This window comes from Strongylocentrotus purpuratus, unplaced genomic scaffold (genome assembly GCF_000002235.5).
Source record: "Strongylocentrotus purpuratus isolate Spur 01 unplaced genomic scaffold, Spur_5.0 spur5_scaffold_18, whole genome shotgun sequence".
Taxonomy (NCBI): domain Eukaryota; kingdom Metazoa; phylum Echinodermata; class Echinoidea; order Camarodonta; family Strongylocentrotidae; genus Strongylocentrotus; species Strongylocentrotus purpuratus.
Genome location: NW_022145603.1, coordinates 26916398 through 26988486, shown reverse-complemented (window position 1 = coordinate 26988486; position 72089 = coordinate 26916398). Strand labels below are relative to the sequence as shown.

Here is a 72089-nt window from a genome sequence, read left to right as displayed (position 1 = left end):
ATAGTATACTGGAGTCAGAATTAACCCAATTCTTTGACATTTCTTCCTCCCAATGTGAAAAATGAATTTGTGAAATTATTTGAATGTCTACTTAGCCTTGTGTCAGTCATGTCGATATATTTTACAGTTCAATGCCAAATAATACTTTGTGCTAGAAGCGCTACTTGTGAATTTGGTTGCATTTTAGAATACTCTTTCATTCGCTTTTGTGATGATCAGTCTCTTGTCTGTGTATCCTCTCGATTCCATTGAAGCTAAATTAAAAGATGAAATATCTTCTTTGTAGATGTGATTATCATTTTGTATTTTTTTTTTCTCTCTTTGTCTCCATCTGTCACGGTCTCTCCATCGCTCTCTCTGCCTCTCTCTTTCTTTCTGAGTTTCTTCCTCTCTTTTTCTGATGATGGATTATTGGGAGAATGTTTTGGTTTGGTCAAGGACTTTGATTTGGAGGGGGGGGGGGGGAGGAGATATGAGCTGGAGAGGGTGAGACAAGAGATGGTGAAATAAGAGATGGAGAGAGCAAGATGGGGACAGATAGAGAGAGAGTGTGAGGAGAAAGGAACAGATAAGCAGAGAAGGAAAGATGGATACACGGCCTGCAAATGATATAAAGAGACGAGGCATCTATAATATTTTAAAAAGGAGGGGGAGAAAAAAAACCTGGGGGTGTTTCACAAAGATTTTAAGTCAAACAGTTGGACTTAAAAAATTGGAGAGCCATTTGTAGCCTTATAATGAAATATATTAAAGAAGCAAAAATTGAAGTATTTTAGACTTTTCATTAATTCCACATCAAGAACATGAAATTTCCTTGATAATAGAAAATATAAATGATTTGAATCAACATTTTATGCCTTTTAAAATGACTTTTACACAATATTTTCAAAGATACTAATGGCTTTCCATTAAGTTCAACTTAGGATCTTTGTGAAACACCCCCCTGGACACATTCACTGAAAAGATATGTAAGACAGTTTAACAATGCCTTTGTAAATTACAGATGTACCAACACGAGATGGAGAAAAGATATGGAAGGAAGGGAGGAGAAATTCTGATGATACATTTTTTTTAAAGTATCACAAGATTGAATAAAAAAATATGGGACTACCGGTACACAAACATGTGGCGTAAATATCGGCCTCATTTTTAAGCTGTTACTTGCCATATTCAGAATATTAAGGCATTTGAAGAGCCATGATTTTCAGGGAACATGTTTTCTCTGATTTTCTTCCATACTTGCATAAAAATAATGATAACGCTCACAATTTAATTTTCACTTCTCCGCAGAACTCAACCTTCTCTTTAGGTTTAATGTATTTAAGAATGTACAACTAGATATTGATACACATTTCAAACTGGAATTCAAAAGCAATATCGTTTTATTTCTCACGATAAAAATAAAAAAGTTACTGTATGCTGCACTTACACTCATTTTAGCACTGACAATTCATATTTCGAATATGCACACAGAATCACTTTACAATAATAAATGTAATGGAATTACTGTAATTATCAATTTGAAAATAGCATTTACAGAGAAATAATGAGACTGGAAAAATCAGAGGATTACACTACCAAATTCAGAATTAATTTGTAGGAGTTTTGAACTCCAAAATAAATGAATAACTATTTAAATGAAGATAGACCTTCACTGAGCTAACAAATCCATTATTAGTTCTGCTATTTATCAATTCTTTATCTGAGGAGATTACAGTTCACATCAGTAAACTCAGAATTTTTGATAATGTTGCGCGATAGCTCAGTCGGTAGAGCAGTGGTCTCGTAATCCGGTGACCCGGGTTCGAAACCAAGGCGATGTGCTAGTGCCCTTTGGTAACGCATTTATCCTCATTACCAGGTCTCTCAGAGAGGACCTAAAGTCGTCAGCCGTCTGGTTGCTTACAAGCATTTATGCTTTCTTAGCAGTCAGGTAAAATAACCATGATGATGATGTCACAGTTTCATGCAGCATAAAATGACTTTTTGTTATTTGCGAAGAGTCTTTCCTTGAAAACAGCCATTATTAACAATGCCTTCACCTCATGGAAGTTTCTTGATTTAAAAAGGTAATTTTGTTTCACTCAGATACAGCAAATATGGGAAATCTATTTTGTTTTTCTTTTTGTTCTGTTGAAGAAAAAAAATTAGCATTTTCCTGACATTGTACAAAAATCTTAGCTCAAATTTCTGTTAAAGGTAATATAAAGTTTTGGGAATTTTTGAAAATTGGATGGTGGTGATTCTTTTCAATTTTGATATATTTGGATGCCCCTGTGGATGTAATATAAGCACTAGAAAATTTAGCCCCTAAAACACTTCTGCTTTCAAGAAAAATTGAATATAAAAATTTACCGGTGCTCCCAGTAAATTTTGATTAATTTCAAATAGCGCCATACGGCCGTACAATGGTAGCTGCAACCATGAAAATCTCAGAATATGTAGTTGTGATATATAATTTCCAAACAGGAATAGCTAATCGGTCGATTTTAGTCAAGAAACATTGTTTTATAGCTTAATTAATATCTTGACCTTGAGAGGAAGCTATACAACATAAAGAGTTTATCATTTATAATTTCATAACTTTAGAATCGATTTCAAACGTGACAACGATCACTGAATATTGTAGGATTGCATATGCTTCCAATATGTTCGTTTGAACCAAATACATGACCCCATACCAAAACTTTGTATTACCTTTAAAACATTTTACTCTCTCATATTGTAAAAGCAGTATATGAAAATCAAATCACAACGACGAGGATACAGGATTGTATGAAAAGGAGAGGGGGTGGGGGTGGAGGGTTCTGGAACAGTTCATGATAGACCAATCCGGTTTCCGTGCTACAGCAGGAGATGGTTTAATGTCTCATGGTTATTAATGTTAATTGTTATTTGTTATTGTATAATTGTTTTAAATGGGGGCACGCTACAAGAGTCTTATCTCGCACCCCAGGGCAACGTGTCTGACACGGCCGGTTGTAGCAACTACTCCAAAGATCAAGATTTAATCTTGATCTAAGGAGACACAAACGAACGTTGTAATCACAAAGGTGCCTGGCCATCCCAGAACTATAGTAGGAATACTTTACCCATTATGTAATATTCTAGATGCCCCCTCAGAAACTGGTGTATCATATGTCTAGATAGCGTAACATATAGTGTCTGGAACTAAAGAAGGGGAAGGGAGAGGGGCACGGCTGATATATTCCCTTATATGTGGGTCAGCCATTGTGCTAGGGTTGTGAAACACAGCACCAAATTGAAAATATAGTCTTTACAAGTAAACTGCAGTTACGTAAAGAAGCAGAAGTCGTATCTTTCTTTCCTTATTTCACGTCAATGGGCCACAAAGCAGGATGCAAACATATTTAGCGGCCAGCCAATGGTAGCATAGTCAGAGGTCAGAGATCAGAGGTGAAAGGTCATCTGTCTGCTCCTGTACGGCTGTCGCTTTGTGCAGCTTGTGAGTAGAGGGCTGTCAGCTTTTGGCAATATTCAAGTTCCTCCTAGAAAATGAAACAACGAAACAAGCATTAAGCATTGTCAGCTATTAAGATCACTGATTTCACTGTTCTTTCTGACTTGTGTTTACTTTCTACATAAGTACACATAATGAGTGTGAATTTTTTAAACTGAGGTGACATCATTTTGTTACTAGTACTCAAAGTTTTACAGATATCATATATTGAAAACACTTTTTAAAATCTACAACCCAATTTAAATTTCATTCCTTTCTAAATGAAAAGTGTAATAGCTAACAATTAGGACAGCAGAAGGAAAAAAAACAGAGGGAGAGAGAGATAACAATAAAGAAAAACAAGACAAAAAACATAAATGGACAGAAGAAATAAACATGAGAGTATCTGACCTCATCCAGGTGGATGTTAATACCATAGGGCTTGTAGAAGGGCCATTAAGGACATGAAATGTCCAACCCAACAACGGGGGAAAAACAGACGTTAAAGGTAATACAAAGTTTTGGTATGGGGTCATGAATTTGGTTCAAATGTACATATTGTAAGCATTATGTGATCCTACTATATTCAGTGATCGTTGTCGCGGTTAAAATCGAGTCTAAAGTTATGAAATTACGAATATTAAACTATTTATGTTGTATAGCTCCCTCTCAAGGTCAAGATATTAATTAAACCCTGAAACAATGTATCTTGATTAAAATCGACCGATTAGCTATTACCGTTTGGTAATTATATATCACAACTACATATTCTGAAATTGTCAGGGTCGCAGCTACCACTGTACGGCCGTAGGCACTATTTGAAATTTATCACAATTTACCGGGAGCACCGGTAAATTTTTATATTCAATTTTTCTCGAAAGCAGAAGTGTTTAAGGGGCTAATATTTTTGGTGATTATAATACATCCACAGGGGCATCCAATTATATACAAATTGTAAAGAATCACCATCTACCCAATTTTCAAAATTTCCCAAAACTTTGTATTACCTTTAAACAATGTTGATGAGACAGAAATAGAAGGAAAGAAGAAAGGAAAGAACAAGGTGTATGACACTGAGAAACCAGGAAGAGGGAGGAAGAGAAAGCACTGGACCCTGTTTCATAAAACTTGTTATCAATAACAAGTTACAAAAACTGTTATAAGCTACTGAAATCGTGGCATTTGATTGGCTGAGAGCAAATTTGTCATAGAAATTTAGCATTTGTTATTGATAACAAGTTTAATGAAACAGGGCACTGTATTAAAATGAATATGATTGGAGCAAAACTAAATGATGAAAGAGAAAAAAAAAAGAAAAAAGAGTATTTACCAAATACTCCTCCTTTCCATTGAGCTCCCCCGTGCGTTCCTCAAGAAACCCCCGGAAGTTGAGATCCGGGTGCAATGAGTCGGCATGGCAACCAGGATGCTGGGAGACGAGATGAAGAATGGCTGACATAACATGCTCGTGATACATCTTGTGTTCCGTCTGGAGCAGAGAGATGAGCTGCTGAACCATACCCATACTGTGCAACGTTTCTGCAACATAAAGAAAGAAATAAATACACTTGAATGTTCAACAGTGTGCATGCTGCCATTGCTTAGGATGTTGCATAGGTATAGAGATGAGTGTGGACATGAAGAAAAACAGAATTTATAGCATCAAGCAAAACTTTTATTGGAGCAGGGCTAATGGCCAATACTAGACCACAGAAAAAAATGAAAAGGGATAGGAAGTTTAAAACGAGTTGGAGGAGTAGAAGAAGACGAAGGAGGAGAAGAAGAAGAAGAAGAAGAAGAAGAAGAAGAAGAAGAAGAAGAAGAAGAAGAAGAAGAAGAAGAAGAAGAAGAAGAAGAAGAAGAAGAAGAAGAAGAAAAAGAAGAAGAAGAAGAAAAGAGGAGGAAGGAGAGGAAGAAGAAGAAAAAGAAGTAAAAGAAGAAATGGAACAAGAATTAAAAGGAGTAAAAGAAGAAAAAGGAGAAGAGGAAGGAGAAGAAGAAGAAGAAATAGAAGAACAAAAATGAAGAGCATCCAAAGTTTGGAGGACTAATGGGAGGATGGAAAGAGGATGAAGAAGGAGAAGAAGTCATGTTACCATTGAACTTAGGTTGCTCCCATACCAGTGCACTTAAGAGGAAGGCAGCTTTGATTTGTAGCTTCTCTATGTCAGTCTGCATTGCTCTCATCAGAGATGAGAAACCATCTTCTCTCACCAACCCATCCTGGGCTAGCTCATTCTCTCGTACCAAACCTGAAAGAGAGTTATGTTCGAAGATCTCAGTAAGATAATAATATTTGGTTTCATCAAAGATTGGAAAGTGCCCAATATAATGTTATTGAATCATTTGTTACTAATGTCTAAAAGATATATTTATATCCAAAAACGCAAAACCATATTTAAGTGGGCTAACATCTGTAATCAGTATTACAAAATACACAGAACTTATCATTGCAAAACTGAACAAGATTGAAGGAATGCACTATAAGAAATGGTCCTCTGTGGAAGAATTATTTTGATTATATATCTTATGATATACACTGAAGAAAGGAAGTGTTACTCACTAATTCCGTATTGTTTGACGATTTTCATCTGTTTTTACCTGTTGTAATTATTGTACAGTGATTTTATGATTATTGTTATCATCATGTATGTACAAATTCCTTGATAAATAAAAGTTTTAAAAGATTTGTTTTTTATTAAACCTGAGAGAGAAGAACCAGAGTAGATTTTCTTGACACGTCACATGCAATTTTCTGGTCGTACGGCACATGCTCAAGCAACATTACCTTTGCAGTACCCCTCGACCGAATACTATACCTAACCCAAAATTTAACATAAAAGCAATGTGCGACATAAACATAAACTGATGCTTCTTAGTCAAATATATACATTTTCTAGGGTCTAATTGGGTGATTTGCGTATTTGCACTATTCTGGCACCTCAATGCCAAACTATGTGATAGGTTACCTGATTAGGCTAATATTTAATTTTGTTCTTCTTGTGAGGGCTGCAAGCCTCAAGGCTGAACCCCTTAGAGAGAGTTAGTAAACCGGTCTATTGTGTTAACCACAAGACTTACATGATATGGCATAAAGTGCCTTGACCTTGACTTTATAAGCTCCATCGTTGTCTAGCAATTGGAAGAAGAGCTTGAGGGCGTCCCGTTGCACCATGGCGTTCTGATTGACAGGGTTGTTCTGGACCGTCATGGCTAGGAGATCCAAGGCTCGCCACCTCACCTCTGAGCTGGGGTCGCGGCACAGCGCCATGGCAACATCGACTCCGCCCACTTTTAGGAAATCTGCAGAGAATGAGGCAGGAATGGTAAGATGATGATGATGATTATGATGATAGTATCTTGTAAAGTGCTGGTATCTTCCTCTGCTGGGCGCTCATATTGCTCTAACATGTTTCATAACATTCACAATTATCAACAACAAAAAATTATAATAAAAGTCAGAGCAGTAAATTATAAATTTTAAAAAGTTTGGTTATAACTGTTTGATTAAATATCATTATCATGTGTTAGTTTCGTAATTGGGAACAGATCTCTAGTTTTATGAGTCACCAAATAGTTTGATAGGGATTGAGAATACAAACAGGTACATTTTCCTGAGTGTGTTATGATCAGAATCTGAGTAGATCACAATGTTTACAAGTGGTTCACACCCACTTATTAAAAAAAAAAAGATCTTAGTGTTTGCACTTAATAGGGCAAGGTGATGACAAACTAAAGTATTAAAGTATTAAGCAGACAGCAAAGCTATATGCATTCCATGTTAGGATTGATATCTGCAAATTCTAACACGAAATCACATGCAGTGGATTTTGAATGAAGGAAGGTGGGCATTTTAGGACTGCTACGTCTTAAATTAGAGCCTGTGAAGACAGGTAACAACAGGTAACTACAGGTAACTACTAAACTCACCTTGTGCATTGTCAATTGTCTCACAGAGATCCAAGAGGGCTTCTAAACGTTCTTCTTTCTCCTCCTGGTCTTCCTCCGTCTCAGAGTCCTGAATCCTCTTCAGGACCTCCACGTGTTCCTTCATCTCCTTCACCTCATCTCTCAGCATGTCAGTGAAGACCTTGTTCAGAAACTCCCTTTTCTGTGATGGAGGACATGCCCAAATTCAGATTCAGATTAATTTTAATGGTCCATTTAGAAATTCAGTTGTTGATTTACCTTGATGTTGGTCTTCAAGTATAATTACGTATATGCTCCTCTGCAGCAGGATTAATGCCTGTGTGTACTGGGGATTGCGCCTTTGTCGGAGCTTCGGACAATGCAATAGCAAGGAAACAGTTGGCATTTCATAAAGCACATGAACAATATACAATAGAAAATAATATACACAAATAGATAATACACAGAAGCAAATTTACAATGACGTAGTCATATGGAAACACGAATATAAATTGTTTTTACATAGTAGACTATAATAATATAAGAAATAAATGGACTTACAACACTATTGCAAATGTATGATTGTAGAGGTCAGAAATAGTAGTTATTATCTTTTATCGTTAATATTATCATTATGGTAAATGAATCTCTCAAGGCTCGTTCGGAGTTGACACAAAAACAAACAAAAAATCATCTGGGTTTTTGCTAAAGGTGTCAATGAATGGAAACTGCGCATAATAAAGGCCTATATGTAGGTGTATTCACTTAGCTCTGTATAACATACAGAAATTTGAAACATATTAACTTTAAGCCATCATTAAAATACAAAACAGCAGTTTTGTCTCGACATATCTGAAGAAAAAAATTATGTCATCATTTGCTGTGTGGTTCTATTAAGGTCTCATTTGTCAGAAAAATGCAAAACCGGTACTCTATTTTGGAATGTTAACTAGTTTTGTTTTATACTAGAAAGTGTTACAGCCTTTACAGGTCAGTAACCTCTGAAGTAATTATCTACAAACTCTTTTGCTTGGAGGATACAATAAATTATATTGTCATTTATTAATCCCTCAGGGTTTCCATACGCAGTCAACATAAGCTGCTTACAATTATATTAGCACACGTTGAATACGACAAATTAATTAAACAATATATTTTAATAATCAATGCTTATCAAATAGGTATTTTGCTTTAAAGTGGGCTTGTGAAAGTAAAATGCTTAAATGTGATCTGAATACGAGTGAAGAAATATTACTTAGCCGAGCCAAATGTTATGTAAAATACCTCACTGAAATAAATACAGCCCCTGTAGCCAGGATTTCATTTTAGGGGGGGGCGAAGCGCGGAAGCTTTGATGTTTCATTAAATAATCAGAGAAAGAATTGGACGATTCATTGTACCGTTAACAACTTTTAATCCTTTTTCTTCTTAAGTCCTCTTCCTTTCTTCTTTTTTTTTCTCTTTTTTTCTCTCTCTTTTTTTTTTTTGGCTGGCGTTTTTTTTTTTTTTTTTTTTTTTTTTTTTTTTGGGGGGGGGGGGCGACTGCCCCCACCGCCCCCCTGGCTACGCGCCTGCCCTGGAGACCAACAGTTGTCAGCCTTAGGAGCTCTTGGTCTGCTAAGATACCTCCAGATTCTAAGAATCTTTCTTTAAATGTCAAAGGAATTCAAAGGAATTCGAGAAAAGTCAAAGAGGGCAAAAAAATGTGTACGTGGTGTAAAGATAAAGGTGCTGATATTGTTTTTTTACAAGAAACATATAGTACAATTGAAGTGGAGGAGACTTGGAAATTGCTATGGAATGGGAGTTCATATTTTAGTCATGGGACAAACCATAGTAAAGGGGTGCTTATTTTAATAGATAATAAATTAGATATTCAGATGTTAAATGTTATTTCAGATAATAATGGTAGATATGTTATAATGGAATGTATTATTCAGGGGATGAAGCTGATAATGGCTAATGTTTATTTGCCAGTAAGAGGAAGGGAATCAGAAAGGATTGATTTTTTGGTCAATTTTGAAAAAATAGTAAAAGAAATTAATAAAGAAAATAATGCAATAATTATTGGGGGAGATTTTAATATTATTTTAAATAAAGATTTAGATTATTTTGGAAGTAGTAAACACCATGTTCAGTCTCGATTTCATATTTTATTTGAACAATTTTTAGATAGATTTGCGTTGCTGGATGTTTGGAGGGTAAGGAATGGATTGAAGAAACAGTTTACGTATAGGCAAGTAAATTCATGTATACAAAGTAGATTAGATTATTGGTTTGCTTCTAAGCAGATAGAACATGTAGTATTAAAATGTGATATAATACCTTCTACGGCTCCGGATCATTCAGCCATTCAATTGCAATTTTACGATAAGTTAATGTATTCATTTAAGTTTCAGGGATCCTATTGGAAATTAAATAATAGTTTATGTCAAGATAATGAATATATCAATTGTATTAAAGAGGAAATCATTAAATTAAAAGAAGAATTTCGAATAGAGATAGAAGATAAACGAGTTTTATGGGATTTTTTGAAAATGAAAATTAGGAATGTTAGTAGAAAATATTCAAAAGAAAAGGCGAAACAACGAAAACAAAGAATTGAAAATTTGGAAGAAGATATTTTGAAGCTGGAAAATGAATTGCTGAATGGAATAGACCAGGAAAAAGTTGATGACTTAGAATGAAACAAAAAAGACTTACAGGATTGTTATAATTATATAAATGAAGGTATTAAAATTCGTTCTAGAGCATCACACTATGAATGCGGAGAAAGAGACACTGGGTATTTTACCCAATTAATGAAGTCTAATAAAAAGAAAACATTGATAAATAAACTTTATATTGATGAAGATATAAGCTTTGATCAAAAAAATATTATGCAAGAAATATATACATTTTATAGTAAGCTTTATGCTCAATCGGAAGAGGAAATTGATTTTGTGGATGATTTTTTTCAGGACTTGCCAAAATTAAATTCAGATTCGTGTGCATTATGTGAAGGTAAAATAACAAATGGAGAATGTACTGCAGCCATGAAAGAAATGGCATCTAATAAATCCCCGGGGAATGATGGATTAAGTGTTGAATTTTATATACTGTTTTGGCCATTGATAGGAAATTTAGTTGTAGATTCTTTAAATTCAGCTTTTGGAAAGAAGGAACTTTCCTCATCACAAAAGCAGGCGGTCATTAGTTTGATTCATAAAGAAGGAAAAGATCCCTTATTTATAAAAAATTATAGACCAATATCTTTATTGAATGTAGACTACAAAATTTTGACTAAAGTGCTTTCTATAAGGATTAAAAAAGTTTTAAATGATTTAATTTCTGTCGACCAGGTGGGATATCTAAAGGATCGAAACATAGGTGAAGCAATTAGAATGATAGATGATATAATTCATCATACATCAGTCAATGAAATACCTGGATATATGATGATAATTGATTTTGAAAAGGCTTTCGATTCTGTTTCACATACTTTTTTGCAGAAGGTTTTGTTTACATTTGGTTTTGGACCATCATTTTGTAGATGGGTGGAGACTATATATAATAATGCTCAAAGTTGTGTCTTTAATGGGGGCTCATCTACTGTGTACTTTGATATTAAGAGAGGTGTTAGACAGGGGGACCCCCTGTCCCCATATCTGTTTATACTTTGTATTGAAATTTTAGCTCGTTCAATATATAAAGACCCTGAAATTCAAGGATTTACTTTTAATAACGTACATGTAAAACAAGTTCTTTATGCAGATGATATGACTCTCTTTATTCGGGACTCAAACTCATTTAAAAAGGTGGGGAAACTGTTTGAAAATTTTGCTAGAAATTCTGGATTAAAAATTAATAAAGAAAAAACTTTTATATTATTGTTAGGCCCTTCTCAAAATGAAAATATTGCTCTTCCATTTGGTAAAGTAGTACAAATGGTCAAGATTTTGGGTATATATTTTTCTTTAGATGTTGAAGTTCAGGAAAGGACAAATTATAAGGAAATTTTGAGTAAAATAAAAAAGTTGTTGTCTTGGTGGAAACAAAGAGATTTAACTTTAATGGGGAAAATTCGATTGATAAAAACGTTTATTTTGTCAAAATTGATTTATGTATCGGCGCTGACACCAGTACCAAATTGGGTATTTAAAGATTTGGATAAACTGGTTTTTGAATTTTTGTGGAAAGGAAAAGATAAGATTAAGCGAAATGTAATGTTCTTGGATTATTGTAGAGGTGGACTAAGATTAACAGACTTTCATTTATTTATTTTAGTGCAGAGGATTATGTGGGTAAAAAGACTTTTAACGGGGGATGCAAACATGGGATGGAAACAATATTTTAATTATTTAACTAAAGATGCTGGAGGAATTTTGATATTTTATAATAATGCAACCGTAGGTATATCTGAATTAGTATTACCAGCATTTTATAGAGACATGCTGGATGTTTGGATGGCTACGAGAATATTTTTGTTAAAGGAAAGTGTTTCTAGGAGGAATGAGATTATCTATAATAATAGATTTGTTTTTATCGATGGTCATGTTCATTTCGATGAGGGATTATTTAACAAAAATGTTTATAAGTTGCATCATATTGTTGATAAGGAAGGTAATATAAAATCTAATGAGGAATTTCAAAGAAAAGGTTTAAATAGTTTAGAAATTAGTAAAATACAACGTATTTTTCTTGGCATCCCGTCTTCATGGAAACAATTTTTAAATAAAAATACTCACTCAAATATAGATAGGGAATTGGATATGGATATTATTATGTTTGAAAAGGTATATATGTTAGATCAAATAACCTCAAAAATTATATACGCTTTTTTATTAAATAAGAAAGTAGAAAAATCATATGCAGAACGACATTTAGAACAGACTTATAATATTCATGGAAAAGATATACAATTAATATTTTTAAGACTTAGAAAGTGCACATTGAATAGTAAGCTTAGAGAATTTCAATTTAAAATGCTTTATAATATTATATATACCAAATTACATTTATATAAATTTAAAATGGTTAATAGTAATTTATGTTCTTTTTGTGGTAAATATGAGGAAACTTACGAGCATTTTGTGAGAAAGTAAAACCAATTTGGGAAGAGTGTGGGAATTCATTTAATTTAGTAGAAATTACAAATATAAATTGGAAAGGTATCCATGTAGGGATAGTTGAGTTTAACATAGGGAAGGAACAGTTATTAAATCATATCATAATTTTGATAAAATATATGATATTTATAGATAGTAAAAATAGACCAAAACCACCAACTTATTTGGAGATTAAGAAAAGATTATTAGAAAATAGAAAGGAGGAGAAGAAATTAGCTGGGGACCGAGGTACACTCACATATCATTTTAGAAAGTGGGACAATTTAGAATAGCTTCGTGCAGAATAAATAAAATAAGGAAGGCGAATAGAAGCAATGAAATGGACATGGCTGATATAATGGTCGAGATTCCCACAAAATGTAGGCATGTTTTAAGTGGGTGTTTGTGTGGGTGTCTGTGCACGTGTGTGTATGTGTGTATGTAAGTATTATTTATTTATTTTTATTTTTTTTTTCTTCTTCTTTTTTTCTTCTCTTAAATGTCTTTTTATGTTCATGCCTACTTCATGCATGCATGTTTCTAGACCGAAAACTTCAGTCTCTCTAATCGTCGGTTGTTCCACTGAGACTACGTCTGGCTCCACTAGACCTCCGATTACAGAGACTGAAGTCTGGGGACCTCTTTCTGTGAGGCACTGTACGGAACAAATGGTTCGGTTCGACCGGACCGCGATGAATGAGATATGCAACGAGATTTTCACTCTTTACATTCTCATAACTGCTGGAATTACAACACAAATTAAAAATAACATATATATAGCTTATTTGACTTACGATAGCTTGCTCATTTAGATCCTAAATTAATGATTAATCCGAGAAAGTCTCGTCGTCAACATTATCCGTCTTGGTTTTAGTTGATGAATATTCATTTTTTCTTTACGAACGTCCAATAGCTACCGTAGTTACGTACGAGTCGGCCCAGCTTGACCAACGAACTCCCACGAAACGAGTGCTCTGATTGGCCATTTGGCTATGTTTTGGTAGGTGGACCCGGAAATATATCGGCCGCCGGGTAATATTTCGAATGCATGAACGTACCGTTTCACAGTTCGGAAATACAAATTGGATAATTCATATAAGTAAGTCCGTAAATTATACATTTAATATTAAGTTATCAAATTTTGATAACTGTAATTAGGACAAATGACATACCGACCTAATTTACATCTGATTTAGAAATCAGAAAATTAGATCTAAATAAAGAAAATCGGGGAGAAAATGTTTTGACACAAAAAGCTGCCATTGTTGGCTATAGCTACCCCCACGGTACGAGATCTCTGGGTTGCCATCTGTATTGGGGAATGACAACAAATGTCAGTTTTATTAAAGAAATGACCCAAATCAGATGGTTATTGCTGTCTAGCATGTTTCATGCTTTATTTGATGTAAATAGTAAAATTTCATTTGTATTATTTAGATGTGAATGTAAAATCATATTCTATATAATAATATTAACATGCAGATTATTTTATGTATTGATTTTGTTATTGTTTGTGAAAAGCAATGGAGAAAATAAAATATCATTGAAAACAAAAAAAAATTCTTACCTCGTCTGTCAGGGGTCCCCTTGCCTCTGGTTCTCTGTCTGTTGGTGTGTTTTCGATGGCATAATGAAGTACCTCATTCAGAGTGCCCTGCCTCTTATTGAACTCGTCTTGCCTTTGACCCCCTCCGCTTCCTCCTTCACCACTTGCCATGGTACAAGATCCTGTTTTTCTTGAAGTTTTTGCGGAAGTTTCTCAGGTTACAGTAAATTTAGACCCTGCAAAGATTATGTTTATGGAAAGGTCATCAAATTTTGGAAATAAATGGGACAAATTCCAAGCTCAAACTGAAGACCGGCTAGACCTGCTGTATATTGAGGTTGTCAACCATCTAAATTGGGCCTACTGTCAACTGGTGCAAGATGGTAGATACCGTCTTGCCATTTAAACTAAATAAATCAGTTTGGCAGTTTTTGTCTTGGTAATTGAAAATGAGTTTATTTTTTTTCTTCAAATTGTTGTTTATCGGCACCTGTTTATCTGCTTAACAAAAGATCTGATCCTCTTTTTTTTTAGGTCTGCATAATTATCCCATAAAGAAAACTAATTGCCTCACAAGATCTAGTCGCGATGGCCCTGGTCTGGCCTGGTGCGTGTGCAGAGCGAGTGAGCCTTATGCAAGGGTCACTCTGTGGCCTGGACCCACCCTCCTCAGAGGTCGCCAAATATCGACGTCGACTCGACGCCTAAGCCTGACCCTGACCTATTTGTTGTTGTAGTGAAGTCCTAACGTTTGTTTTTCTTCATTGGGTGAAGCTTTACTATACAAATTGATGAAATGTGTGAAGCTTTGACGAGTAATTTGTTTTTTCTGGTGATGTGACATCGAATCCAATCGGTCGCCTTGTTTGTTCAGGTGATGTGACATCGAAGCCACTACCGGTCGCGTCGAAAATATGTCGAAATCATGTCGAAATCGTGCGTTTCAAAACAACTATTTAATTTTTATTCCGGTCACTCATGCACTCGCATGATTCATCAAAACCGTTTAGCATTTCTCGCTCCGGTTAACCGTTATTTGCATACATTTTGGAATGTGCTAATAGCCGATGATAAAGATAATCAAAGAAACCGCAGTGTAATATTACACCCTGGCCGCTGCGCGCTAGCTTTCTGGCAGCAGTTATCCCCATGAATGAATTTGTAAACAATAAAACAACCAGCCCCCTTCTCTCTTTTCTCACCCTCTTTATTCCCTTCTCTCTGCAATGTGTTCATCGCTCATGTACCTTTTCTTATTACTGCACTCTCGGCTCACAACTTTCTAAATGATTACACATTTGATGGTTAGTTCCTCTCACATCCCTTCTCCCCCGAGTCTCTCTCTCTCTCTTTCAATATTAATATCCATCCCTTGCCGACTCGCCCCCTAAAATAATGTTCATATATAAATAAAATACAAAAATATTGATAACAATAATAATTGAAGTTTTAGAAATATCAATCAACAAAGTCTTGGATATTATTTGTGAGTAATTTAAGTTTTTGATCATTCTTCAATTCAGCCGATTAACACAGCCACCCTTTCTTACTTCGATCTTCACTCATGTCCCTGCCTCGTCCATGCTAGGGACATGCAGGGACATGCTAGCCCATATGCTCTCTCAGTCACACACACATGTACACACAAACCTCCGGCGCCCAAATACACTGTACATACACACAGATGGAGAGCTCATGCTTGTCACATGCACACATGTGGGCGTGGCTTCTTGACCTCCCACTGAACTGGGTACGGTGAAAGCACGCGCGGTCACCAACCTGTAATTTATGCTGGTATCAAACTCCACCCACATAGCTAGAGAACCTTCCTGATTGGTCACTAACTTGGATCAGCTCATTGCAGGGTGTGTCTTGGGTGTGTGTGATACACACTTCCACATAATTTCATATGGCAATGATACATGCAGGGAGCTCTCTCCCTGACCATGTGCAAACATTGCATTGCAAAGGCATATATAAACACGTCACAGATCAGCTATCTTCACAGAGTAACTTTGCAAGGTTAATCATGATATCAAATTCAGATGAGGAATAATATAAGACATGTTTTATGTTGTTTATTACTGGTCTCTGTTTATCAGGATGACCCAATTTGTGCCATAGTCCGGGGCTGGGAATGCTCAGCCCGACAGTCTGAAGACCAGCAGGGTTCCGAGCTACAGCACTATTAAAAATACTGTATTTTCACTTTTTCAGATTATTATTAAACGGTTAAACGAAACCGCCCGTATACTTTTAACGGTTAACCGTTTAGCACAAAAACCGTAATGACTCAGGCTTAGGTGAAACAGTGGTGAAGCTTGAACTATGCAAATGGCCAGTATGGTGAAACAGTGGTGAAGCTTCAGACCGGCCGAAAACTTACAAAAGTGAAGCCTCACCTATGGAAAACTGACACAAATGAAGCCTCACCTATGTAAAACTGACAAAAGTGAAGCATCACCTATGCAAATAATTCTAAGGGTGAAGCCTGGACTAACACATTTGCTGATAAGAGTGATGCTTTGCCTTTGTTTTTTGTAAAGCACATGAAGTGATGGTGAAACCCTGAGGTTACAAATAATTGGCTCAGGTGAAGAAAGGTGATGACCTGAGGAGGGTGGGTCCAGGCCACAGAGTGACCCTTGCATTAGCCCTAACCCCGACTCTAGTCTCTAGTCTAGACTTCTAAAATGATATTAAAATTGACTGATTTAACACTGAACAACAACAACTTTGAGTTTGGAACAGTCTAGTCTAGTGAGTCGGTGTCTTTGACAGACGTGTAGATCAACATCCCCCGGCCCAACTCCCCCCCCCCCCCCCCCCCCACAAATTGCAATTGGCAAAAAAAGTATTAAAGTTTAAAAAGAAACTTAAAAGAAGCAACTAGGTCTAGATCTAGTCTAGGTCTAGAAAAATCTACAACAAAAACGAGCAGCAATCTAACATCTCCTACTCATTTCATTATCCTCCTTGTAACACTAACACTAAAGAGGATATATTATATGATTTTATCATGACAGCTCCATCGCACGACCAGGTGCGCATATCGCATGAGGCTGAAGCTATGGCCCATTTATTTCCACCACAACGCCATCCCCGTTTACCCCGGTTCCGCCGGGCTACGTTACCTCTTCAGCACCGTTCGATGATTTAGTTTTCGGCAGCTCCTTGATTCTGTCTGCAAGCCTCGGAGAAAGACCCAGTCCTGTACTTTTATTTATATTATTCTACCCAAAAGTATCTTAGATGGAATACGTTATCTTTGCAGACAGGTCTTGATTTGAAAGAGAGATTGCAAAAGAAAAATCTGGGATGTTCACTGATGTTCCAGAATGGTCATTTGACTTTGTGTTACGTCAACATAAGAGGGCGCTAGATATTCCTCTTTTCATTGCTGGACGAAAATGGTAGGGATTACATGTCGAACTCGTTCTAGAAAATCCTTTTACATCTGTCCGAGTTCGCTCTATTTGACTCCAAAATGATAAAATATATGGAGATAAAGTATAATTTACCCCACTACGATGCATTTTGGTGTGAAAAATGGTTTAGAACGATTCAATATACAGAATTTTTTGCGGTATTGCTTACGATAACTATTCCAATAGAAGCGATATGAACGGACATTTTTATGTTCATGTTTTTTCAATGAACGTGTTACCGTATCATCTCAATATTGCACTATTGTCAGCAATTGACATATATTCCTTACATCACATTATGTTGGCAAGGTCTTATGAATTAGTGTGTCTCATTTCATTTGATATTGTGATGGCAACATATTTCATGTGATGTAACGAACACAAATAACAATACCTGGGACTGAAGTGAAATTCTGATAGTGTGCTGCATGACCATGTACTGTAGTATGTACGTGTCTGCATCTGACGTGTACGTGTGCTTGTGAACTGTGTGTTGATGTTGATTAAAGATCTTTTTTAATTGCCAAGCTGCAGCTGCCTGTTACAGTGGGCTCTGCCTCGTTATTCAATGTTCTTTTAGTAAATCCAGAACTCTAGCAAGTCATGCAAATTGCAAATGCAAATCTGACAAAATTGCAGGAATTGTCCATTGATTGATGGCATTTTTATTAAAAAAATAAAAATGTTCAATCAAGCGAGGCAAGGCCGCAAGCCAGTTAGATATTGTCTGTCAATGAGATGGCAACATTTTGAAACCAATTGGCTGGCTTTGGTCATTGTCAACAATTGATAGATATTTGTCAACAACTTGGTAATTTATCTGATTCTGCCCGAAGTTAAAAAATGGCCTGGAAAGAGAATATTTACGCACTCGTGATACCTCAAAACGCATAAAATTCAACCAACCAACCCTAAGTTAGTAAGTACGGTGGCCCTGAAGGTGAGGTATCGCGAGTGCGTAACTATTCTCTTTCCAATTCCGGAAAATCACCGAGGACATTTTTTCCAAAAATTAAAGGCTAAATGACTCGCCGTTTATTTTTTATTTATTTTTCTTTGAAAGAAGCGGTTATGTAGCGGTTTATTCTTTAATTTCTTCATCTTAATCCTCTGTCCTTTCCTCTATTTCACTTGGAAGTTCATTAGACTATTTCTCATTGACGTTTTAAACCTGTACATAAAGTCCTTCTCTATATAAAAAAAAAACTTGTCTCCTTTTAGATGTCTTTATAAACAGGTTAATGGAATATCTCGCCACAAGGAATGAAACGTCCCTAAAATTAAATATGTTGGCAAACTGGTCTATTAGCAAGTGGTCATTTTTACAATGCTCTTGAATGTGTGTTGAACACATGAGAACGAGTGGAGGGGGGGGGGGGGCCTTGAGACTTGCAGCCCTCACAAGAAAAACAAATATGTATTCTGTTCAGGTTCGACTGTATACTATAAGATTTTTAACACAGAGCTATTGTAATTAGAGCGTTGACTCGTACAATCACAATAATTCCAATGTCTATACTATAGATCTAATCAAGCTTTTTTTTTTGGTCTCCTATCTTTGATTCATGCAGGCTCCCCGTAAGCAGAAGAAGACCCGTAAGCTGCGTGGTCACGTGAGCCACGGCCATGGTCGTATCGGCAAGCACCGCAAGCATCCCGGAGGAAGGGGACGTGCTGGTGGTCAGCATCATCACAGAATCAACTACGATAAATAGTAAGATGAGAAAACAAGGTCTTGAATATTTATATCACTTTTTATTTTATATGCGTAGGGTCTATATATCTTGCAGAAAATTTGCAAATTGTTAACGCCTGCCTCACACTAATCCCTTTGGCAAGTTGAAAACTATTTAGTAGAAAGCTTAAGAGCAAATCCACTCCAAAAATACCTTACTTTCAATAGAAGCAGAAAAATCAGACAAACCAATCAAAAAAGTTTGAGCAAAATCGGATAACTAATAAGAAAGTTATGAATTTGTAATAACATGAAAACTTTGAAAATCACATAGAGCGGGGTGTGTTCACTATCATATGTGGTTTAGCAATTGAATCCATAATAATAATTACATTGTTAAGCGCTTAGAAACATAGTATGAAGCATTCACTATGAACATGACTGACAATGAGAGCGGACAAAATATACAGTTCCTCAGGTAGACAAAGGAACATCCCTTCACAGCTATTATGTAAAAAGGTGAATATGCATGTGACACCTGTTCTACACATTTTTACATAATAGCAGTAAGGGATGTTCCTTTGTCTACCTGAGGAACTGTATATTTTGTCCGCTCTCATTGTCAGTCATGTTCATAGTGATTATAATACAAATGTGACTATTATTATTCCACTAGTTAAAGCACACTCACTTTACTTTTCTTCCCCAGCCATCCTGGTTACTTCGGTAAGGTTGGTATGAGGCATTTCCATCTGACCAAGCAGAAGTACTACAAGCCTGCCATCAACTGTGACAAGCTCTGGAGTCTGGTCAGTGAGCAGACAAGGCTGCAGTACGCAGACAAGACCGACAAGGCCCCCGTCATCGATGCTGTTCGAGCGGTAAGCATCCGCAGAAGTACAGATTTGTGGGAGCTGAAAAGGATATAGCTATAGAAATCATGACTTATAGCACAGCTGCCAACCAGTTCTATTTTGGAGGAATTATTCCTATATTTTTAGCCTTCAGACTGTTATGAAACCTAGATTTCTCTCTTTTTCTGTATACAAATTGATTGTATTCCGAATTTGTTTTGAGAAATTCCTAATTTATTGCTGTGAAAGGTGGGCAAGATTGGAAAGTAGGTTGGGATTGAACTTTTTACACTCTGAATGTAAAATCTTCAAATTTTAAATGTCCGGACCTTGATTTTTGGTGCCCATGTGGCCCAGGCAAATATGTTCTTATACAACCCCTGTATGAAACAAATCTATTCTGTCATTAATTGCTAAGAAAATTAACGTTTATGACATTTCTGTACAATGTGTTGCCATTTTGTGCTTCACTGATGACAACTTCAAAAATTCATAACTATTCCTATTTTTGATCAAATATTGCTCAAACTTTTTGTTTCTCTCATTTTTCTGCTTTTATTAAAACCAGCTAAATATCATGGGAGACTTCCCCTTTAAATCGTAGTCCCTTGAAAAAATCCAAATGGACCGACATTGATGTTTTCCTTTGAATTGGAAGTTTTTACTTCCTGCCCTGCCTCTTGCTTACATTAATTACAGAGACAGAACATCCTGCTTGTTATTGCGCAATCCACTGATTCATAATGCCAGTTTGCTCAATGTTGCTTTGTGACTATTCAAACAGTAATGTTTTCTTATGATATTCCGTAAGATATATAGTTGTGGGTCCTACTTTTGTTGGCATATCACATGTCACAAATTTTGAAATGTACACCTGTATGTCTAATCTTGAATATGTCCATGAAGGCCTTGACATTGATCATTGTTTTCCTGGTTCCCTTCATTTCCCTTTTAGATTTTCCATCACTATTTTGCTTTCTTTCTACCTTTTCATCATGCTTTCTCCTCTCTCTTTTTATATTCTGTACTTCCTTATTTCTCTCTATTTTAATCTCTTCCCCTATGTCTTCCTCTGTTTTTCTCTTTCCCCTCTTTTTTCCTCCTATTTCTCATCTCTTCCTCACTCTATATTTCTCTCGCTCTTTCTCTGTTTTTCTCTTTCCCCTCTTTTTTGTTCTTCCTATTTCTTATCTCCTCTCTTCCTCACTCTCCTCTTCCTCTATCCCTCTCCCTCTCTCTCTCTCTTTCTTCCTCACTCTTCCTCACTCACTTCCTCTACCCCCTGCCTCTCTTCATTTTGTTAATGCTCTCCTATCTCTTCCATTCACTCTCCCCCTGCAGGGTTACTACAAGATCCTAGGAAAGGGAGTCCTCCCTAAGCAGCCGGTCATCGTCAAGGCCAAGTTCTTCTCCCGACTCGCTGAGGAAAAGATCAAGAAGGCCGGAGGATGCTGCGTGCTTGTCGCCTAAATGATACCTCTTCCTAATAAAAGACTCAAAATATTTCCAAATATCTGCTCAAAATCTCACATCAAATGGACTCTTCATATTCCAAGCATATTTCCATCAAAGAAGTGCTCTTCTGTAGATCTTCATTGAACAACACGACCGTGATGCATTGTATTATGTCATGGAATGAGATGATACATACAGGAATGCGGGCTGTACGCCGTAATAAAGCCGTAATAGTCACTGGTACAACAATAGTCTGATATCTCTTTATTTCTGTCTCCATGTTACATTCTGATTAAAGAAAATATCTGCTCTGGCTAATGAATTTCTGGGAAATGGAGAGATAAAAAAAAATGTTTGGAAACTCAAGTTTATCTCCCTTTTATAAATGTAATGCTTCCTGGGAGAAATTTCAATTATTTAAACATATTTGTGGCTTACACCCAGTAAGTCAAAATCAAATCAAAATGGTGGTAGAGTCGCTGCCCGGCAAGCAGTAGATGCAGGTTCAAGTCCTGCTGGTTCCAAGATTTTTTCTGACTTGTTTTTCAATACAGATCGATCAATCGATCTTATTTACTGGGTGTAAGCCACAAATATGTTTAAATAATATATCTCCCTTGTAATGGGATAATTATCGCTTTGTTTAGTGTCATTAGAAAACTATGTATGCCTATTTCTCTTTAAATTGATACCATATAAGTTTTGACTTTGCAGCCATGGAACCAGCAGTACATCAGAATAATGGGTAGGGTCAAAAGTGAAAAGTTGCAAACTGCACTGGTAAGCATGGTTTTATTATGCAGTGCACTAAACAGCAGCCTTCCACTCTGAACAAGAGCAGTGCATTTTACAACTTTTTGTTTTTGACCTTGCCTCTTATTTTTGATGTAATACACATTCCATGACTACAAAAATCATTTATAAAGAGGAATAAACACACTTTTTAATGATAAAACTTAGCGATGATTATGCAGTAACGAGATATAATCAATCAAACTGGAGGTTCCAGATTTTTTTTTTTTGGAAGGGGGGGGGGGGGGTATTAGAGTGAATGAGAAGTTTCTGAGAGAGAGAGTGTGAATTGATGTTTACTTTACACATAAAGGGACAATGAAAATCAGTGATCTTGGTCCTCAATTGATCTAAGGGGGGAGGAGGGGGTTCAAATTAACAAAAAAAAGTTTGGACCGAAAAGATTATTTGTTTTCAAAAAGTTTGTTTATATTCAGCTTTAAAAGCCAAAAGATGGTTATAAGCCTTGGGTGTGTGGCAGCATGAGCATGTGAGTACACCCTTTGAGAGGGCGCTGGATTAATGATTGGGTGTGGGGGGACAAGTCTTGCATGCTAAATGAAATGCAAATTAACAAGGCAACTGATTACAGGGAGGCTGGTGCAGGCATTTTCATGTCTTTTTTTTTCATTCTCTATTTTCTCTCTTTTTCTTTATTTGTCACTACTCAAGGGGGGCACATATTCTGCATCTTAACCACTCTCTGGGCAGGAACAGCAGCAACCCCCCCCCCCCCCCAAAAAAAACAAACAAACAAACAAAACAAAACAAAACAAAAAAAAAAAAAAAAAAAAGATGGCCGGTGCCTACAATGGTCAAGGGTCTATTTGTGCTCCCATCCAAGAAAAAATATTTTGTTATGCTGCCCGCTCCCGACCCAACAAACTCAAAACCTCTGGAGAAAGTACAGGTCTAGGTGATGAAAGTTTTTTTTTTTCTCTTCTTTTATCATTCCTGATTGAAATAATCTGAAATAGAGGGGGCTATGAAGATTTCCCTTAGATTTGTACCAGCAGACATGTGCACAAACTAAATAAAAGGAGAGATGTTCTTACAAACGTCTGATTCTACCCCCCCCCCCTTTTTTTTCTTCTCTTTCTTCCTCGCTTTCTCTCTTTTATTTTCTCTCTATACACAGCACATAAAGACAAAAAGAGCTTCTTTATCACTTTGATCTCAAGTTGTTTTCTTTACTTTAGAGTAGACTTATTTCATTAATTTATACCCCCCCCCCCCCCACCCAATCGTTACATGCTGCATGAGGACATGTATGGAGGAAGGAAACTGAGGAAGTTTAGAAATGGAAGATTATAATACCAGGAAATTTCAAAGCGATGATTGCACAAGTCATGCAAGTTAAAACTTGGGATATAATGGAATTGCCTCTTTCTCTCTCTCTCTCTCTCTCCCTTTTCTTGACGTTGACTTGTGTTATGATAAAAGGGGAAGTCCATCCTGATATCAAGTTAGTTCAAGTAAAAGAGGGAAAATTGAGAGAAACAAATAAGTGAACGTTTTAACTAATTCCGATTAGAAATGGGAAGTTATGAATGTTTTAATATATCAACAGTCAGTGAAACAAGGCAACACTGTAACGTTTCAGGCGAGCTCCCCTCCAATTTGTTTTGTACAGAAAATATAAATTATATATTTCTTATTTATGAATAAATAGATTTGTTTCATATAGGGGTTGTATAAAAACGTATTTGCAATCATTATATTGAGGGTGAGTGTATGATTTAATATTTTCTTAAAGGGAAATAGATTTTTTTTTGAGTTTTCAGAACAGGGAAAATGGAAAGGGAGCTCGCAAGATTCGTCACAAATTTGCAAATTAATTGTGTTTGATTGATTGCACGTTTAGGGTGAATATATGTTTGCAAATTTTCTAAGGTGAAAATACAAGTTTTTGAAGTTTTTCAGTACAGGAGATTGAAAAGGGAGCTCGCAAGATTCGTCACAAAGTTGCCAATTATGTTTGATTGCACATTTAAAAAATCATAACTTTCTTATTTTTAATCGCTTTTTGCTCATACTTTTACGGATTTCCCCCCATTTTTCCTGCTTATATTATCTTCCTTCTCTCTCTACCTCTACCTGTCTCGCCCCGTCCTCTCACTCTCTCCCTAGCTATCTCTTTCTCTCTCTCTCTCTCTCTCTCTCTCTCTCTCTCTCTCTCTCTCTCTTTTCTTTAGTTTGTTATCATTTAACCGTATGGGACGGACAGCCATAAGAAGTTTATAAAACAATCTCTTCATTTTATTGAAATAAAATCCACTATGACACAAGTATACTTGGGATCGAGGAAAAAGAAAGGGGCAAAAAACGCCCAAAACAATTATGAGAATGGCAGATATAGAGGCCTTCTTCTTTTTCTTTTTCTTCTTCTTTTGTTCTTCTTCTTCTTCTTCTTCTTCTTCTTCTTCTTCTTCTTCTTCTTCTTCTTCTTCTTCTTCTTCTTTTTCTTCTTCTTCTTCTTCTTCTTTTTCTTCTTCTTTCTTCTTCTTCTTCTTCTTCTTCTTCTTCTTCTTCTTCTTCTTTCTTCTTCTTCTCCTTCTTCTTCTTCTTCTTCTTCTTCTTTTTCTTTTTAAATAGGGGCAATTATCTGAGGTGGGCACTAGCTTGTTTGAAGTGAAAGAGGAGTAACTACTCGTACCTGAAAAGGGTTATTTACCAGAGATGAAAACGGGCATGTATGAGAAAGGGAAGGGGCTCTTTTTTAATGGAGGCACTTATTAGAAAAGAAAAGGCACATGTGAAAAGATAAGGTGCACTTATCCTAGTGAAAATGAGGACAGTTATTAATAGGGGAAGGGGGAGGGGCACTTCTTAAAAAGGAAAATGAAGGGACACTTGTCAAAATAAAAAGGGGACCTCTCAGATTTGAATAGGGTAATTACCAGAGGTGAAGGGGGCACTTACGCTAGTTGATTCATTCAATTGTGAAATAAATAAATTAAGTGAATGGTTGATCAACAATAAACTAGTTTTGAATGTTGCTAAAACCCAATATATTGTATTCTCTAAACGACGTATTGAAGATAATTTTGCAATCACTTTTTATGGTCATCAAATTAATCGTACTTCTTGTGTGAAATTTTTAGGTGTTCATATCGATGAATCTTTAACATGGCATGAACACGTTGGTGTCGTATGCAATCGTGTTACCAAAGCTGTTGGCATTATTTACCGTTTGAGACATTTTCCAAGACATATTTTAGTTATGTTATATTATGCATTGATTTTCTCCCATGTCAATTATTGTAATATTGCTTGGTCAAACAATCATGATTATTTTATTACTAAACTATTTGTTTTGCAGAAAAAAGCCATAAGAATAATTTCTAATTCACCATATCATGCTCATACTTTGCCAATCTTTTCCAAGTTAAATCTCCTAAATGTTTATGACATTAATAGATTGAATATTGCAATATTTATGTTTACGTGTTCTAGAGGTTTATTACCATCTCCAATTACATCAAAATTTATTTTAAATAGTAACATACATAATTATAATACACGTAATGCTGTTGAATACCATCTGCCCAAAGTTAGAACTAATATTTCAAAGTTTACTATTTTTTATAAAGGTCCTCATCTATGGAGCATGATTCCAAACCATCTAAAGAATCAACTTTCCTTAAATAGTTTTAAACGTTCCTTTCGATTGTTTTTATCAAATTTGTACTCAACAACCTGAATATCATAGTATATATATATATATATATATATATATATATATATATATATGTTATTTTTTTTGTATAATGTTTTCCTTTTCCGTTTTACTGTTTCTACCTGCTTTCTTTTTCTTCTTAATGTTATGTTAATTACGTACTTGTTTAGGGTCAACGTTTAACAAGACTAAATGCTCTTTTTTGTTGACCCCTCATTCGACATAATTTTGCTTTCCTTGTTAATTTTATTGTGTTCATCTGTAACGTTACCCTTCTACATGTATTTATATATTTCTTTTTTTTAATACTCTGTATGTATTGTATATGTTTTTTTTTATGAAGAATGAAATAAATACCATACCATACCATACCATACCACCTATCAAAAATGAAAAGGGGCACTTCACGTACCTGAAAAGAGGCACTTACTAGAGATTAATAAGGGTACTTATGAGAATAGAAAGTAGTCACTTATTTCAAAGGAAAATGGGAACTTGTCGAAGAAAAATTGACACGTGTCAAACTAAAAGGGGCGCTTATCAGAGATGAAAAGGGGAAGGGGCACTTTATCAAATTAATAGGGGCACTTGTGAAAGAAAAAGGGGCACGTTTGGAGTACTTGAAAAGGGGGGGGGGCACTGTGTCCCCTGCCTCCCGGGAGGGCCGCCCCGGTCCACACGATCAGCCCTAAACAAAAAAAGATGTTAGGCCCTTTAGGTGCCAAAACACGGGTCGGTCGGTCGGAAATATTATTTCTTATTGTTCTTCCTCTTTGGACTGATATTTCTCAGTTTTGAATGTTCTAATATATATATATATATATATATATTTTTATTCTTAAATTTTGTTTTCTCTCAATAAAACGTTTTTTTTTTTTTTTTTTAAAGCCGACCGTTAATTTAAAGATTTTTGGTAGGCAGTACGCCTCATTTTACAGCAGGGCCTAAATCTGTATTAATTTTTTCTCTTCTTAAAAAAAAAAATCCATATTGTACAAATAAAGATAGGCATGAATAATGACAATTATCAAAACCAATACACTTTGGTTCAGGGGAGCAGGAGGGGATGAGGGTAGGAGAAGGAGGGGGGGGGGGGTATATAACCACGCCCTATAAAGTGCTTGCCTTAATTTATTTTTTACATATTATGTGAGCAAATGTACCTCAATCGTTTTTGCACATTTTGCACTTTAATGTCTTAGAATCGCTTCCCTTTTGGTTTGGTTTCGGAAACAAAGAAATGTCAACGAGTCGACCTTCAATTCATCATCATTCTCTAGAAATTCGTCATCACAAAGAGGATGACCATATTTGCTTCCGCATTTTGGCCGAGTGAAAAAAAGAAAAGAAAGAGGACTTTAAATATGACGTCATCATTTTACCTCTTTCATAGTACCATCATTACATGCGGCCAATTAATGTGGTATTTTGATGATAAAATAAATGTGAATATTACAATTTAGGTAGTTAAAATCACTAATGAAATCAACATAAATAATTATAAAGTATAAATGATGAGTTACAAATTTATTTAAAAATGAATATCAGATTTGAAGTTGAAAGATATTTGCATTGTGGAATATACTTATAATGGAGGTGTGATTAAGGTACGACAACGCTCCCTGAACCAACCACGTGAATGCAATGAGAAATGCATTGAAGAAAAACGTGAGATCGAGAAGCAAAATATCAGTGCAACGGATAAACCGTGTTCTACGAGCATAAAATGCCCGCTGCTTCGTCAAAACCCGCGCCCCAAACCACCCCTTTGGAGGGGCAAGACACTGCCAAATATCTATTTGGGGTGGTCGAAAAGAAGATCAGGAATTTAGAGAAGAGAAAGGTGAACAATTTTGTTGAATTTGCGTATTATAGTGAATTTGTACTCATTTTTGGCAGTTAGATTTTCGATCGTACGTTCATTCATTTCTCTATGGAGTTGCGCACGCGCAGGACACTGTCATTGACTTTATACACAAATTCACAATTTCGAGTGTAGCTTTTGTAGGCTACTGAACTGTTGAATGTGAATATGTATTTTGATTTGCGATTTATGAAAAGGAAAAAGAAATGAGTTGAACTGAATCGTATATTTCGTAGTTCTAGGAATGTTTAATGCATTCTTGTGTTGGTGCATGAATAGATCTGTAACTGTAAGCTTTGGCTGAATTCAATTGAGTTAAATTCAATATTCATTGCAGGCAACTTTAATTTTATTCTTCTTGATTTTTCTCTGTAGAATGAAGTAGGGGCCTAGGCCTACAGGCAATCATGTTGTTGGCACTTGGTGTATCTTTGTAGTTATAAAGTTATGCAATTATATGTACAGTGCTGTGGAAGATCTAATCTATGTGCGGTTTATAAATTAGATCAAGTGCAATCCTAACGCAACTGTCTTTCCTGCACTTCCACTCGATTCAGTTGATCTGTAGGCCTAGGGGTAGGGTGTCTGATCGCGCACCCGATGTTGTGTGCTAAAATACTTCCCATAGAGATTGCACACATCCCTATGCAGTCTACGTGCGTTGCGCAACCTTTGGGGCTTCTGATCCTGAAGGTGAAACTCAATAAATGAGGTGTCGTATGAAAGAGCAGGTGTTTCTCCATATTCCCCAAAGGGGCGCACCCCCAAAATTCTAAAAATATTTTGGTCAAAACAGCGATTTAAATGTTGTTTGCATCCTAGCTCCAAAATTTGCCACTTACCTGAGCTACGCCCCCCGGGCTTATGTCCGGCTAGACGTAAGGAAATATGTATGCACTTATTTTTTCGCTAGCCCCGAGAGATCACTCGCCCCAACAGTTTAAAAATACCCTTCCCACATTTTTGGAATCAGCTAATTAGGAAGGCGTGAGCTCCGCTCAGTTCAAACCATGGTTACATCGTGTAACATCTGCGCGTATAGTGAATGAAAGTATGGATAGCTGTTTGCACCATAAACCCTGGAAGTGAATACACGTTATAGTCAATGGCAATATCGCGGAGACGACGTGCACGTTGTCTCCGCGATATTGCCATTGATGATAACGTGTATTCACTTCCGGGTTTTATGGCGCGAACGGCTAGCCATACTAGTCAATGGCACATATCGCGGAGACAGCGTGGCTCAAGCTGCAAGTTGTGCATGACATGCGTACGCTATGCATACGCTTGCATATCGTGCGATACAGCTGTTTGGCTTAATTTAGCAAAACAACATAACTCTGCGTGTACGTCTTTTTCGTCGATTCTGAGCAAAATCCCATGAATATTGCAGCGTTTCGGAGGGGCTGTATCTTTTGATAGAAACATCGTTGAGACTTGAAATTTGAAATGTATTATTCTGATTACATTTTTAATTCAAATATCAAACAAAAATGGTGAAAAACGATCCCAAATTGAAAATTGAAAAATCATTCAGACACCCTACTAGGGGCGCTGGTCCGGGAATAAGGATCATCTCTGTAAATGCGGACAAATGCGGCATTAAAAACAAGGATCATACACATTTTCGGGAATGATTCGTATTTCCGATCCGCGCATTGGCGGTGTGAAAAACGGATTTTGCGATGATGCTCCTTCATGCATTTCACACTTACTTTGCACAGAGACGTACACGTTATGAACGTTATGTAGAACGTTATGTGGAAGACGGACAACCCATAAAAGTAGACAGTGAACTGGGGATATTTTATTGTGCGGAATCCATTTTTTGCATTGCCAGTGTGCGGAGCGGGAACCCTACACCCGCAGATCGCTGAAGAAAAAATATGTGTGCGAAATTGTGGACGATCCTTATTGCTTAGGATGCGATTTGTCCGGGTTTACGAGGATATCCTCATTTATGCGGACGACCCTCATTCTCAGACCAGCACCCCTACTGTTGACTGTCATAAAATAAGGATCGTTCGCATAAACGCGTTCGATGATATCCTGGTAAGAAAAGAGAATAAGAAGAAAAGAAGTTAAGATTTCACCTGGCTTCTGTGGAATGGTTACAAGTTGGGTTTCAACAAGGACCAAGATGGAGCTGTACATGGTATCACATTTAAATTCATCATTGCAGTCGTTCCCATTCTTCTGTTTATTTTGTCAGTCTTCACCAATTTGTAGTGGAGATCTACTTCTCATTTTATACACATCTCCTTAAATTTTCCTTTTTTTTCTTTTGCGACCCAGCCCATTGTTAACCATTTGATGGAACTTTGCAATCAAAATTTGATGATGCAGATTTTCTAGAAAGGTTTTTTTTTCTGCCTATCTTTGTCAAATAATTATACAATTCTCCTTTACTTCTCTGCTTTACTTTCTATCCAGATCAAACTCGATGGCTACCGTGAAATGGTAACGAGTGGGAAGGGTCTTTAAACAAGGTCCAAATGAAGCTCTGTCACACTTTATACATGTGATGCAGTACCCCCCATTTTTCTATTTTATTCTTTCTATTATATACCATGATATTTACCTTATTAACTTGATATGAACATCCTTTCATTTAATCTTTGTTTTTCTATTTCTCCCCAGACCAAACTCGATGGCTACCGGGAGTTGGTAACGAGTGGGAAGGTTCTTAACAAGGACCAAGAGGAGGCTGTGTCACACTTTGAGGAAGTTGGTGCGTCGCTGGAGTTTGCTAAAGAGCTCTCCAAGCAGTTCACCACCATCCTCAGTGAGGTAGGCTTGATCCCTTGACCTTTGACATCTAACCTTTGGGCATTGTATCATTCTAAGAGCAATTTCCCTGCCTCAAAGTAGATGGAATTTTGGTAGAGACATTTTAACGATAAATGGGAGTTGTAATTGCACTGGAAAGCTTTCAACGACCTCTGGTATACTGATAAATATCTCTGATAATTTTTGTTTTAAAAAAAGCTGGGAGAATGAGACACTTTGCACTGCAAAGCAGAGTAGCGTTGTGAAGTGGGAAAACACAACAAAACAAACAGGCATAATGTATCGGTCTAGTGAATATAAATCATGTACAATGAGTAAGATTGAGTTTGTTTATTTAAAAATAAAGAGTACTATTCTTTTGTAATGCCTTGGCCTACCGATGGCATAAAAAAGGTTTGTTTTGGGTAGTCCATCCATCTGTCTTACTTGGGAGGTACTGACCTATCTGTCCTATGTCCTATATCACCATAGGAAGAAAATCTGATTAGGTTGTTTGGGTATGTAGGTCAAAGGTTAAAAGGTATAAATGTCTATTTCTTAAACTACAGGTATTAGCCTAGTTATTGCGAAATCTAGAAAAATACATGAAGTATGGATTTCAATCTTGGTGAGAATATGTTTCAACATAGGAAGATAATCTGATTAGATTCTGGGGTAGGTAGGTCACATGTCAAAGGTCATAAGGGTCAGTCTCTGACAGAACATGTATTAGCCTTGTTATATCATTTAGAAGCAGCTTGTCCTGTGTACTTTGTAAGTTATGTGCATGTAAATGTGATTTAAAACTTTAAAAGATAATAATTCAGACAAATAATCTGGAGCTTTAATAACTGTTCAATGTTTTGTACACAAATATATACATTTAGTTGTATACATGTATGTTACCTGGTTTAGCCTGGAGTCTTACATCATGAATGTACATGTACATTGTGTGCAGGCAAACTACTTCCTGGTATTGTTGTCACAATGCCAGACTCTGTACATACATGTACAGTAAGTATGTCACACAGGAAATCAAAATTTAAGCAGCAGAGTGGCCTGGGAAGTTGGGCAAGAGGGGAAGAGAGAAGAGTAGTAGAGATAGAGGAAGAAAAGGAAAAAGAGAGAGAGCATGAGAGGAAAGGAGAAAGAAAAAAGGAGAAAGAAAAAAGGTGAGAAAGAGAGAAAATTAAAAGGGGGAGGGGGTAGGGGGGGAGAAATTAAGACAGAGGGAGACCGAGGAGGGTAAAAAGTTGGAAGAGAAAAAGAAGAGAGAGAGATTAAGAGGAAAGGAGAACGAGAAGGGGGGGGGGGGGGGGGGGGTAGAAGAGAGAATGAGAAGAGGACTGAGAAGGAAAAACAAGTTGGAAGAGAGAAAAAAAAGAAGAATGACAGTGAATGAAAAAGAGAGAGAGAGAGAGAGCCATAGGGTTAGATACAATGAATGGAGAAAGAGTAACAAATATTCTTTACAACATGCTAACAAAATTATGTTAAGGGGAGAGGATTGAAATGATTATGAAGGAAGGGGGAGGGGGTGCCCCTGAGTACATCTATTTTTCCCCTAGTGGTTTGCATTGTTGTTGCTACCTTTTTTTTTCTAGGCAAACAAGGTGCAGAAGAGAGAAGCAAAACGTGGGAAACAGCAGAAACATGAGCAAGAAGTTGGCAGGATATCGGAAGTTCTCTTACTGCAGAACGTCCTCTTTCATATGGGCCAAGACCATGTGAGGGCGGACTTTCTCGCTGGGACGAATGGTGCTTTGGTGAGTTTCAGAACCACTGCTCTTTAGCTATGGTATGTCCATGTTTTGTTGAAAGTATGCTGGCTTGAATGCAGGGAAAAGAAAAAAAAAAAAATTTGAGGGCTTCTTTTCAATCTTGCTTGCATGAAAATAACACTCTTTAATTCGTTTTGAACTCTATGTAAATTTTGGAGGACCCTTTATGACTTTCGGGGGCTCTTTTTGGCATTCTGGGGGTCAAATCGCCCTGAGCCCTTGTGTATTTTTTCCCTGCTTGAATGCTGAGGTATCTGTCTGCGAATCAATCATTACCTGCCTGTGTTTTGCTAATCAAACTTTACAACAGAAATCTATGTTTTCTTCTCGTAAGAAAAAAGTAATCAGATTACCTTACAAATATGGATCTAGTCAGCGGAAGAAGGAAATTGAAAGGTAAAACATTGGGGCTTAAACCAATTTGCAAGTCAAGAAAAGTTAGTTCGCACTTTGTAGCATCTAAAAAAAAGAAGATAAAATGTGAACAAGTCAAATTTTTGCTCAAAGCCTGACAGATAATTTCTCTGCTTAAACTGATTTACAGCACCTTCAAGAAGAAGAGCTATCCCATCTAGACGAGTTCTTCAAACTGGTCAGTCCATCAAGAGAGGGAGATGAGGAGGAGGAGGAGACAACGGAGGAGAATATTAGGTATGTTAGCCAGGGTCTGCTTCTGTAGCATAACATTGTCATCATTGGCTTGGAGGCATACTTTGCTGAAACAGTTGGTGAGGAAGTTTCTCACAGTCACAGTGGTATTAACTATATGAGGGAGGGAACTATTTGATGCCCCACGATTTGACCTTTGATCGCGTCTGTGTGCACATGTCATAAGTATCTTTACACTATGGTAACTACTTAATTACTGATTGTTCATGCTTTTGTGTGTCTTGTCATTGCAGCTTTGACAAGAAGCTAGAGATAGCAACGAGTCATCTGAACAGCTACTTGAAGGAGGATGAGAGGGAAGCCTGTCAATCAACCTGTATCCTTTCACTCAATATCATTCCTATCATCCTACTGGGCCCTGTTTCACAAAACTTGTCATCAGTGTTATAAGCTACTGAAATCCTTGCTTCTGATTGGTTATCAGCAGATTTATCACTGATTTTTGTCATTTGTCATTGAAAAAAGGCTTTGTCCCTGGTTTATATCCGTTTGGTCTACATCTAGTTCTTCTGCTACCCAATTGGTCTATACACCAGTTTATGGTTGTGTGCGCCATTTTAAACAAAGCCAATGACCTAGAGGTCATGTATTTATGTGTAAATTGAGATTGCGCCCATGCAAATTATGATGATATCACTGCCTACGCGCTGCATTGTGCGCGCACATCATCATTTGCATGGGCGCAATCTTAATTTACGCATACACCTGTAAATACCACTGACCTCAGGTCATTGGCTTTGTTTCAGGGCCAATGACCCGAGATCAACTGTCTGCGCATGCGCACTGATACAACCGTAAACTGGTGTATTCCCCTATGCCTCAGTCACGCCTTTGCGTATTGCTGCGTAACTAACAGAGAATCGTTTCTTGATATTGAGAATTCATTTCTTGATATCAAGAAATAGGAATAAATGTTAAAACGGCTTGCCATAAATACGCAGCAATACGCAAGCCAAATAGGCAAAGGTGTGACTGAGGCATTATGGTCTACACCAAGCCAGTCTACTATCCACATGGCCTACCGGTAATAATAATGTTGTCTAATTATCATTTGCTCCCATTTCGTCTACCATCCATCGGATTTGATATTTTTCCTTAACTCGCCACCCTTCCTCCGATCAGACAAAGATATGTTCCATTTAGTCCAGAGAATCCACAAATGTGGGTACCTTGAGAACATCCCCACCCCTCCCGAAGACCCTGCCGCAGAGGATCCAGCCCCTGCAGCCGTGGCTCCTGCAGCGGCCTACGAGGCTCCGGAGCAGGAGGAGGTGACGTACGAGCAGGAGACGCCGTACCAGGAGAACGAGCAAGAGTTTGTAGAGTCTTTGAACGAGGCTCCGTCAGAAAGCTTCTTCACCGGAGCTCCCTCAGAGCAGATGCAGCAGGCTCCTGGCATGCAGTCGGCACAGAATGAAGTGAGTTTGCAATCAACAGTTAGGTTACATGTTCAGAGGACCATACGTCTTTGTGAAGTGTCTTAAAAACAATTAGTTCGTTCAACTGTTACAAATAATTATGTATCAATAGTCGAAATTTGAATTGCATACATTAGTTGTTGCCAGTATGATCCTGTAACTTGCTGTGCTTTTACATCTCACATCCAGCCCTCTATCTGCGAAAAAAAAAAGTTATTGGGTTATGTATTGTTGGCAGGTTGACCATGAGATGGTGCTGTGCATTAAACATTACACCTGGGCAAAAAGGTTTGTCAGTTCTTAAGAGGCAGCTATGTAGACTTATTCTGCTCCTCATGTTGACAACAAATAGGAGTATGGACCCTGCTTAATGAAGTCCTAGGGGAAAAGTCATTGTAGGAAAACGTTAGGATCATTGTGCCAACTTGCGCCACTCTCTGTTTGTCTCTCTCTCTCTCTCTGTGGCTGTTTCCTTATCTATCTCCCTCTTTCTCTCTCGCGTATCCCAGGCACCACAGATGCAAAGCATGTCATCAGAAACCCAGCAGCACCAGCCCCAGGGCCAGCAGACGCATGGTGATATGGCGCCCTCATCGAGAGTACACGACCTCCCCCATGCTCCGGAGCCCATCGAGATGCCCCCTCCCAAGCAGGCGCATCATGATGTCAACGAGGTGCTCGCTCCCGTCTTAGGTAGCTTCAACTTTGTGCAGGACTCAATGCTCGATTACGATTGTAAGTGGGTTGCAAGCAGGTCGTAGTACAGGGGGTGTTTCACAAAGATCCTAAGTCGAACTTAAAAATTATGGAAAGCCACTTGTAGCCTTAAAATAAGGTATATTCAAAAGCGAAAATTCAAGTATTGTAGACTTTTTATAAATTCCACATCAAGAACATGAAATCTCCTTGATAATAGAAAACATGAAGGATTTGACTCAACATTTTATTGCCTTTTAAAATAAATTTTACAAAATATTTTCATAGATGCTAATGGTTTTCCATAATTGTTCAGTCCAACTTAGGATCTTTATGAAACACCCCCCTGTATAAGCAGTTATTTTTGCAGGGTTTTTATTTCTGTGATTTTCGCGAATCACTCATTGATCGCGAATTCAACAACATGCGCAAATAATTCCATCAAGTAATGTCACATCCCCAAATCACTGAAGTAAGTAAGGGGGTAAAACAAATTTGGAAAAAATAATTTCAAGGAAAGAAAAAACATTGATAACAAAAAAAATGAACGCCTCAGTATTGGGTGTTATTTGTTACATACAGTCCTCAAGAGGGCGACATGCATCGATTAAAAATATATTATTTCACCCGCCGGTGAATATAACACTGGAAAGTGACCGACCAGGAAAATTTAACTATTACGATCCTCGCAATCGATATCACTTGAAGAGCTCTGGACCAATCACATCTCGGTATCTGTCTAAGCTATCTAATATAAACATGTTTGTTTGTATCCATGGAAGTAATAACTTTGATTGTTGTTGTCACTTTGCAGCACCTCACATGGATCCAGCCGTCGTGGCAGTGTCACAGCAACCGTTCATCCCTTCATCAACATTCACAAATAATGTACAGTCCTCAACAGGTATGTATGTGCAGATGCTAAGAAGGGTGTAGGCAAAAGGGAATTGTTAGGGCAAAGGAGGGAAGAGTGGAAGGAACTAGACTGAGAAGGAGACCCAGAATCAACTGGGAAGAGAATAGGCCTAGAAGAGAATGTCAAGAACTGGAGTGGATTAAAACTGCAAGAGTGCACCAGAATGGCAGAAGATACTTAGATAGATAGAGGGCAAAGGAAGTTGTTGGAGAGGGGGAGCAGGAATGGGGAGGCAGGGGGCAAAGCATATTAAAGTTGTATCACAGTAACCTTTTTATCCCTTGATACACTTTCATAAATAACGTACAGTCCTCAATAAAAATGGCAGGTGTGTATAGATGCTTGGGAGGTGGAGGAGAGAAGGGGGATGGGAGATCAGGAACAGAGAGGGGGGGGGGGGGGAAAGGAAAAAAATCAATAGTGTACTGTTCTACATTTAAAGCCTGTCTGTACTAGTTTGGCCAAGGGGGATTAGATCTTCCTGCAAGAAAAAGAGGATCATGGGGGACCAACAGGCACCAATTTGGCATTGTTTGCTATATAGAGGGCCCAAGTAGCTATAAGTGCAGTGGGGCTTTAAATTCTCTTGGTTTTCTGATGATTTTTGTTCATTTTTGTTTCTGTTTCCTAGACATGTCACAAACGGACCAGGGATCACAGCCAGGCCACCAAACGTTAGCGGATTCCCTCGCCGCCCAACAACAACAGATCCCTACTGAACAGAGCTACCAGCAGCAATCAAGATACGACTGCTCACAGCAGACCTACGGTTCCCAGTCCTTATCCGACCAAACACCCTACACCAGCCAGACGATGGACGGTGGTAACGCAGGGTATGCTGGACAGGCTGATCTGTCGAGCGCGAGCAGTGCGCAGGTCGATTATGGGTCGTCGCAAACATCGTCGACGAGTGGGAAGCTGAACGAGCTCCAGGAGTTCCCAAGTCCACCGGTCGATTCGCAACAGGTAAGGATGCACATAGAAAATGTGGTTGCACTTAGTTGTTATTTCTTTTCAAATGATGGAAACAAAATTCTCTCGGTGGACATATAGGATGAATACAGAAATATCCAGAGGATTTTTTAGGACTGGACACAATGGCCTGAATTCACAAAGGAAGTTTAAATTTTACCTACGGTTTAAATCTTCATTTACATAACCCGTGGTCTAAAATTTGTGCAAAATAAGCGTGACACAGTCAGAGGCTCAATATTAGACGCGCGCAAGGCAAGGTACTCTTATTTTGCGCTAATTTTAAACCATGGGTTATGTAAATGAGGGTTTAAGCCATGGGTTAAATATAAACCTCCTTTTGTGAGTTTCGGGCCGAGATGTTTAGAAAGTATTCCCTTTAAATTATAGATTAAATTTTAATTCTTAATCTTAATTCCATTTTGACTCCTTTCTGTTTTTCCAGTAAAAAAAAAACTTATTTGATTACAAAATGTCAAAGAGCAGAATGTCAACTTGGTCTGTATTCTATTTGTAAGTTTGAATTTTCTCTTTCTTTCTTTAGGACCAGTCAGTGTTACAGACTACCATGTTAAACCAACAGAATCTCTCTCACTCAGCACAGTACAATGAAAGCTACTCCCAGTCATTAGGTATGTCATATTAATTCAACCAATTCAATTCATTTTATTTCTGTGAAACTCATAAAACAGTTGAGGTAAAATGTGTACAACAATGCAGAGATTAAGCATTGAAATATTATAATAGTAACATGAACATGCAATAAAGAATGATATATACTTAATATGATAATTGAGTATATGTGAAGGGACTAGTAAAGGACAAAGGGCTAATCCCAGTAAGGTTGGGATAAGAAATAATTTAGCTAATGAATTATACAATCATTTAAAACAACATCATCATGACATTTGATGTGGTAGTTTGGCTATATTAGAAAGATTTTAGTAAGGATCCTTATAGGGATTGGGTATCTTTGTCTCAGATTCTGAAATAAAATCCTAGGTTTAGCTCACGCTGCAATGATAATTATAAACCTTTAGGTCAGTCAGGAACCCCATGACTTTTACAAGCCAATCGCCTGTCTGATTATCAAGATATTTATGATTGGAAATCAAAATTTGAAATTTTGTTTTCCTAACAATTTTTATAACACTGCAGTCTTTTGGGGAAAATGAGTATGGTAAAACCGGTCACTCAAAGATGTTTTACTTTCTTGAGGCACCTCATAATCATTTTGAAACGAATTCTTTTAGGGCTTCAATATTACACCATATCACAAACACTGATAACACGTAGGGCCATGCATCTCAGATTTAACATTGTTAAACAATGCCTTAAAGTCTGGGATTGTTACATCTTCCACAGGTTCGGGCCAGCTTGGTAACGATGGCGTCACATCTTCGTCCAGTCCTCTGACCATCGATCCCTCCCAGGCTTCTATACCCCTCCCTGGAGAACAAACAACGTCTGATGTACAGCAGGGTGAGTAGAGATTAGATTTGTTTGTGGGAGGGGAGGGGGGTCATTTAGCCCTACCTGGGGAACAGATAATATCTGATGTACAGCATGGTGACTAGAAGCATACGTATAGTTTAGATTCATTCCTATATTCATCATCTTAGTCGTTTAACCTTAGTTTTTCCCACACTGTGGTTGGATGTTTCATTTCCTCAATGGCCCTTCTCAAAGCATTCTAATCTTCAGCATCCACCTAGGTGAGGGCAGACACTCTCGTGTCTTACTCTGATATCTTCCTCCAAGTTTTGTGAAGTCTGCCAGGGGGGTTTCGACCTAGTGTACATGTAGTGGAAAGCATTGTGAAATATCTTGCATTATCCTGTTTGGATTCCCCTCTGTTCCTTTCCAGGATCCATTCCACCAAAGTCCACCATGAACGCCAGCGCACCTCCCTTCCAGATGACCAACTCCATGCGATCATCCCCTCAGATGCAGGCCATGCAGTCCGCCCCCGCAGGCCAAGTGGGACAGCCCCAGGACATGGGTGCTTACACAGGGATGGACCAGAGCCAGGACTTCAACCATTCTGCTGGGAGGGATGTGGATAGGACGCATTCACCCTCACAGGATATGAAGATGGATCACCAGCAGCAATCAGAAGGACCAGGTAAGGAGTCTTTATCAGCTTTCAGGTCTTGGAGTTTCCACTTTTGCTGAGGATTAAAGTCTTGAAGGCATCGTTTGTTAAATCTGAGATGCATGGCCCTAAGTATTATCAGTGTCTGTGATATGGTGTACTATTGAAGCTCTAAAAAAAATCGTGCTTCAAACTGATCAAGAAGTGCCTCAAAAAAGTTAAATCTTTGAGTGACCGGTTTTACCATACTTGTTTTCCCCAATAGACTGTAGTGTTATGAAAACCGTTTGGCAAACGTTTTTCAAAATTATTAATTCCAATCATAAATATCTTGATAATCAGACAGGCGATCGGCTTGTAAAAGTCAAGGGGTTCCTGACTGACCTAAAGGTTTATAATTATCATTGCAGCATGAGCTAAATCCAGGATTTTGTTTCAGAATCTGAGACAAAGTTACCAGATCCCTTTAAAGTGACTCGGTAACATTGTTGAAGGTTGATTGAAAAACTGCGTAAGTTTTGTATGAAATCTAACTTATTATACTCTTTCTACTGAACTAACCCTCTACCATGCAAAAAATCGTGAAAAAATTCTCAAACCACAAAGATATTTATGTTTTTTGTTTTGACTTTTATTGCTGGTGGAAAGCATATTTCCACATTTGTTGACAAGAATAAATAAATCAATAACTTTGTGTTAGATGCAAGGTAAATGCTGATGGAATAAAATTTCTGTTGTTGATTTCTCTGTAGGTAACTCGTACGGAAACAGCTACCAACCGCAATACTACAAGAACGGGCGTGGTGGCAAGCCTCGTGGTGGTGGTGGAAATCCTAACTTCCGTGGTAGTAGGGGTAATGCTCCTTTCATTAGGGGTGGTACACGATACACGGCACCTCAGCAACGAGGGGGAGGAGGAGGAGGAGGTAAGACCCCTACATTCAAGTCAATTCAATTAGGTTTTATTCAATCTTGTCAAAAAGTCTAAAAATGTGAGTTGACATCATACTATGATACATACAATTATATAAATAAGCATTCATGCCAAAAAAAGGATGTTTTGAATGAAAGATATTTCATACTTTCCTAAATGATCCTGGAGATGGTGAATAATCTTTGTGAAGCTCTGTTAACCATTGTCCAGGAGGAAATAGGTTTGATAAGATGTATATTATTTAAGAATTGGGAGTAGACCATGTAGAGTTACATCCCTTTGGTTCTAGCTGTGAATAGATGATATTTTCTTGGTTGTTTGTATGTGTCCACTCCATACTTAAAGGTACTTCTAGGAAAAGTTCTCTTCCCAGAAAAAATATAATTGGTAATAACTCCTGAAATATCTTTTCTACCATGGCAACTTAAGCGTCAAACAAACGAGCATTAAACACTCTTTATTTTGGTTGGTATATAATTAGGATTGAACTAGATATTAGATTATGGTTTTCTTGAAAATAAATAACTTTGGGGGAAAATTTGGTAAACATTTTGGACAAAACATGCTATCATGTCGTCTCATTATTGATGCCAAAAGCACTTCAGATTAATAAAATATAATTATTATAAACACTAATTTCCTCCCCAGGTCAAATGAATTTCAACACCTTTGGTGGTCATCGCGATGCCTTTGCACCTCGAGGCCCCGACATGAGCTACAACCCTAACGCTCGCTACGGTGGATTCAACCAAGTCCAGCAGCAGCAGGATCAGAGCTACTACAACAGACGCGGCGGAGGAATGCCCAGGGGTGGTGGAAACCGAGGAGGTGGTAAGTTTGCAATGATATATTAAAGCCCCACTGCACTGCACTGCACTGCACTCTCTTCAAATTTATTTTAATCACTCATGCGTGAAATATGCATCATATGATTTGCTTCAAATGAAAGAAGAGGATATAAGCTTTACAAAAATGTGTCATTTATTAATTATAATTGTGATTAAATTATGATAAAACATAGATAATTCTCGGTTTCGTTTTTTCTGGGACACACTGTATAGCTAACAATGCCTAATCGGTGCCTGTTGGTCTCCCATGATCCCCCTTTTCATATGTTAATTGAGAGCTGAGTTGATGAGATAACCACCTGTCAGTGACCACGCTGTGTGGTCTAATCCCCCCTGGCCAAACTAGTGCAGGCGGGCTTCAAAGCGCAATCCAACCTTTGTAATAATTCTTTTGTATGAATTTTTTTTACTACCCCCTCACCTTTTTACCGTCACCTCACCTTTTTACTAAGCCTGAGTTGTAACAGTTCCCAACTGCACCTGAAAGCTGGGTTTGAATATTTGATTTCATGTATTTCAAAATTGAATTTCACACCAATATTTTGCAATAAAGTACTGAAAGAATTAGGCCTGAGTCAATCCGTTTAACCGACGGTTATCCGACCGCATTCATCAAAACCGTTTAGCATTTCTTGCTCCGTTTAACCGTTATATGCATACATTTTGGAATGTGCTAATAGCCGATGATAAAGATAATCAAAGAAACCGCAGTGTAATGTTACACCCTGTCCGCTGCGCGCCAGCTTTCTGGCAGCAGTAATCTCCATGAATGAATTTGTAAACAATAAAACAACCATGCCCTCTTCCCTATTTTCTCACCCTCTCTATTCCCTTCTCTCTGCAATGTGTTCATGTACCTTTTCTTATTACTGCACTCTCAGACAAGCAAAGTTCTAAATGTTTACACATTCGATGGTCAGTTCCTCTCACATCATCCTTCTCCTCCCGAGTCTCTCTCTCTCTCTCTCTCTCTCTCTCAATATTAATATCAATCCCTTGCCGACTCGCCCCCCTAAAATAATGTTCATATATAAATAAAATACAAAAATAATGATAACAATAATAATTGAAGTTTTAGAAATATCAATCAACAAAGTCTTGGACATTGTGAGTAATTTAAGTTTTTGATCACACACAGCCACCCTTTCTATCTAGCTAGTCTCACTTGTCTTAATTCTTCACTCTCTCATGTTCCTGCCTGGTCCATGCAGCTCTCTTTCATACACACACACGTACACACAAACCTCAAACATCGTACACACAAACCTCAAACATCGGCGCCCAATACACTGTACATGTACATACACACAGATGGAGAGCACATGGCTTCTTGACTCCCACTGAACTGTGTGAAAGCACGTGCGGTCACCAACCTGTAATTTATGCTGGTATCAAACTCCACCCACATAGCTAGAGAACCTTCCTGATTGGTCACTAACTTGGATCAGCTCATTGCAGGGTGTGTCTTGGTAGTGAGTGTTACACACTTCCACATAATTTCATATGGCAATGATACATGCAGCAGGGACATGCTAGACATGTCCTTGCATGAAGGGAGCTCTCTCTCTCTGACCACATGCAAACATTGCATTGCAAAGGCATATATAAACACGTCACAGATCAAGCTATCTTCACAGCGCGCGTAACTTTGCAAGGTTAATCATGATATCAGATTCAGATGAGGAATAATAAGATATTTTGTATGTTGTTTATTACTGGTCTCTGTTTATCAGAATGACCCAATTTGTGCCAAAGTCCGGCTCGGAATGCTCAGCGCGACAGTCTGAAGACCATCAGGCGTTCCGAGCTACATCGCTATTACAAATACTGTATTTTCACTTTTTCAGATTATTATTTAACGGTTAAACGAAACCGCCCGTATACTTTTAACGGTTATCCGTTTAGCACAAAAACCGTAATGACTCAGGCTTAGAAAGAATACAATTCACAAACTTAAATTTCAATTTAATTTAATATATATGCTTTAGAAATGAAAAAGACAAACAAATAAAAGTGTTGTGAGGATAAGATATGATAATAATTGTATGCCCTTGTTTTGATGTCAATCACAGGTCGTGGAGCCCAGGGAGGACCTCGCAACCAGGCCCCTTACCGTGGGGGTCGGGGCAGCTTCGGAAAGCCCAGTCAGGTGACCGTCTAACCCTCGACAACGCAAGAGACGAGCGTGAAGAGGAGAAGGAGAGACGGAGAGAGTCGCTGAAGGAGAGGAGAAATCATGATGATTCTACTGTCTGCAGTGTAGCCAAAACATTACATCAATTACATCAACAGCAGATTTAACAATCTTTTGTTATTGATTTTTATTTTCTTTCAATTTTCCACCAAATTAGAAAGTTGGGCATCCTTAATGGTACATTTGATGAATCTGTATAATTTATCTGACCCAGGTTTATAGTTTATATTTATTTTCTACTTTGCATCATAGTCTTTTTTTTTTGTACACGTTTTTCAATCATGAGATTTAGGCTATAGGATTTGATGTAGTGTTGGATGGCGAAACTGCAGAGGAGTGTGAAAGAGAAGAAAAAAACGGTTAAAAAAAAAATAGTAAAAGCTTGAAAAAAGTGTTGTTATAAAAAAAGAGGTGTGGTTTGGAGTTGCCAATTTGACGAAGCAAGGCAGCAATGGAACCATGCCAATTGTGTACGAGTTTAAGGGTGAGGAGGTCTTATTCTGTGGATCAATTATTTTTTTTCAGTTATTGTTTCTGTTAGGTATTATTATAAGATAATATATAATCAAAATTGCAAATGTATGAACACGTACAGAATCGACCTTCACCAGCAGTAATGAGTTTACATACCAACTTTTATTTTACTGGACCCGTGAAAAAACGCTGCTTTCTTGTGCATCACCTAGAAGCGTTACGAGTCTGTAAGGTTTCGCGGGGTCACTTTGTTGTGAAACGAAAGAAGCATGTGTACTTTGCTTGCTTGTTATTCGATAGTTTCTCCCTCGCATGCAATATCCGGTTAAATTCTGATTAACCGACGCAAGAAAAAGTCATCAATATATTTTGATCACCACCGATTCCTTTGAAATCCTTGTCCAGATATGAAACGGAAAATCGCTGCTTTTTTAAAATGATGACATAACTAAGTGTAAATCGCTTCACATTTCTGTTTCTTCGAACACAGATCTCGGTCAATACGCATAGAACCTTTGTTGTTTAATAGTTCCCATTCATTTCAACGTTTTCAAGAATAAAACAAAAACAAACATATCTGAATGAGCCCGAGTAAGTTTTCATTCAGAAATTGATGGGGAGGATTTCAAATCTACCGTTTCTTTAGGGAGTAAGAATTTCAGTATCTCTTGTATCAAGTAGGCACTGCTCAATGTGAGGTAGAGGCACAAATATACACGTACAACCAAACTTCGTTAGGTGACTATATGAGCTTCTGTTAAAGAAAAAATATTTGTCATCAAAGTAGGAAACTCTTTGCACAACGCATTTCTACTAAAATAGTTCTGTTGCACTAGATTACATCCATTGAAATTGATGCATACATTAGTCTACAAATTCAGGCATTGCTGGTATAATTTTGATAACAAGTTTTGATAACTTTCTCGAGCTTTATGGTTGGAAGACATTCCTGACATTGTAATATTTTTGGTTTGTATCCTCTTAAAGTATTGGTAGCCGTTTGAAGCCAATTAGGACCCATATGTGCATCATGTGGACAATTTGTTTGAATTGAATTACTTTTGGTATCTGTGTGGGCTCTGGGTTAGGTTGCTGCAGACACTATGAATATGACCAACAAAGAAAGCGGACAAAATATACAGTTTCTCAGGTAGACAAAGGAACATCCCTTCACTGCTATTGTGTAAAAATGTGTAGAACAGGTGTCACATGCATATTCACCTGTTCTACACATTTTTTCATAATAGCAGTGAAGGGATGTTCCTTTGTCTATCTGAGGAACTGTATATATTGGCCGCTTTCTTTGTCTGTCATGTTCATAGTGAGAGCATGACTGCGTACCTACTACCTATTCTGTCTCTCTTCTGCTTTTGTGTGTGATCAATGTTAAAAGTAAATCCATTTGTGAATTTGATGAGACTTATCTTGGCATCCGATAGTAGCATGGTAAGAAATTGATACTTTGAAAAACAAATATGAAGCTCATTATTACAGATCTTTTTGGTTAGAGGAAATTACTTAGTAAAAATTACTTTTGTTAGATCAACTTTTGTTAGATTGTGGGGTTAAAAGCAACTGGAAACTAAATAAGCAGTACCGATATCAACAATTTTCATCCTGAAAACAGTTTCATGTGAAGATCATATTTGTTATTAGCTTTGCCTATACATTAATACACATGCTTATAATTCCATCATGGGGGAAAAAAAGGTTTTACGATCCTAGACTATTTACTGCAAGGCCCAAGTAATGAACTATTGCATAGTGTATTTCAATCAACAAAATGCAGTTTACATGTAAATGTATTGTTGCCATGTCAGACAAGCCTCAGGCAATTTTTGGCTGTCTGTTGTAGCAGCATGCTTAACAATTTCACAGTGCAACTAGATAATTGCAATCTACAATTGTATTGTATTTGTAAGTTACACTGTCACTATTGCATAATGCACATTCAGTTTTACTTTTGTCATCCTGCTATTCATTGCCCCAAATAATCATCCATCCACTTCTGACAAACTTCAATTATGCTACAAACCAATGTCATACCGGTATGCTTGTTTCATTCGCAATGCAGTCCCAAATATTTACTTCTCTGTAAAGCATTGATGAGATATAAAGTGGTAACTTAAGCCATGGCAACTTGTTTAATGATGACGTCCCCGATTGTAATGCGCTTCATATTTCTGTATCTTACAACACCGATCTAAGCGGTTATGCGTGGGACCTTTGTTGTGCAGTTGCCATACACATTATTGAAGAAAAAAAAAACGCTGTGGTCTATCATTTCATATCTGAACGAGCCTCAATCAATACCAGTATTTAATCTCTCATGAAACGTCTTTGTAAACAATGAAACGTCTTTGTAAACGAAATATGGATGTTATCCTTCACCCCGTCAAGGCTTCAATGATGTGCATATTTTTGTTTGTAATAGCTTGTATTCGAGAGGGGAAAGGAACCAGTTCAAAACTGTCATCCAATGCATTTTCTTTTCTACAATAATTTCCACAAACCAAGAATATTTGGTGTCACCAACGTTTGTTTAGATTCCTGTTCAGTGTTCTTTTGTTACGGATAGCTCAATTTTTGCCTTAATCTACTGTGATTTCTTGAAAGATTGCATAACAAAGTGGTGCGCACGGTTTTAGTTGGTTTGTATAACTGAGATTCTGTACCATGCATTCATGCAATAAAAAAAAAATCTCTTCAAATATAAATCTCTGGTCTTGTGTTTTTTTCCTCTTGGGCCTCTTGGGTGAGTTGAGAGTGAAATGTTTGGCATGGTTAAAATCATACAGGTATTGCATTATAGCTCAGGCCCGATGAAAACCCGATTTAAATCGGTTTCCTGATTTTTTTTTTCTTCCCGATTTATAAAAAAAAAAAAATGCAGATTTTTTTTTTTTTTTTACCAATTATTTTTCTTCTTCCATATTTTATCCTGATTTTCCTGATTTCCCTCTTATTTTCTCTATTCTTCCCTATTTTGTCCCATTTTTTTTCTCCAATTTTCTTACTCGAAAGGGGGGAATGTTGTTAGATGCCATTTCCCCCCCGCGAATCCTCTTTTTTTTTTTTTTTTTTTTTTTTACTCAAGGGGGGCGTGGTTGAGGGAAAAAAAAAAAAATAAATTTAATGCTCACTATCACCCCTGTAGCTAGATAAATTAGGACTAATTATTACAATGAATTAATTAACTTCTCTGGAGATCATTACCTTCTCTCTCCTTTTCTCTCTCTCTTTCTTCCCTTTCCATGATTACTTTACCTTCTCTCTCTGATGATTTTCTCATACTATTTTCACCCTCTCTCCTTTTCTCTTTCTTCCTTTTCCAAGAGTACTTTACCTTCTCTGCTTCTCTCTTTTATAATTTTCTCATACCATCTTTCGCCCTCTCTCCCTCTTGCTTTGTCTCTCCTTTTCCATGAGTACTTTACCTTATCTCTCTTTCTCACACTATCTTCCCCCCCCCTCTCTTTTTAAAAAATCTCTTTCTTCCTTTTCCCAGAGTTCTTTACCTTCTCTCTTTCTCTACCATCTTTCCCCTTCTCTCTCTCTCTCTGTGTTTCTTTCCCGAGAGTACTTATCATTCTCTCTTCCTCATACCATCTTGCCCCCTCTCTCCTTTTCTCTCTCTGTCTTCCTTTCCCGAGAGTGCTTGATCTTCTCTCTCTTTCTTATACTACCTTACCCCCTCACTCCTTTTCTCTCTCTCTTTTTCTTTTCCACTTTCTCTCTCTGATCATTTTCTCATACTCTTTGTAAAGCATTATAAATTTACAGACAGTTCAAGTACATTTTGGTACATTTCAATTTAATGACAATCAAGCATAAGCAGAAGATAAACATAGACTTGTAATCCAATCAAATAATAAAAACTCCCTACCTTTACATAAACACTTTGTACTGTCTTCAATAAACAAATGAATAATACTGATCAACTGTAATATAATCAACTTTTTAACATTTCATTTCACTACGGTTACACACTTCAGCTTGAGGCTGTTCTTCTAAGTTTCCATAGAACATGATAAAAACATAACGTAAAAGACAGAAAAATATATTCATCAATCAACTAAAATAGATGGACATTAATACGAATAAGCTGCATTTAAAAGGATCGAGAAGAAATGACAACAATGTAAATCATGTTAATATTTGCACACATTAGGCCTGTCCTCATCAGCCAAATAACAGCTATTTTCAGACTCTGGATATTATCCCGTAGCTCAAAATTGTCAGAGTGATTTGCTCATCACAAATTAGCTCGGACGGGCGCAAATTAGCGATCGGGATAGTTAAAATAGAGCTGATGAAGACAGGCCTACTGTGAGAGAATGGTCACTCAACCATGTAACTTAATCTTGTTATGATACGAGGGCCTATTCGCCAGTTGAACATGGCAATTCTTGTCAAATACAATTTTCAATACTGTAAATTGTAACTAAGGGCAAAATATATAAACAGATTTGTAAATTGTAGGTAAAATAAATTAATTGTACCTATTCACAATATTTTTAACACAAATGCATGTACGTGTCTATGAATAGATTTGTAACTTGTACTGTCAAGCTCAACGCACACTATACCATCTTCCTGCGATCTTATTTTTAAAGAAATTGCAATAAAACATAGAAATCTTAAAGGTGAAAACCTAAGGTTTGCAAAAATATAGACAAAATTATCATTTCAAATAAAATTAAAATTTAATCACAAAATTAGGGTAAAATTCAAAAAAGTGCAAGATATAAAGATATCATTTGCAGGCAGTTCTTTATTTTGAATTAATCTGTACATCTTCAATCCCCTGTTGGGATTTACTCAGACTTTGGATGACCTTGCTTCTATCATAAACACGAGAGAAAAATCAAAGTGGTTGATATGTTTACAACATATCAGGTTTACAAGTAATAATTTGTTCCCATAAATAACAGTTGTTTGTTGGTTTGTGGTAAGTGTATAAGCTTTTTATATTTGTGTAGAATTATGTAGGTAGACTATCTTGCATCACATGTACTGATGACTTGGAAGTGTACTTTTGTGTGTCATCATAAATAATGGCAGAAAATGGCTTGTTGGCTTGAGAGCAGTCACTTAGAAATATCTTACACTGAAGACATTTAACTATCAGCATGTGAGAGAGAATTATTTGATCAGTATTTATAAGTTTAAGGAGAAAATGAAGAGGGTCCATGATTTTTTTTTGGCTGAGGAAAAAAAAAGAAAGGGGGGGGGGGCGGCTTCTCATGTCCCGCACAAATGCATTCGAAATGAGGGCCGAAGAGTTCCTGGAAAGAATGAAGGCACCTTCTTTCTCTCTTGAGGGAAGCAATGCAAAACAGGGGGGAAGTTCCTATATGAACTCTATTAGAACTACGGGGAAGAATAGAAGGAGTAAACAGGAATTTCGCTAGGGAAATATGATTATGAAAGTATGAAATATGAATGATTTGAATAAACATTTTATGCCTTGAAAGTTTTATGGATTGAAATTTTATGGATTGAAAGTCTATGACATCCTGGAGATGTTGGTGGAATGCCCAGAGGAGGGGGCGGCTTCTGATGTGTCATTTGGAAGCATACCAAATGGGCACCGAAGAGTTCTTGGGAAGGATGAAGGCACCTTCTTTCTCTCCTGAGGGAAGCAATGTAAAACGGCATCATGGCAGCCGCTGAGTGGAAAACACCTTGCCGTAGTTTTAAAAGGCCGATAGATTTTTGTTATGCCTTCCCTATCGAAGGTGATGCTGGAGGCATTATATCATCAAAGTAAGTCCCCCCCCCCCCCCCCCCCCCCCCCTCTGTACGGATCTTTAATTTACATCACCAGAGAGGTATCATCGCAACACTTTGTACACTAGCAGAAAGAGATCTTGTGTCATTTCACATCCAGGTCTATGCCTCTGCACCCTTTGGGTTACGAGTGTAGATCAGCTAAGAGCTGTGCTTCACAACTAGCTTCATCAAACCTTTCCTCAGGAGTTTCTCTAGGGTGAATCTGGCGAGGGAACCATGGATCTTCAGACACTCAGAGAAAATAGTAAGTTTGATTTATGCCGAAGAATATGCAAACTCATTCTTTCAAAGAATCTGTATATTACCTGAGGAGATGACTCTATATTCTGCTTATATTTTAAAGCCAAGTGATTACTATACTCTCAACATATATTACTATGAATTTATATCAAATTATTTTAACTAGAATCTAAACCGTAATTCTGTTCTTCAATTTTTATTTCGTTTTAAATTATTATCTATGTTCATTGTAATTGATATCTTTATTTTGTAATTTTGCATGTTTTTATCTGTGAACTGTATTGCAATTCAGCCATCAACGGCTGCAAAGATATATTTTGTTAAACCTTGAATTGAATAGATGATAAATATGATGATGATATATATCTAGCCCTCTCAAAGCCTGGCCAGAGAGGATAACTGTTGAACTTCTTCCTCGGCTGATAAATGACATAACAACATGGGATGTGTGCCCAGGTAATCCGGAATATATCATCCAAGAATCTGTGCTACCCAACAAACCAGCATATCTTCACTACCAGCCAGTGAATCAAACGACAAGGAGAGTTATGAAGAACCTCAGCTCAAACTCTCTGTGAATCAAACGGCAAAGAGAGTTATGAAGAAACTTGGCTCAAACTCTCTCTGGTCACATTTCAATGTACTGGGCAGGAAGGACAAGTGTGGAGTGAAGACGATTTAATGACTAAGTATGATATCAATGAATATCATGCGAACCACACCATTATTAGCTACACATGTATACACTTAAAAATTTATTTAATTCAATTTTGTTTTCATATGTTCAGGATGGATGCCCACAAGGGAACACTGAAGGCAAAAGAAAGCATTCAAAGTCGTCTGTTACAACTAGTTGGTATCTGCACACGCATGCGATACAAGCAGTACAATGTGGACACTGGAATCTCTTACATAATGAATGTAGTAGGGGAAATCGAAAAAAAAATGCTTAAAGCAGTTGATGAAGAGCAGACAATGGACAAAAATAGTGTTGTGCAAAAAAACAAAGAACTGGCTAAGCCACGCCCTCAAAAAGGAGTTACATGAGATGCGAGAAAGGATGGCTGTTACCCAGACTGAATTGGATACCTCAAGAGCCAGTTGGGATGCCAGAAGCATGTTTGATGACAATTCCCAAGACGCAAGTGAAAATGTGACAGTGACAGGCACTCCTACATGTAATGACCTGGATTCATCTGATAACAAAGAAGGGAGCATACTGGAAGGGAGCCTGCTTCTGACAAGTACTCCAAAACAAGAACCAAATTAGGAAAATGTGACGAACAGTCAAAATTTAGTTTAAGAATTTCAAATTGACATAGCAGTCAAAATTCTTATTTAAGAATTTTAAATCACATTGGAGAAAAGCAAGTAAAGCAAGTAAGTCTTCCTGCAGAAGAAGCTGATTTGGAATCTTTAGGCCAGTTTTTTCCGGATACTGAGAATTTCACAGTAGATGACCTAGCCTTTCAGCCACAATTTCAGTCTATGCCGAAACCTGGAATAGAACCAAGGAGAAAGAGGCACAGAGCAGTAATGTAGAGATTGGGAGTGAAGAAGTAGATGATGTGCGTGATGAGGACTACACGGCAGAGAGGTATAGGGCAAATGTTATTTTACAAGGCCCTTTGGCTGTATTTTAGTTCCCCTTTTCTCATTTGCGACTGGTAAATTTGGTGTCTTTGATACTGTTAACATGAATGATTGTATGTAAAAAAAATTATAATGTATAATATTAATGATCTATTGTTTATATATGAAGATGGAAATAATGTACAAATGAAAATGACAGGGCTCCTAAGTATTATCATTCATATTATTATTTTTGTTATACTCTGGACTGCATCATTGTTGAAATTCATGAATACTTGGGAGTAGATAATATATATTTCTATTATAAGAACAAGTTGACATAGAGGCTGAGGGGACCCTGGCAAGTTATTGCCACAGCATAGCAAAGCAAAAATCTGCTGTTTATTACCTTCCCAGAGCAACGAAAGGTAACTTTCCACCATCCGACCAGTGGCAGAAGAAAATAGGGTAACAACAGAGTTCCCTATTGCAAATACTTGTAGCATTCATTTGCAGTTGCCAATACTGTCAAATTATAACATATTTGCTGAGAGGATGAAACAGGCGATACAAAGTCCGCTCATGTTTCTATTGGAATGAGTTCTGCTATGTCCTTGCACAAGGTCAAAATGCTATCTTAACTGATACCAAAAAGCTTACGAGCCAGATCAATCTCCCATACTCGACAAAAATTCAGGACTAACGTCGCATCATTTAAGAGAAATCTAAAAACACATTTGTTTTCTTTGTAATTGTTATTTGTAATGCTCTTTGTAATGAGTGTAATGCACTTGGAGAGCATATAAATATTATGTTTTTATTTTAAAATGTAAAGCGCTTTAAGCATGTTTGTGTAAAGGTGCTATATAAATGTGTATGTATGTATGCATTAGCCACATCGCTCAGGGCAAACGAGGACCAGTTTGACATTTCCTTTTTCAAATCACAGAAGTGGATGGATTTGTATGCGGTGGACGGTCCGTTTAATGGTGACAAACGTTGTTTGTCACTGACAATCTGTGCCGATGGATTTGACCCTTTTAATCACTTAAAGGTTTACTATTCCATGACACCATGGCACACGAGGACGAGTTTGAAATTTCCTTTTTCAAATCACAGAAGTGGATGGATTTGTATGCGGTGGACGGTCCGTTTAATGGTGACAAACGTTGTTTGTCACTGACAATCTGTGCCGATGGATTTGACCCTTTTAATCACTTAAAGGTTTACTATTCCATGACACCATGGCACACGAGGACGAGTTTGAAATTTCCTTTTTCAAATCACAGAAGTGGATGGATTTGTATGCGGTGGACGGTCCGCTTAATGGTGACAAACGTTGTTTGTCACTGACAATCTGTGCCAATGGATTTGACCCTTTCAATCACTTGAAGGTTCAGTATTCCATGACACCTGATAAGATAATCAAATGTGTTTTTGTTTCGTATTTGATTTAATGGACACACCTAGGCCAGACTTCTGATATGGACAACTGCCACAAATGTGGAGAGCAGAGACGTGATGAGAACGGAAAGGCACGGAAGTCTTTCCATTACTTGCCACTTATCCCAAGGATCCAACGATCGTATCAGGTAAATGCTATAATGATGAGACCGAAAGAAAACTTTTCAAGCGGGCAAAACTTTTGGTCTAGATGTTCATTAATATCATATGGCTAACAGTAGGTACTGGCTGCAGAGTCAAATTTTCAAACCATTACCATATCTGCTTTTTATTACGTTCCCGGAGCAACCAAGGATAACTTTCCGACATCCGACCAGTGTGGCAGAAGAAAATAGGGCAACAACAGAGTTCCCTATTGCCAATACTTGTATCATCCATCTCCAGTTACCAATACTGCCAAATTACAACAGTTTGCTGAGAGGATGAAACAGGCGATACAAAGTCCGCTTATGTTTCTGCAACCAAGGATATCTTTCCGCCACTCTGCCAGTGTGGCAGAACGCAATAGTGCCTCAAAAGAGTTTCCAATTGCAAATACTTGTATCATGCATCTCCAGTTACCAATACTGCCAAATTACAACAAGTTTGCTGAGGATGAAACAGGCGATACACAGTCTGCTCATGTTTCTATTGGAATGAGTTCTGCTATGTCCTTGCACAAGGTCAAAATGCTTTTTTAACTGGCACCAAAAAGCTTACGAGTCAGATCAATCTCCCATACTCAACAAAAATTCAGGACTAACATAGCATCATTTAAGAGAAATCTAAAAACTCATTTGATTTCTTTATAATTGTTATTTTTAGAGTGTAATGCACTTGGAGAGCATATAAATATTATGTTTTTATTTTACAATGTAAAGCGCTTTGAGCATGTTTGTGTAAAGACGCTATATAAATATTTATATGTATGTATGTACATGTATGTATGACCTTGAAGGGCAAGTTGTTCACAGAAATTTGTAAACCCAAAAAGCGTTGAATTCTGGCTAAGTATAAACAACACTAATTGAGGCCTTTCAGTTTTTGTATTAAGTGTGATTAGAGCTTCAGAAAACGACAGTGTCAGGGTGCTGTATAATTATGATTTTTGACGTGCACGGCAAATAAGGTACTAGCACGTAGATACAGCATTTATTTCCCCCTGCTCCCCCCTAGTACTCCGTCCCTGTTGATTCAGCGGCGAATACTGGAGTGTTTTGTGGCAGGGCTGACCCCGGACCAATGGGCGGAATTTATCCGTTTGATAGATGCAACTCATGCAGACATCAATATGGGATCATTCTTCAAAAAAATAGTAACATTGGAGATGGCCAGTCTGCAGATTTGGGAACTGATGTCTGATGTGAAGGACGTATTCAAAGATCATGAGAAAAGGCTCCTCGACCACTTGAGAGCCAAGCTTGGCATCGTTCCTGCTCTGGTGATGCCCAATAATAAAGCAAGGCTATTGTTTGATTCAAAGAATGAGAGAGTGTTTTTTTAAACAATTATAGTCACTTTGCCCCTAGCTCCTCTGTCATATTGTGTACATACCTTATACCTTACAATAAATATGATGTTCCGTATGATACATTGCTCATGAATGTGATGTATATCTTGCCACTTCCATTGTTTTTGTCAATTATGATAATGTGTGTAATGTGTATACATTGTATCTTATATGTGACGAGGCCGTTACATTTTGTGCTGCTCTGTATCAAACAGATTCAACTGGCTCGGGACCCTAGTAATCCCGAACTGTACCTCAATATTCTGGTCGATCAAGTCAAATTGTCCCAGGCCGAAAGGAGAGCCCATACTGCCACTTCAGGCAATGCACTGACCCTCCTCAATCGGGTGATAGACCTCGTGTTTTCCAAGGAGGAGCTGGTCAATTTGACCGGGACCCTAATAATCCCGAACTGTACCTCAATATTCTGGTCGATCAAGTCAAATTGTCCCAGGCCGAAAGGAGAGCCCATACTGCCACTTCAAGCAATGCACTGACCCTCCTCAATCGGGTGATAGACCTCGTGTTTTCCAAGGAGGAGCTGGTCAGCGTCCAAGGCTCGGGACTGCGCCCAAAGGACAAGGGTGTGTGGCTGGACAAAGTCAAGGTTGATGTCGTCAAAGGTAAGCAAAGATATTGTATTGTCACATCTATGTGGGTGAAGATATCAATCAGCCCTATATTTCATTCTTTCCCCCCCCCCCCCATTCCTGTCCCTGTAGTCTCCTGCATTAGCCACATCTCTCAGGGCACACGAGGACCAGTTTGACATTTCCTTTTTCAAATCACAGAAGTGGAAGGACTTGTACTCACTGGACGGTCCTTTTAATGGAGACAAACGCTGTTTGTCACTAACAATATGTGCAGATGGATTTCACCCTTTCAATCACTTGAAGGTTCAGTATTCCATGACACCTGATAAGATAATCGACTGTGTTTTTGTTTTGTATTTGATTTAATGCATACACCGATATGGACAACTGCCCAAAATGTGCTGAACAGAGACGTGATGAGAACAGAAAGGCACGGAAGTCTTTTCATTACTTGCCACTTATCCCAAGGATCAAACGATGGTATCCGGTAAATGGCGCTCGTGTGGGCACCGCGCCAGAGGCACAGGCCCTTTGGGGTCATCCACGGGAGTTCCACGGCGTGACCGTTCATATGGGGCAGAGGCACCGCATCCTCGGGGGGGGGGGGGGGGGGGGGGGGGGGGGGGGGGGGGGGGGGGGGGTGTTCACCGACCCGGAGTGGGTGCCAAGATTTTGCTGGGGAGCCGCCCCACAAGTATCTTAGGGATCATCGACTTCGGGCCTGTCCGATAGCGGGGTGTACCGCTCAGGTCGATAGGCTGAAGTGGCACATTTATGATCATATGCCGGAATGCTTCCGATTTCGTATGGGGGGGGGGGAGTGCCCCATGCCCAGCAGGTTACGTGCCTCCGGTATTTGGCACGGGTGCTGACTGGGTAGGAGAGCATCCGGGGGCTCAAGGGATATTTTGAGCGGCGGCCGCATGCCTACGCCTACAACATCTCGGAGCATTTTGAGTTGGAGGTCCGCCACCTTGCCTCGGCGGCAGGATGGTCGGTCCAGGCCACTATCACCGTGCTCCCCCCTAGTACTCCAGCCGTGTTAATTCACTGGCGAATTCTGGAGTGCTTTGTGGCTGGATTGACCCCGGACCAATGGGTGGAGTTTCGCTGTTTGGGTCGGTTGAGTCAGAAGGGGGTCGGTTGAGTCAGGAGGGAGGCGTGCCTAGGGAAGGTGGGAAGAATGCACCCCGAACACGGGCGGAGGGGACTCCGCAGTTGGCAGCGGCTCCGGGTGCCCCCAAGCCACAACCGCAAAAAAAAAAGGAAGACACTTGTGGTTGCTAACAAAGCGACAGTAAAGTCATGGGGCTTCGACTGGTTGGAGGCTGACTAAATGAGTGAAGCAAAGCTTGAAATATTGTAAATGTAATGCTATTATATATAGAATTGCCTTTGTGTACAACATTCTGTGCTAATACTAAATCAGATGAGCCTTCCTCTGGCCTGAGCAGGCACAAGAGCTTATAGGAGGAAAACAAAGCACTCAGGTGCTCAATTGCGATCATGAAAGGCAAGTTTCTATTTGTGAACATTGCCTTCTTCAATGACCTTTCTTGCCATATAAATGCAAGCTCAAGTTACATGTACAGAGTTCTGAATATGATATAAAAATGACAGACTTTTCTCTTTATGTACATGTGCATTCAATTAAGAACATTGTTTTTGCCAATTATGATAATGTGTGTAATGTGTATACATTGTATCTTATATGTGACGAGGCTGTTACATTTTGTGCTGTTATGTATCAAACAGATTCAACTAGTCCGGGATCCCAGTAATCCCGAACTGTACCTCAATATACTTGTCGATCAAGTCAAATTGTCCCAGGCCGAAGGGAGAGCACATACTGCCACTTCAGGCAATGCGCTGACCCTTCTTAATAGAGTGATAGACCTCGTGTTTTCAAAGGAGGAGCTGGTCAGCCTCCAAGGCCCGGGACTGCAGCCAAAGGACAAGGGTGTGTGGAACAATCATGGGCTTCTCACTGACAATCACCTTTCCCCTATTCAGCTCTACTTGGAGGGGGTGATAGATGTCACAGAGCAGAAGAGACCATACTGCGATAAGGGATATGTTTGGGCCCTTTCATCAAGATCATGTTGCCATTCCAAGAGGAGTGGATGAGGATCAGTTGGTGGACGCTCCTACCTCTAATTTTGTTGTTCCACATGACCATTTAGTTTCGTTGCGACCACAAATTGATCCTAGATAACAAAGTAGAAAGGAAATGAAGGCGTGCGCAGGATGGCAAGCGCACTATTCTACAAATGAAAGGGTCTCTACAGAGGGCTGGGTCAGAATGCATCGGAACTTATCACAAGTGATGGAGAGTCTGACATTAATCTGAATAAATTAACGAGTCACAAGAAAAATGTTTTGTCATTTGACGAAATGAAAGTCAGTGAAGGACTTGTCTATTCTCATTCTACTGGCAACATCATTGGCTTTACGAGCCTAGGTAGTTTGTCAGATGAGTTTGACCTATACACAAGGATGTGTAAGGGACAGCAACAAGAACTGGCCAGTCTTGTTTTGACTCTGATGATAAGAGCTTTTTCGGACTCATACAAAGCGCCAATAGCCTCCTCACCACATCATCCAATAAAAAGAGGAAGTCGAGGAAAATTCTGGTTGCACGAGTGATCAGCTCTTCTCTATTGTGCATGAAGTAATTTATATTTAATCATTTATATAGTTTGGGGACAAGCCTTTGATAGGCCTTTGGCCTTTGTTTGTCTCCCCATATTTTGATACTTCTGTTCTATTGTGTTATTTGTTTGAATTGACTCCCACCAAGTAGACTTAGACAAAATTGAAGTTAATAAAATAACAGATAAGAAACATTATTTCTTCATCTGACGCTAACACCACCAGATCCGGCCTTTCTCAGAAGGTGGAAAAGGAGGAGGAGGCAGCATCCAGCCGATTCCATCTGGTGGAGGAAGAGCAGCTGAGGCATCTGGCAGCAGCATTACATAGTGTCTGTCCAGTGTGCCAATGGCAGCCTCTTGCTGTGGAAATTGTTCCAAGTAGCACTGCTGGCCACATACACTGGGTAATTAATTTGAAATTTATCAACTATGAACAATATAATGTAATCTGGCATGTAATAATGTAGTATAAAAATCTAATGTTGTAATGAAGACTCAGGGAAAAAATTAATATTTATTTTTCGGGGGCTACTTTTCAAGCTTGCCTGCATGAAAATAACATTCTAAAATTTGTTTTGCATTGAACTCTATGCAAATTTACAGGGGCTCTTTTCTGATTTTCGGGGGCTCTTTTAGGCATTTCGGGGGCTAATTCGCCCTGAGCCCCCGTCTATTTTTTTCACTGATGAAGATAATGTATATTTCTCTTATTCATTCCCAAATCACAGGAACGATGCTTCACCATTACAAAAATCACCTCATGTCGAGGCTGGGCAAGTTCAATTCGGAGGCGAATGCAAGCCAGCATGTGGCCCAGGTGAAGAGGGTTATAGCCTCTTCTATGTCGACAACAAATTGATCCTAGATAACAAAGTACAGAGGAAATGAAGTTTAAATCTGAGGCAAATGCAAGCCAGCATGTGGCCCAGGTGAAGAAGGTTATAGCCTCTTCTCTTTGCAATGGGTCGATAGATGGCCTTCTCAACGTTGAGGAGGCCTCAACCATGTGGGTTGCCGGTCAAAAGAAGGAGAAAAAGGCTGAGGGGACTGTGGCAAGTTATTTCTGAGTTTATGAACTTAGAGGTAGAATGGGCCCAGAAAGCAAAATATGGCAAGCAAACGAATCAGCGGGCCTTGGGGGCAGTTCCCAATGGCGCTCAACCAGGGTTGTGTGTTTGTGGTGGTTTTTATTTCAGAACTGTGTGTGAAAATCAAAGATACTTATAACGAGTATGAGGTGTTTTTTTTTTTTCTTTATTGTAATTATTCATAAGATATTTGTTCTTCTTTACTGCGATACATTTGATTTCCTTTTCTGCTTATTTTCATACCGATTGGTTTACAGGCTGAGAAACTGTGGGATCCATCAATGGACCTATTTGGACCTAAGGATGAGGATGGATCTGTGGTAATTATCATTTATTTCAGTCCTATCAAATAATTTAGTTTGTAGTTACTTCTATTGCTATACTAATGGATGATTTTTGTTTGTTGTCATAAAGAGAATATGTTTTTTTTTTTTTCCTTAGATTATTTTGGATGACACTGAGCCGGACTTGGAGAGACACGTGGCTATTCCTGAGGGACACGAAGTAAGTATTCTTATCATTGAAATAGTAATTGTTTTATTTATTTTGCTCATACTGTACACTTGATGTCTCATTATCAATATATTTTTCCTCCTCAGAGCGATTCGGACAAGACCAAGATAGACTCCGACGAGACCAAGATAGACTCCGACTACGAGAATCTTTCGTGGGAACATGGTCAGCGGTTGTCCCCGGAGGTTGAGGAGGAGGAGGAGGAGAGGATGGAGAAGGAGAACGAGGAGGAGGAGGAATTGGAAGAAGAAGTAGTGAGTGAATAAAAAGTTTAATAAATTTGTGTGTGTGTGTGTGTGTGTCTATTTAGCCCTATTGTCGTGTTTGTTAATTCAAAGTATACGATGAAAGCGAATATGCATTTTTTTTCTGCTTTTACATTTCATAAACAGCAGTGTTCTCTCTCTCTCTTTTTTAATCACTTTCTAGAAATCCAAAGTGAAGGATATGGCAACACAGACCGTCATCACAATGGAATGTATGGAATGGCTGCAATCAACGTCCAGATCAATGCACTTCCTAATGAGTACTAACTCGCCGGAAACATAATTTGTATAATTAATTGGCATTAATTCGCCGACCTAATCATTAATAACGAGGGATCATATGATTTTGTAATCATTCATTAATTCATGTAATTATTCTTTAATTTCTGCGAGCTTTCACAAGTTGAATCGCCATGTCTAACGCCAGAGCTAAAGTAACCAAAGTTCCAATAGATGAGCGCCGATGCTCGCAATGTCGGGGCTGGGCAGATGCCGGCAAGATGCCCAAACGGGTTTCATAAAATAACGCCAGGGCACACATTTGTCTTTAGCCTTTAATAATAACTTTTATACTAATTGACTCGAGAATAGGCCTACACTCACACACAAATTCTCGGCAAAAATGCATTACGCTGTGGCCTTAACATCTTCCCAATCATCATTTTACCACCTAATAGCATATAGTTTTTATCATGATTTTACTTTTACCTTTATTTATGATGACCCAGTTTATTTCGTTATTTTTAATTGTATCGAGGAGGCGATAAACGCGGAGTGGTGGATTTGGGCCCGCGTGACGGTCGAGAACACACCTGACTTCATATATTATTAAGTAAGTTCCTTTTTTTTCATTGTCATTACAATACTTTTTTTTGTTGTTGTTGTTGCAAAATATTATCCAAATATCGGGAAATTGAGGCTCAAAGTAGATCAAAAATGCGGATGTACATTCATATCTACCGGAGATTATCAGTACATTCATATCAACAGTAGACTACCATTCCAAAAACATCCCATCAAAGCTTTGATTCGATTTCTTACTTGCTAGAAGAAAATAACAAATTGTGTTGACTTGGACGACGGGATCAAGACTATGCAACCGCTCGAACTCGACGTGACCTTTTATTTTTGCAGACTCGCCCGGCGCGCCCGCGCTTGGATTACAGGCTCAGATCGTGAACACGCCCCCTTTCCAAATTCGAACGCGATGCACAAATAGTCATAGCTGAGGCGGTTAATTTGAATGCAGAACTGGGACGGAATAGATCAAATTTGAGCATCAATTTACCGAAATTGGGATCATATTTTGGAATCTACCCACTTCCATTTGGCTTATATCATCTTTCTCTTCCAGGTAAGCTATATTTTGATGTTTCTTAGTCCACAATTAAAAATCTAGCAATTGTTTTTGGAGACCCTACTATCATGGAGCTCAGTTTAGCCAAGGGCTATAACTGGAAGGGGCAGAGGGAGAAGCTCAAGCTTTCCATTTACTTCTATATATTATAGATGAACAGCTACGTCAGAAAGATAATATCTAGGTATCCAGCCGAGGCCTGCACACTACAGGTGCAGGTACTGCCAGTACGCCTACACGAGCTGGAAACACATAGACAGACGAGGGGACCTCACACTCTGCCTACAGCCCCAAGGTACAAGAAACATCACAAGTCTCTAAAGGATCTAAAGGATCTTCTGCCCGGGCGTCTGCCAACAAGGGTTTTGACCTAAAGCATTAGATATAGTACGAAAAGCATCATGGAAAGGTACTTATGAAGACCAGCTCTTGCCCTCTGATGAAGCTCTACGTTTACATGGGTTACACAGCTTTTGGATCAGCACTATGTGGAGTATGGTTAGAACACATGAATTTGATTATCCTGATATTTCAAAATATGGATTTAAAGAGTGTCGTAATGATGTGGAAGAGAGTGTTGAATTTGAATGGGATTCAATTGACAATATGTAACGTATAAAAGAAAATGTGTTATACCTCTACATGTGGTTGCAATTGTCAAAAAGTAAATGTAGTAACCGCTAATGTAAAGGTAGAAAAGCAAATAATCTTTGTGGTCCATGGTGTAAGAATTGTGAGAACATATCACATACTCATCCTGTCATTTCGAAGCTTTGAATTGGAAAAAAGATAATGTGTGTATGGCCCCATACCCGGGGTTTGGGATGTGGCCTGCCAAGGTAGTTGAAGCAACATCATGAAAAGTTAAAGTCATAAACTTCCCTGAACTGAATGAGGTTGTGTACTATAAACTATAAACGGTACAAAGAAGGTCAAAGTCAACCTAGGTCAATTTTCCGCACAATGGATGAAATGAAGTACAATGATGCTAATTCTTGGTCAATCAAGAAAATCCAGGAAGAAACACTCATTGTACACAGGAAGAAGAGTATCCAGATAGCGTTTTCTGAAGATGTCAAGCAGTAAGCCAAGAACCACAAGAATGACCAAGTAGATGTATTAGCAGAATTTAAAGGTATTTTTATTTCATTTTCTTAAATCAATTTTTGTTGCCGTACAGAAAATATGAATATCTACATTATTATGAGTGATGAAACACATCTATAAATTTGCTGACAAGGACAACTTCATGAAAGCCGTTGTTGCAAAAATGTTATAGTCACATTCATGTTGTATAAAGTTAGAACTGAAGCAATTGTTTAATATCAAATATCAGAACAGACTTTCCACATTGTCTAAGAAAAAGGACCACACCTGTTTCTTATAGTTCCAGGCGTTACGCCATTTAGCGATTAGTGGTAGAAAGGAAGATACCCCTTACTTTGAGTGGTAAATTAATTTTTCATCTTTTCATTTATTACTTACAGTACATGTATAGGAGGAGAATCGCAACCAAAATTAAGTGACAAATTTGAAACAACTCCTGCAGGTGATGCTTCAACAAGCAAAAAGTAGCATGACAGATCAGACCACTGAATCTTGATGCATCATGTTAATTTGATAATTTGTTAATCTTTTTTATTTTAAAGCAAAATTTGAAGAGGGGCCAGGATGCAGCGATGCCATTTTGACAATACAGAACTATCTGATAGCAGAGATCTTCTTCCAAAATGCTGGAAGTGGGATGAATCAGACGTCCTGAAGAACGAGGAGAGAGTGGCTATACCACATATGCTGGATGTCAGCGAAATAGTACCAGTCAGGGACATGAACTTATCTGTAATTAGATTAGGATTCTGTAATATCAAATTGTGTCATTCTAAAGTAAGCGGCACATTATGTTCCAACCTGAACAAGGATCAAGGAATTAGTCCTGCTAGTCCCAGACAGGAAACGTGTAAATGAATTTCCATCAAACAGCAAGACAATGAGGACCCATGGCCCGGCAGATGTCTGCCTTAACAAAGGTACGGCCGATATCTTCATATTCTACCTCAGCTGCCTCCGGGAGTGTACCCCTGGGTAGGTAAAGAAACATGACCAAGAGGAGGAAGTGTTCCTGGAAAAACAGGGTGGTCCCCTGCACAACCCGGGGCAAACCCTAAACGCCATGTGGTTGGAAGATGGTAGGTCGGGGAGACTTCCAACCATGATCAGGAAGATGGCTGCTACTTACGTGAGTACCACAATATCTAATTAACTATTCTACTTTTATCCTTGTGTGAAGTGGAAAATTTGAATTGAATTGAATTGGATTGAAAATACATTCTGTACTAAAAACTTTGATTTTTTTTCACATCTTAATTACTAAAGGCATGAGAAAACATGACCGACAATGATGCGAGGGAGATGGCACAGTTTATGAGCCACTCCAGTCAGAAATGCCTATTATTATTATTAAGTATTATGCTGCCAACCTGGAACAGACCAAATCAGCTCAGTGCAGCAAGGCCCTAAGCGACATGTGGGAGGAAAATACTATGCTGCCAACCTGGAGCAGACCAAATCAGCTCAGTGCAGCAAGGCCCTAAGCGACATGTGGGAGGAAAATACTATGCTGCCAACCTGGAGCAGGCCAAATCAGCTCAGGCCTTTGACATTTTTACCTCTGACATTTTTACCTCTGACATTTTTTCCTCTGACATTTTTTCCTCTGACATATTTACCTCTGACATTTTTACCTGGCACCCTATCTCCAACATCATCTTCACTCAATCCAACTTGAGCACTTTCTCTTCTGACCATTTTCTTCCATTACATCTTCGGCCTTCCTCAACCTTTTCAGTTTTATCATAGAGTTCTTTGTTGGTCATGTGTTCTTTCCATGATCCACATATACCAGTCTGAAATGTACAACTTATGTATTGAAGTGGATATTCCCCAAACTTAGCATTATAATTCATTCATAAATAATTCTCTTATGTTGTCTTGTATACATGTATTTGCATCATACTCTCAGAAATCAAGGCAGCCTCAATTGCCAACCTCACCAGCATCCTCTCTGTCGGACAGTGAAGGATTAGCACTGTGCAGTCCCTCAACTTCAGCTGTACGTGAGGACCCAATAGATAAAGTAAGTAATAAATAATCCTCTTATTTCCTCTCTTTCGGGATTAATATCATCAATACAGAAAGTGTCTTTGTTGTCCCGAGGCTGATATTCACTAAATTTGGCAAAGCCAGAGCAGAATATGTGAAATATTAATCTTTTTTTCAATGGACATCCAATAGTTCATCCTTTGATCTGTACACTATACATGTAGGTATGCATTTCAACCAGTGTAGATTATTATATTAATAATTATGTAAGATTTCTTTTAGTTGCCATCCTTGCTACAGAGTAGACTGGACTTAGATCTTTACAAATTTTGAGTAATGGAGACATATTGGGTTATTTATTCATTTATGAATTCATATCTCACTGTCTGCTTTTTGTACTTTCAAGCTCAGTGCCATTGATGGTGTGACACACCTCACGTATACGAAAGCTGTTTGCATTAGCCTAACATATCCTTAAAACTTCAAGAAGTTTATATCCTGTATTTTTTTATCTCTCTATCATTACTCTTGAAGGTCCAAGTTGGTCCACATGTAACACTCACGAAGAGGACCCTGCTGAACTGTAACCATTTAAATGTGGGGAAGCTAACGTCGGATCTGATGGTTGCCGTTTTCGGACGGGAGGGACTTCTCAATTCCTCTCTGACAGGAGGAAAAAACAAAGAAGGCAAGAGCAAACCCCCTCTGGACCACGAAAAGGTTGCCGACATTATTGGTAATTATAGTTATTGCAGTGTAAAGCTAATTGATCTACATTTGATGAAAATTTAATGGTAGAGAATACACTGGAATTTGCCTATTTTGTAGCCCCTTTCCCTTCATACAGTCAGAGGCCACAGTTAGATGGTGATGAATATCAAAATAATGGCTAACTCTGAAGTTGATCATAAAAGTGAGTGTTGAGAGTGGAATCCATGATACGTTGCAGGTTTTGAGGATGTTTTTTGTGTGTTTGCGCCATACACTTTCATACTCTACAGGCTAGAGCTTTACCCATCTTTTCATACATAATTTATAATATTCGAACCATCAGTCATTGCCCATCATACAAATGGAAATTTACCTGTATTATACAAAATGCATAATTGTCTTGATTATATTATTAGTGTAAATTAAAAAAACTGTAAGATATAGATGTATAGCTTAAATTAGGCTAATTCATTATTTACAAACTGGAGATTTGGATTTGGTCTTCTCATCACCTGAAGTGATAACATCAGCAACATGGTGGCCATGGCTGCAAAGGCAGAATCTCCCTCTTAGCACTGGATGAAATGGCCATATAAATGCAAGTTAATGTTTCATGTACAGAGTTCTAAACATGAAATAGAAATGACAGACTTTTCTCTTTACCTACACGTGCATTCAATTAACAATATTGTTTTTGCCAATTATGATAATGTGTGTAATGTGTATACATTGTATCTTATATGTGATGAGGCTGTTACATTTTGTGCTGCTCTGTATCAAACAGATTCAACTGGCTCGGGATCCCAATAATCCTGAACTGTATCTCAATGTACTTGTCGATCAAGTAAAGTTGTCCCAGGCTGAACGGAGAGCCCATACTGCTACTTCAGGCAATGCGCTGACCCTTCTTAATCGAGTGATAGACCTGGTGTTTTCAAAGAAAGACCTGGCCAATGCAAAAGGCCTGGGAATGCGACCAACGATGGTATCAGGTAAATGCTATAACGATGAGACCGAAAGAAAACTTTTCAAGCGGGCCAAACTTTTGGTCTAGATGTTCATTAATATCATATGTCTAACAGTTTGTACTGGCCGCAGAGTCAAAACTTTCAAACCATTACCATATTTAAACAACCAAAGCAAACATCTGCTTTTTATTAAATTCCCGGAGGAACCAAAGATAACTTTCCACCACCCGACCAGTGTGGCAGAAGAAAATAGGGCAACAACAGAGTTCCCTAAATTGCAAATACCTGTAGCATCCATCTCCAGTTTTCAAATCACAGAAGTGGAAGGACTTGTACTCAGTGGACGGTCCTGAAAAGATAATCAAATGTGTTTTTGTTTTGTATTTGATTTAATGGACACACCTATACCGGACTTCCGATATGGACAACTGCCAAAAATGTGCTGAACAGAGAAATGATGCAAACGAAGAGGCACGGAAGTCTTTTCATTACTTGCCACTTATCCCAAGGATCCAACGATGGTATCACCCCTAGATAAAATGAGTATAAGAAGAACAATCAAACAGTTATAGTCTTTGGCGGATGTGAACGTACATGTATATCATAAAACTGAAATGAATCATAGATGCCCTTCCTTATCCAGGTTGAGAGTGATGAGAAGTTGTCAAACTATGAGAAGGCTCTTGGAGCTTGGAAAGAGGCTTATGCAGGTAAATGCTGTAACGATGAGACCCTTACATGTTATTAATATAGTCTATTATAAATGTCTGACCCTCACTAATTTCAATGAACTTCCATGGGTGGAAGCTCTTAGACAGGGAAGTGCCGAATGCAGTGAAAATATGAACACGCACGCTCTATTGACGTGGACCTATTACGAATGGACTGTCAACGTCGTATTAAAAATGTGGAGAACAAAGAAAGGATGAAAACGGAAAGGCAAGGAAATCTTTTCATTACCTAAAAAGGAAGAAGAAAAAAACTTATTTCTTAAGCCGATGGTCGAAACATTATAATAATAATTGTCATCACAGATGATCAGAAACCTGTGACGTTCCAATTCCAAAACCATGCTAATTCATCTCATTTATTTATTAACTAAATAATTCAATAGTTGGAGCCTGCACGTTCAAGTCCTATGACGCTCGTTATGGCCCCACTACGCAGCTTGATGCTCAATCAGGTGGAAAGATGGAGGAGAGTTGGTATCCGTGCAGTGGCATTGACAGCAAAGAGAGCAATGTCCAAAGAAGATTTACAAGGTATGGTTCATGAAAATCTTTGAGGTAACACTTGCATTTCGTAATCGATGTACTGTGCATGTACTGTGTTCAATAATCAAATGAATAAACCACATGAACAGAGATAATCACATAACTCCAGTCATTTTATTATGACATATACAATGAACATTCAATCATGATTATTCCTATGATAGGATTTCCCTGTTTATTTTTCTGCTATAGGGCGGTCAAAATTTACTAAACTACAATTCTATGAATAATAACCTTGGCAGAATAGTTTATCTGAATGTATTTTGTGTGTGTGTGTGTCATTGACAATTTTGCAGGCCTTTCTGCAAAATTGAAATTGGTACTGTGTATACATTTGATAGTTTATGTCACTCCTTCTGATCTTAGGTTTACAAACTGGAGATTTTGATTCGGTGTTCTCATCACCCGAAGTCATAACACCAGCAACATGGTGGCCGTGGCTGCAGAAGAACAAAGGCAGAATCTCCCTCTTAGCACTGGATGAAATGCATTGTATTTCAAAGTGGTTAACAAGGGGAACAACCATGGCCTTTGCACTGAGAATCATCTTCCCCTATTCAGCTCACGCACAGGGGGTGATGTCACAGAGCAGGAGTGACCATACTGCACTAAGGGATATTTTTGGGCCACTTCATCAAGATCATGTTGCTGTTCCAGGAGGAGTTGATGAGGATCAACTACCTCTAATTTTGTTGTTCCACATGACCGTTTAGTTTCGTTGCGACAACAAATTGATCCTAGATAGCTAAGTACAAAGGAAATGAAGGCATGCGCAGGATGGCAAGCGCACTATTCTACAAATGAAAGGGTCTCTCCAGAGGGCTGGGTCAGAATGCATCGGAACTGATCACAAGTGATGGAGAGTCTGATGGTGGAACAGTGAGTGATTTATTTCCTTATAATAGACCAATATCTAGAGTTAAGGGGATAGTTTTTGGTAAAGAGGGCGCTTCAAGAAATATTTTTTATTATTTTTTATAAACTTCCCCAACAACGAACTCTCAAACAATATACTAATTTTACATCCAGGAAACCCGGCTTTAACAAAGACCCTTTGCATCAAATATTAACTGACATTAATCGGAATAACTAAGCGAGTCACAAGAAAAATATTGTTTTGTCATTTGACGAAATGAAAGTCAGTGAAGGACTTGTCTATTTTCATTCTACTGGCAACATCATTGGCTTTACGAGCCTAGGTAGTTTGTCAGACGAGTTTGACCTATATGGTTGTGTAAGGGACAGCAACAAGAACTGGCCAGTCTTGTTTTGACTCTGATGATAAGAGCTTTTCTGGACTCGTAAAAAGTGCCAATAGCCTCCTCACCACATCATCCAGTAAAAAGAGAAAGACAAGGAAAATTCTGGTTGCACAAGTGATCAGCTCTTCTCTATTGTACATAAAGCAATTGAGCTACATGTACTTTCTGGTTTCCATGTACAGGCTCTTGTTTCAGATGGGGCATCTCAGAATCGCAAATTCTACGACATGCTGCGGGAACGCCTCAAGGATCCATTGTCCATCAAAGGAGACAAAGGAAAGTTTCTATCAGCAGTACTGCTTCACAGTAGACTGGGACTCCCTTTTCTGAACGCCGTGCTGGCCGAGCTCTTGATAAACGATGACCCCCTTGGGTCATAGACCTCATCCCTGATGACAGGAAGAGAGAAAGTGTACAGAAGGTATATGAAGCATCCATGTAGGAGGAGTTGACAACAGCCCTTGATGGGTGCACCTTTGTTAATAAACATTCCAATACGCAGAAATTCCTGGGAAAATTGTGCGTAGGACTAGGGGTAGGGGGAGGGGAACAATGATGTTTGTAGTGGGATGGAACAAATGAGAGGTGACAACCGGGGAAGTGCAATAAGGGGTAGGAGTACCAACAATCAAAGAATAGAGAGGGCATGGGTTGATGAACCTCTACAATGATCTCTCTTCTCATATATGGAAGTAGAGAACCTCCTTGATCCTGACAATGAGATGAGATGCATGTTTGGGCGCTCCATTTTGTTTTTGTACCCTGCCTATATAACCATCTCAAAGTCTTCCAATCATAGTGGAACAACCATGGCCTTTGCACTGAGAATCATCTTTCCCCTATTCAGCTCACGTGCAGGGGGTGACGTCACAGAGCAGGAGTGACAATACTGCACTAAGGGATATTTTTGGGCCACTTCATCAAGATCATGTTGCCGTTCCAGGAGGAGTGGATGAGGATCAACTACCTCTAATTTCGTTGTTCCACATGACCATTTAGTTTCGTTGCGAAAACAAATTGATCCTAGATAGCTAAGTACGAAGGAAATGAAGGCATGCGTAGGATGGCAAGCGCACTATTCTACAAATGAAAGGGTCTCTTCAGAGGGCTGGGTCAGAATGCATCGAAACTGATCACCTGTTATAATTATTTTCTGAAGTTTTTTAAATGGGCCTTGGTTTTTCTCTACATTTTCAACGTTTGCAACATTCCAGCCGAAGCAGGAAGGGAGGACTTCACCACTATTGAGCGGTTCGTTACCTTTGTGACTGACACACTACCTGGGGGATCCACTGACATAGAGATGGATCAACGCCACAAGCTGGTGACGATAATGAGATTGTCAGGGGGGTTTAGATCCCTCTTACAAGAAAAAGAATGATTTGAAAGGTAAAGTACGTATATTGTTGGTCTTATTAAATTTCGCCTTCGTCGAGATGGCTACGGCGAATAGTAAGAAGACGAGTTCACTGCGGTCGCTTTCCGGTACCCAGAGCCAGTCTAGTTCAAGTGAGAGTGACATTAGCAAGGAGTACACGGTTGTAAGAGACGATGAACTGGGAGTCAACGCTCTGTCTCTCAGTCGGTAGAGAACCGGCATGATGTTTGACTGGATGTATAGATGTAAGACAACATTGAATTTGGAAATTGCACAAAGGAGTTTGAGAGAAGATATGCAATGACATTTTCTTTTACAAGAAATGCCTACTCTCATAGTCCTCTAAAGATAATGGTACTGATTTGGTTTAGATTGTTCAGATTGCCCAGAATTGGAGATGGAGAGTTCAGAAGAAGGTTTCAGAACAACTTTTGGTGGACGAGGAGGAAGAGAGCCGTGATAAAGACTACACGCCAGATACTTATAGGGCAAACTTGTAAGTACCATCATTTATTTGATTATTCTTGCTATGCTATGGACTGCAACATCGTTAGAAGTCATGAATACTTGGAGTAGAATTTGCACGATGATGATATGAAGATAATATACATTTCTATTATTCATTCCAAAATCACAGGAACGATGCTTCACCATTACAAAGTTCACCTCATGTCGAGGCTGGGAAAATTTAAATCTGAGGCAAATGAAAGCCAGTATAGCCTCTTCCCTTTGCAATGGGTCGATGGATGGCCTTAACCATGTGGGTTGCTGATCAAAAGAAGGAGAAGAAGGCTGAGGGGGACTGTGGCAAGTTATTTCTGAGTTTATGAACTTAGAGGTAGAATGGGCCCAGAAAGCAAAATATGGCAAGCAAACGAATCAGCGCGTCATGAAGGTATGCCATATTGTTTCTCTCCCCCCCTCTCTCTCTCTCTCCTTCTCTCTATATCTATCTCTTTCACTCTCTTTCTATGGAGATAGGTTCCCCGTGGTTGATTACTCATTAAGAAGAGATTGATAGATATGCCCACGGTATGTAAATGTATTATGAGGCATTGCTAACTAAGAACATAATTATTTTTGTTTTTGTTATTTTGTTAGGAATTATTAATGTTTTCATTTAAAACACTGACGTTATGATGTTCTCTTTTCCGTTTTGTTATTGTGTATTGTAATTGTTTAACCCTGCATGAGATGCATCTAATGTTATACAAACTCTGTCCTGGGTTTTATGTCACATCTTTATTATTATGTTATATGTATACTTTCTTGAATAAAGATGAATAAACAACATGAATTAGTTTGTTTCTAGGATTAGACATTTAATGCCTCAAAGGGAAATTAAAACACGTCAGATGAATGCAGTGTGCCATTCTTGATTTGTTTCCAGGGACTGTTCTGGTCTGCAAATAATTTGCTCTGGAGATGAAGTGTTTGGAGGGGAGTTTGGAGGAGGGGAGGAGGGGAGGAGGAGGGGAGGAGGGGAGGAGGGGGAAGGAGGGGAGGAGGGGAGGAGGAGGAGGCAGCATCCAGCCGATTCCATCAGGTGGAGGAAGGGCAGCTGCGGCGTCTGGCAGCAGCATTCCATAGTGTCTGTCCAGTGTGCCAAGGGCAGCCACTTGCTGTGGACATTGTTCCAAGTAGCACTGCTGGCCACAGATGCAGATTATGGGGAAGTCCCTGTAGACCAAACTGCAAATGTGGGAAAGAAGGAGCCTTGCTTGAACAGCTCATCATCAGTAAATAGCCTCTTCCCTTTGCAATGGGTCCTTGGATGGCCTCCTCAACGTTGAGGAGGCCTCAAGCATGTGGGTGGCTGAACAGAAGAAGCAGAAGAAGGCTGAGGGGACTGTGGCAAGTTATTGCCACAGTGTAGCTGGATTTTTTGATTTTTTGGCCACGGGTAAATTAAAGCACGCCTTCTCCGACTTCCTTGGCATCCCGACCCTCCAGCAGAAAGCCCAAGACTGGAGGAAGATTGCTGCCTCACTAGCGAAGGAAGGGAAAGTGAGGCAGGTTGAACTGACAGAGCGTGGATACAGTAAGAATTCATATATCGAACTGGCCCATTTTGGAGTTTATATGCTGTAACAGCAATGGTAGAACGTAAGCAGGGGCTAAATGAAATTCCCCACCCTTAAATTTACCAATAATATAAAAGAGGCACCCCCCCCCCAAAAAAAAAAAATATCGCAATAATTACAATTATTGAGTATAATATATACCCTTTGAGAACATAGTCGATTATACTATTAGTATAATTTTACTTCCAAGTTGCATAAAGAAAATATAATTTCATACCCTTTGTTTTTTATTTCATCACTTCACAGACGACCAACTCACCAACAAAGAGGCCCAATCTCTAAGTGCTGCCTTAGAGGGGTTGTACCTCAACAAGTTCCATCCTTTATTTTTATCCCAAGCGCGCATTACAGCGTCGTTGGCCCAGGCCATCCGAGGTTATTTTTTACTTAGGATGGCGCTTGACAACGGCGCTAGACCGTCTGAGTTTATCAACATGGAGGTAGAATGGGCCCTGAAAGCCATATATGAAGAGCAAACAAATCAGCACGTCATTAAGGTATGTCATATTAAGTTCAGGTATTTGTTTTTCTGTAGAATTTGACATTTAATCCCTTCAAAGGGAATTAAAGCTTGAAAACAAGTTGCTCTTCGTGAATGCAGAATTCACAAATGAGAAGGCAGAATAAAACGGGCACTGTTGTGTTAGATTGTATATTTTAAAATAATCATTACTTTGTCATTCCTGGCACAATTGGAATAGAAATATATATCATTTATTTGTTATCTAATATTTCAGTTGTCATTTCAGGTTAACGTATCCATGTC

General features: G+C 38.4%; 3 protein-coding genes and 2 long non-coding RNA genes across 8 annotated transcripts; 2 read left to right on the top strand and 3 right to left on the bottom strand.

Moving 5' to 3' along the window:
- Positions 1–2616: 2616 nt before the first annotated feature.
- Positions 2617–17248, bottom strand: LOC580213 (hsp70-binding protein 1). The gene is made up of 7 exons (XM_030989637.1): positions 17137–17248; positions 14024–14238; positions 7391–7571; positions 6542–6763; positions 5557–5712; positions 4791–4999; positions 2617–3509 (listed from the first exon to the last, which is right to left on the bottom strand). Exons 2-7 carry the CDS (start codon positions 14171–14173, stop codon positions 3426–3428), a joined length of 1002 nt encoding a protein of 333 aa, XP_030845497.1. The 5' UTR covers positions 14174–14238; positions 17137–17248; the 3' UTR covers positions 2617–3425.
- A 67-nt stretch (positions 17249–17315) lies between these two features.
- Positions 17316–21657, top strand: LOC580148 (60S ribosomal protein L27a). Its single transcript, XM_030989638.1, has 4 exons — positions 17316–17415; positions 19002–19144; positions 19815–19986; positions 21301–21657. Exons 1-4 carry the CDS (start codon positions 17413–17415, stop codon positions 21427–21429), a joined length of 447 nt encoding a protein of 148 aa, XP_030845498.1. The 5' UTR covers positions 17316–17412; the 3' UTR covers positions 21430–21657.
- Positions 21658–27545: 5888 nt separating this feature from the next.
- On the top strand, positions 27546–62330 carry rngi (RNA granule protein invertebrate). 4 transcript variants are annotated; one of them, XR_004064600.1, is made up of 17 exons: positions 27546–27728; positions 30390–30539; positions 32123–32284; positions 32844–32950; positions 33202–33284; positions 34091–34386; positions 34896–35121; positions 35897–35986; positions 36630–36964; positions 37515–37602; positions 38336–38452; positions 38838–39095; positions 39818–39991; positions 40648–40830; positions 42920–43060; positions 50093–50096; positions 62318–62330. XR_004064600.1 is itself a non-coding variant. In XM_030988786.1 (15 exons), the coding sequence occupies exons 1-15, from the start codon at positions 27612–27614 to the stop codon at positions 43006–43008; spliced, it is 2469 nt and encodes an 822-aa protein (XP_030844646.1). In that variant the 5' UTR covers positions 27546–27611; the 3' UTR covers positions 43009–43612.
- Positions 49314–55273, bottom strand: LOC115925545. The gene is made up of 2 exons (XR_004064780.1): positions 54495–55273; positions 49314–54330 (listed from the first exon to the last, which is right to left on the bottom strand). It is a non-coding gene; the product is annotated as an uncharacterized LOC115925545 (long non-coding RNA).
- On the bottom strand, positions 58811–71617 carry LOC115925544. Its single transcript, XR_004064779.1, has 2 exons — positions 63173–71617; positions 58811–63098 (listed from the first exon to the last, which is right to left on the bottom strand). It is a non-coding gene; the product is annotated as an uncharacterized LOC115925544 (long non-coding RNA).
- Positions 71618–72089: the final 472 nt, after the last annotated feature.

Coding starts and splice junctions, on each gene's coding strand:
- LOC580213 (XM_030989637.1), bottom strand. CDS start 14,173: ATGGCAAGTGGTGAAGGAGGAAGCGGAGGGGGTCAAAGGCAAGACGAG. Junction 5,713..6,541: donor GGCACTTTATGCCATATCAT/GTAAGTCTTGTG, acceptor ACTCTCTTTCAG/GTTTGGTACGAGAGAATGAG. Junction 3,510..4,790: donor ATGGAAAGGAGGAGTATTTG/GTAAATACTCTT, acceptor TTCATTTTCTAG/GAGGAACTTGAATATTGCCA.
- LOC580148 (XM_030989638.1), top strand. Junction 19,145..19,814: donor AGAATCAACTACGATAAATA/GTAAGATGAGAA, acceptor TTTCTTCCCCAG/CCATCCTGGTTACTTCGGTA. Junction 19,987..21,300: donor TCATCGATGCTGTTCGAGCG/GTAAGCATCCGC, acceptor CTCCCCCTGCAG/GGTTACTACAAGATCCTAGG.
- rngi (XM_030988785.1), top strand. CDS start 27,612: ATGCCCGCTGCTTCGTCAAAACCCGCGCCCCAAACCACCCCTTTGGAG. Junction 30,540..32,122: donor TCACCACCATCCTCAGTGAG/GTAGGCTTGATC, acceptor TTTTTTTTCTAG/GCAAACAAGGTGCAGAAGAG. Junction 36,965..37,514: donor CACCGGTCGATTCGCAACAG/GTAAGGATGCAC, acceptor TTCTTTCTTTAG/GACCAGTCAGTGTTACAGAC.